Raw genomic sequence first — 69,192 nt, 5'->3', positions numbered from 1 at the left:
TGGGTGGTGACAGACTCGCTCTGGGTGCCCTGTAGCACCACTGCTCTACCCTTCAAGTGATATTTCTTCATCCTCTTGCCCAATCAGAGCTTCCCAAGCTGTATTTTGCTCCTGTTTCCACTTTTCACGCTGCTTCCCACTACCAAGGAAATCTCTTGGCAGCCCCACAATGTGGGGAGGAATATAACCTTGTGTGTCACGACAGAGTGGAACATGAGGAAATGAAGTGGCAGGGCCTGAACAACAGGCCTGAGTTGGGGTTGACTTAGAGATGAATACGGCACTGCCTTTGCAGTACACAACACTCGCCTGTAGAATTGGTCATGCCAGCTTGCACGGAGGCTTATTAAACTGTAGCTTTTTTAAGCTCTCATGCGGCTGTTTTTGACCTTGAAGGGAACCCTCCCATCTGAGGCCTGGGCTCTGACCAGATCCCCATCCCACATGATAGGGAAAGTATGCCACATCAGATGTCACCGCTCACAAACAAAATGCAAGTTATCATCATTTGCTGCTTTGGCTCTATAAAAGATGGACACTCTTGCCGCGATTTTGGAGACCTCACAGGTGGACGCACCATGTAAGACCTCCCAGTTGCAGGGAAGGTTCTCCAAATCCTCACTGCAACAGGGACTCCCCAGTGACTGCAGATCTGGATGACAGTAACATATTTAGGCAATTGGTGATGTATCTTTTAACCACTATTCCCTTTCTCATATAGTGATGGTTAGGTGCATTATCTTGCCTAATATCTCTGTTGCTAAACCAGAGTTGGTAATAAGCCTATTTTGTTAAATATATCATTCTGTACTGCCTTAATATTAATAGTGAAATAAGACCATTCTTTCCAGTGGTGGCTGGTTGTTTCCATCACCCCATCTGCCCCAGTCAATTGGCAGAACATCATGCTCTTTGCAGATGCCCATTGCAGCTCTCAGGATGCAAGGTTGGCCTCTGATTTTCAGCCTTGCAGGCCACAGTATTTCTGAAGGCAGCTGTACTTCTGGTCTGGTGCTGCTTCCTGCAGTTGGTCACCCTCAAATCAAGAACAGTTGGAGGGGGCCAGAAGAGTTTTGAGCCAGCTCTGAAGAGGTACCAAGGACACAAGTTGCACCTGGAGTTCTCTCAGGCAGCAGTTGCCTGCTCTGGGGTAGTGAGCAGGCAAGTGTTAGTGTACTCTTCATGTGGTAAAGGGGTGTCCTGGTTTTCATGTGATGTTTGTTAGCTGGGTCACAAATTCCTCCTTCTGGATGCTGTGATGTAAAGAAAGAAGGAAAACTGTCCAGTGCTCCATGTTTTCTGTCCTTTCTTCTGTCCAAACCTGATTTCTGGCCTCTGCATAGCAGTCAGCAGATGGCCTGGAGGTGTGGATCTTGTCACCTCGGGTCCTGCCTTAGAGCCTATTCACTTAAAATGCAGTGGGCATTGGTGGCAATTAAAACTGTCTTTCCTTTTGCCAGGGTCAAGGAGGACAAAGAGCAGGAGCAGTCCTTGTGGTTTTGTTCTGATTGCAGGCCAAGTTTGTTCAGTGTCTCGTGGCTCAACTGTGCTTTAGTAACATCCATGAGCTGCTGTAGGTTCAGACAAGCCCTGGAAGCAGCAGTCCTCTTCCCCTGTGACCCTCTTCACCCTGCCGGGGCTCATTTTCAGCCAGAAATCCCTCTCAGCACACACCTCCCCATCCTGTGAAAGGCAGGAGTGCAGGACTGTAGAGGAAGGGCCACATGCCGTGTGTGACAGCATGGCTTTCCATCTCGTGGGTGATTGTGACACCACCTGCTAATCCCCCCTCCTGACCACCCTCCAAGGGGAAAAAGAGCTCAGTTCCAGTGCTGAGCTGTGCTGGTGCTCTTCGTTTTCATCATGCTCCTTTGCATGCCCCAAGCCCCCGGACCTTACGGCCCTGAGTAGCAAGTGTGCAATTATTGCCTGGTGACTTTTAAAAGAAGGGAAAGATGCCTCTTCTCTTGCTGCTCTCCCAGAAAAAGCAGCCCAGCCTGAACCAGGCAATGCCTGTAACAAGACCAAGCAAGGCAGAGCAAGGTCCTTCCTTGCGCTCAGCTTCTTCTATTCCCAGTTGTCACTTTGACCATGCAGGTGGCAGGTGAAGTTGTCTGAGGTGTGAAACACAAGAATAACACCAGAGGAGAAATTGCCGCTTGTGCACTTTGAGATGTGATCGTGACACATGCAATGGTGCAGTGTGACAAACAGAAAAGGGGTAAAGGGAAGCAATCTAACATCAGGAGGCATGAAAGCAGTGCAAGATGCAGTGTCATAAATGCAGCATTCCAATGTGAGCCCCTTTTTGCATCTATCAGGCAGTGCTCAGAGAGTCTCTGATGTGTGAAGGTCGCTTGCCAGGGGCCAGAGGTACAAGCAGTGTAACTGGAGGGACTCGATTTCTCCAGTTCATGGAGCTCTGTCAGACGTGGGCACTGAACAGTGCAAGAGAGTCCCCTCAGAGCCCATGGTTTTGTGGGTGTCCAGTTTGCTGAAGTGAGCCCTACTCAGATCCTCCTCCAGCAAGGGAAACTCTTCCTTTCTGCATTTCTCCATGGTCTCCGAGGCCTGGGATCCCTGAGGGTCACTCTTAGCACTAAAGACTGCGGCAAAGGTGGCCTTTTCTGTGTCCTCTCTCACCAGGGTTCTTGGCCCATTTAGCAGCAGGCCCGTGTTTTCCCTAGTCAGCCTTTTGTTCCTGCTGTAGTGCTGTATTGTATTTTAAATAATTATTTATTATTATTTTATTCAGGAAGGTAAGAGTGAAAATTCACAAAGAAATAAATGAAGAGCACATGTTTCATGCCAGGTACATGGGAATGACAAGTGACTGCACACAGGACAGGTTTTGGCACTGACATTGCACCCATTGAGGAAGTTTCCTCAGTGCCTCCTTGAGCTCCTTGTTCCTCATGCTGCAGACAAGGGGGTTCAGTGCTGGAGGCACCACTGAGTACAGAATGGCCAGTACAGAGAGATCCAGAGCTGGGAAGGATATGGAGGGAAGAGAGGGGGGAATAAAGTGGCTAAGGGTGACATTTCACTGCCCCTGTGCCCGGGGGTAGTAGTCAGACCCAACCAAATGGGTAACACGACCTCTAATCCCTCTGGGGCACTGCAGATGACTGCACAGTCCAGGGCACCTGGACTGCAGAGCATTTCCAAGGGTGCTCATTGTGTCCAGTTGTGCCTATACATCCTGCCCCTGGGATTTGATAGATGGCGACCCAGAGGGCTCTCCGTTCTCCCTTCTTCCTGACAGTTGAGTCCTCACTGCCTCTCCTGAGACTGCAGAGTCCTCTTTTGCCTGCAAATACCCAGTGCTTTACCTCTAAGAAACTCCATCTTTGAGGACCTCTCCCTTTATGAGGCTCTACTCACAGGCCATCCCAGGCATATGCTGTCCCAGGAGGATCTCTGTGCTCTCCTGACACCGCCAGCTTCCCCTCCATGAGAACAGCCATCTGACACTGTGCCTTAATATGTAGGAGAGCTGTGTATGTGTAAATCCATGACCATTCAGCATCTCCACTATCCTTGGACTCTCATAGGTGAATTCTCAAACCAGCCCTTGGTCTCTGAAAGATCATTACATGATTCTGAGCTCTGTGTTGCTGAAGCCATGGAGAATCCTGTGCAGCAGGCCCTTGAGGGGTGTAAGTCCTTGAGCCGATTCTTGACACCAGCTTTGGAGGAAAAGCCCAGCTTTCACGCACTGTACTGGTAGAAATTACTTTATTAGAGATACTGTTAAGGATCCAGTCCTTGTCCAGCATTTGACAGAATTTAGGGTATCAGGTGAGACAGAGAACACACTGTAAAAAGGGGAATGAATACAAGTAGTTGTGTAGGAACACGATAACAATTATTATGACTAGTAAAAGTCATAATAAAAATAACATGAAGAAACAATGCTCAATCCAGTTACAGGATACAGAAAGAGTCATCTGTGGAGAGATGTGGAAAAATTACCACTGCTCAAAAAGGTCCATGAAATCACTTTCCTAATGGCATCCTTGAGCTCCTTGTTCCTCAAGCTGTAGATGAGGGGGTTCACTGCTGGAATCACCACCGAGTACAGAACAGCCAGCACCAGATCCAGAGATGAGGAGGAGATGGAGGGAGGCTTCAGGTAGGCAAACAGTCCAGTGCTGACAAACAGGGAGACCACGGCCAGGTGCGGGAGGCACATGGAAAAGACTTTGTGCCGGCCCTGCTCAGAGGGGATCCTCAGCACAGCTCTGAAGATTTGCACGTAGGACACCACAATGAAAATGAAACACCCAAAGCCTAAAGAGATACTAACAACAAGAAACCCAACTTCCCTGAGGTAGGAGTGTGAGCAGGAGAGCTTGAGGATCTGGGGGATCTCACAGAAGAACTGCTCCACCACATTGCCTTGGCAAAGTGGCAGGGAAAATGTGTTCCCAGTTTGCAGGAGAGCATTGAGAAAACCAGTGGCCCAGGCAGCTGCTGCCATTCTGACACAAGCTCTGCTGTCCATGAGGGTCCCGTATTGCAGGGGTCTGCAGATGGCAATGTAGCGGTCATAGGCCATGACTGTCAGGAGAGAAAATTCTCCTCCAAACAAGAAGACGAACAAAAATATCTGGGCAGCACATTCCAAATTGGAAATGGCCCTGGTGTTCCACAGGGAATTGGCCATGGATTTGGGAACAGTCGTGGAAATGAAGCCCAGGTCAAGGAGGGAGAGGTTGAGGAGGAAGAAGTACATGGGGGTGTGGAGGCGGTGGTCGCAGGCTACGGCTGTGATGATGAGGCCGTTGGCCAGCAGGGCAGCCAGGTAGATGGCCAGGAACAGCGAGAAGTGCAAGAGCTGCAGCTCCCGCCTGTCTGCGAATGGCAGGAGGAGGAACTTGGTAAGGGAGCTGCTGTTGGACATCTGTTCTATTGGGCTCAGGAAAACTGTGTAGGGAAGAAAAGGCAGTATTAGCTTAGAAGAATTTTCTCTGAAATAAACTTTCCATTTTTCATCGAAATGCTTCTCGACGCCGTCCCAAGTCTCAGTAATTTCTTCTTCACACTGTCACCTTCAGTCAGCTCCTCAGTCTCTGCTCCACCTGAGTGTTCTGGGTGGAGCCGGAGCCTGAGTTACTCTACGCCAATGTGTATAAAGGACTGGTTTTTGATATCTCTCCTTTTCAGAGCTGATGTCACAGGGCATCCACATTTAAGATAAAGGGTCTTTTCATATTACCACACATACTTCCAAGGAGTTTGGGGTGCAGCAGGGGGTTTTAGCATTCTGTTTTAGAACTTCTTATCTCCAAAATCTCTTTTGGAGATTTTTAAATTCTGCCACCATATCTCGCCAAGTTCTTTGCATGTCTTTATTGGAATACAGATAAAGACAGATGTCTCTATTCCTGCAGATGTGAACATTAAGCAGACTGGAGATGGAAATGGGCTCTCTGCTGCTTAGGGAACAGTAAGGAGTGCTGTTGTGTACATCTGTGTTGTTCCTCCAGACAAACCTGGACTCTGTTGAGATCATAGAAGGCTGATTTCAAAGCACTCATTTAACTTTGCTCTCCCTCCAAGTTTAAGGTGGATATGTGATGGAGAGAACAGGACACTGCTCCTGACATGGCAAAGACTCTGTGCACTGAATCCTCTTCTGGAGGGCACCTCACAAGCCCAGCAGGACAACAGAGACAGTCACGTGTCCTGACAGTCACAGGGTCTCCTAAAGGGAGAGTCAACCCCTTTGCAGCCCCTCCAATGATGCTGCCCAGCACCCTGGGCACATTGCCCCTCTTCAGACACCTCCATGGCAGGACCTCAGGGTGAGTATCTGAATTTGTAGCTGAAGCCCCAGCTGACTGCCAGGACAAGAGCAGAAAGGAGAGGCAGGGAAACGAGGAGAAACACTGTGACTGCTGCCAAGGGAGGACAGAGAGACAGAGCAGCACCATCCCCAGGTTGCACCTCCCAGACAGTGTGGACTCCCAGGGCAGTGGTTCTCAGACCCTGTGCCTTGCAATGGGAAATGGGCACATGGCAGGAGAGAGGCAGCTCTGCTGTTCTGGAAATCTGAGTGCAGAGGAAGTCAGAAATGCCCTGGAGCCCTTCCCCTTGAGAGCAGAGTGAGACTAAGCACAATGAGAATGAGAGCTGCAAAGGGGATATTGCTGCTGCCCACAGGTGAAAAGGCAGTTGGAGGAGTATTCTGGGGTCCTCACAGACCTATTGATCCCTCAGAGCAGCACTGCAGAACTCTCCTTCAGGCATCTAAAGCTAAAATGTCCCATTCATTTGCTGCCTTGTCAAAGATACAAAACAAAATCCTAGCCTCTGGATATTGCCTTCCCTTTCACAGAAGCTTCCCAAGAGCATCCTCTTGAAAAGCCCCTTCCAGATATGTGGTGTGGGTGAGGCTGAGCTGTGAGCAGCCCTGACCCCACACAGCAGCCTCTCAGCAGGTGAATGAACCTGCCCGGGGGGATCTCTCCTCCCACCCAGAGCTTCTCCCTGCAGCGCCCTGGCAGGCTGAGTGCTGATCCTCACAGAATCACTGCCCCGGGCACACAGCACCCTGGGGCGCATGGACACTGCTCTGAAGAACAGTGCTCTGAAGAACCTGTGTGCCCACATTGCCTTCACTGTCTTGCACCAGCTCCAGAAGAAGCAGCCATGATGCCCTGAGCTTGTGATGCTGGGACAGGGAATTTCTGTTCTGAAGCATCTCCTCGTATGCAAAGTAGAAGCAGGGAGAACAATCCTCAAAAAAGAAAGTCATCAGCTGGGAGGGGTGCTGCAGACCCCACCAGAAATCTCCATAGCATTACCCTGCAGCCGGCGACTTACCGTGTCATAGATTGCTCCCACCATGAGCTCTGCTCTGTCCTCCCACTCCACGCTGCCTTTCACCTCTCTGTCCTCTCTCCTCTCCTGCCTGCAGCAGCAGGCAGTGCCCGCAGCCCTGCTGCTCTTGGCACAGGAGCTGCTCCTGCACTTGGCTGTCTCTGGGCAGTGCTGACAGGTTGCCACGAGCTGCAGCCCAGCTGAATTCAGGAATTACTCTGTCCCTTGGGATTCCTCCCTCTGGGATATGTTCCATCAAGTAGAGTAACCTGTTTTCCTTCTCTAAAGAGTACAGGGATACAGATTCCAACATTGCAATTTATTTCATCAGATAATGATTATCTACCAAAGTTAGAAATGTCTCGCAGGAAGTCTGATTCACATCTCTTAACTAGGCAGGACACCCAGACAGGAATAAGAAGGGAGCTTGTTGATACATGGTGCATATATGATTCAGATGATTTATTCAGATGGCTTTTTGGGGCACCACATGTCTGTTCAGAAGCGCCAGGTTTGGAGAAGGATTCAGCTGACTCATGAACTCCACAAATACATGGCAGGTGGGATTCCCCCTTACCAGGCTAAGCATGCACATGGTCTGCTTGCAAGCTCCTGGCCTAAAGGTCCTAATGGAATCACTGGAGATAGAGCTTCAGTGGGAGGCCAGGTCAGGAGTTTCCTTGGTCATCTCTAATGACCCTGGATGCCTTCTATCCTACTAGAGCAGCACTCACAATGAAGCTGAGGGACAGGCAGATCCCTACAGCTCAAAAAGCTGATCTATTCCAGTGGGGATCATTTATAAAATCACAGAATGGTTGAGGTTGGAAGGAGCCTTCGCAGATGATCTGGTTCAATCCCCTTGTTCAAGCAGTGTCACCTACAGCACGATGCACAGGATCCTGTCCAGGCAGGTTTGGAATATCTGTAGAGAAGGAGACTCCATAACTTTTCTGGGCAATCTATGCAAGTGCTCTGTCACCTTCACAGTCAAGATGCTTTTCCTCAAATTCAGGCAGAACTTCCTGTGCTTCAATTTGTGTCTGTTGCCTCTTGTGCCATCACCAGTCACCACTGAAAAGAGTCTGGACCATCCTCTTCTGCTCTTGGCATCCTCCCTTCAGGTATTTGCACACCCTGATAACATCCCCTCTCAGCCTTCTCTTCTCCAGGCTAAAACAGGCTCCATTCTCTCACCTTCTTCTTGTAGGAGAGATGCTCCAGCTCCCTGATCAACTTTGTAGACCTATGCTGCGCTCTCTCCAGTAGCTTCATGTCCCTCTTGTACTGGGGAGCCCAATACTGGACACAGGACTCAAGGGGTGGCCTTTCCAGGACCTAGTAGAGAGGCAGGATGACCTCCCTTGTCCTCCTGGCAGCAATCTTCCTACTGCACACCAGGAGGTCATGGACCCCCAGGTCCTTCTTTGCAGAGCTGCTTTGAACTCTTGTGATCTTCAGGGCATGTTCTGCCTAGCAGCAACCTTTGGCCTCAGGGGCTGCTCTGCCAGCAGTCTGCAGGTGGGTAGGCAGGGCTTCAAGGGGGCTTGAGTGAGAGAAGGCACCTTCCTCTGGTTGCAAGGGACTTTTGGAGATCATCTAGTCAGATGATGGTCAAGTCAGTGTTGCAAGCACCTGGGAGGCCAGCAGCAGGCACATGGCACTGCTCCTGCTTGGGAGGGGGGTCACATTGTCTGTGCTCCTGACTGGGCAGCACCAGGCATTAGCAGGTCCATCCATGTCTGTGAGGGTGACCGTGAGCTCTGCTCTTTGCTGAGTCCCGGGCAGGCCAGCAAGAGGCGCCTGGCTGGGCAGTTCCTTGGGAGGTCCCTGCTGGCAGAGCAGCTGCGAGGCCAGCGCTGGCCCATGGCTGGGGACGGGCTCTGAGGCCGCTCCTGTCCCAGCAGCAGCGGCGGGGACGAGAGGGTTTGCTGAGGATGCCCCATGGAGGGGCTGACACCTGCGGAGCTCTGCAGCCCTGGAGAAAGGCAGCTCCTTAATCAAGAGGAGGGAGATGGAGCACTTAGCACCAGGAATTTGTGCTGCTGTGGCATGATCTTCTCTGGCGAACGTGGACAAGGAGCAGAGACTTGCGGCCAGCTGCCATTGGACCAGGGAGTCCAGCAAGACCTTTTAGGCTGCTAAATGATCCCAGTGCCTGAGCGAGCATGGTGTAACGAGAACAGCACCATTAATAATCTGTGATTGCCAGGCTCTTTGTCTGTAGTAATTCCCCTCCCTGTCCAACAGGAGGGATCTTGTGAGATTTTCCTACAGGGTCTGAACTGGGTCTCTGTCCTTCATGGGTCCACCTGCTTTTATGGTCTAGGTAGGACTGAAAGACATTAGAGGTCTGTGACTCTCTATCCAAGCAAGTTCTCCTTGGAGAACAGGTACAAATGCTTTAGCAGGAGACAGAAGGAATGTTCCCCCAACAAAAGGGAGCTCGGAGCCTGCTGCCTGATGGACACTGAGGTGTCAGGCCTGAAGCTTCCTCAGCTCTTGCCAGGATCTGCATCCAGATATCCCAAGTGGTCTGTACAATACATACAGATATGTATCTTGGAGTACATGGAGTAGAAGAGGTAATCTCTCAGGTGGAACTGAGAAGAACTGGTGTGGCATGCGGTCATGGAGTCCTGGACAGCTGGTGCCATTGCAGGTGCCCTGGTCCTCTCTGCTCAGCCTCCCTCTGCAGCTCTGATGTGCTCTGGTCTCCTGAGGTTTCTGTGAGAGCTGCCAGGCCCAGGCAGCTCCCTCAGAGACCCCGGAGCCTCTCCAAGTGCTAATTTTAATTCCAATATTCTCCTGTCACCTGTTACAAGACTGAGAGTATGAAAAAATGGTTTGGAAAGTGCATATGGGCAGCTAAAAAGAGCTCTGCATGTTCTTGGCTAGAAGTGGAGCTTGGAGCCCTCCCTCAAGTGCCTTGAGAAAGGGAGAGAAGTTGGAGATAGGAGGTTTTGAAACTGGAGTGGTCTGCTCTTAGGAAGGGCAAGGTTCTTTTTAGGGGAACTTATTTAGGGTGATGGTCATGCAGTTCAAAGAGATATGGGCACATGATGCCAGAATCAAGGCTGACAGGCAGACGAGCTGGCCTCACTCTGCACAAGGTGACTATGAATCCATTTTTCTCAAGATTCCCAGTAGAAATGCTGAAAAATTCTGCCTCTGAGGAACACTTCCCAGGTGGTATTTCTCCTAATCTGCTGCTATTGCAAGAGCCCTGGGGTCACTCTGAGAACCAGTCAAGAGCACAGACGTGTGCCAGCAGTATCAGTGACAGAGATCCCCATTTCGCTGGGTCTACTACCCACCCCGACCACCAAGACCAGTGCAGAGTTAGGAGGCACCCTATGGCCTTAAATCCCACAGCCCTACTTGTCTCCCTGGAGATTTTCTGACACCAATTGACACGGGGAGAAAAAGCTACCAAAGGGGTTTATTTGAAGGAGGCGATGGCTGCTGGCGATGTTGGCGAGTCTGGTTTCTCTGGGCACATGGGTGCTATAGGACACAACAGGGCAGCATCTCTGTAGCCCCCAGGACACAGCGTCCGTTGCTCTGTCTCTCGGCTCTGCTCCAGGCCCCATCTTAGGGTCCCTGTCTGGCACATGCGTCCACTTGCTGCTCCTCTCACTGCCCCGCGGTGCAGCGGCAGCAGAATGCTCTGCGCAGAGCCCGAAGCGCCGTCCTGAGCCGTGAGCGCCATCGCCGGGGAGCTGCGACGTGTGGGAGGGCGGTGGTGCCTGCAGGGGAAGCAGGGCCTGGTAAGAGGCTGGGCGGGTGGCAGGGAGCACCTGCCTGTGGCAGCCACCAAGGGCTTCCCAAGGAGCTGTGGCCTCAGCACGGCAGCTCCCAAGCGCTTCCTGCTGCCGGCCTCAGTGCTGCTGGCTGTGCGGGGCAGGCCCGCTGTCCCCAGCAGGGCTCTCCACTCAGGTATGTACCTGGCTCCACCTCTGGCATGGGACTGCAAGAGGAGGGCGACTCCTCATCCTGGTGGTGCTCCAAGGCCACCTGCATGGGCAGAGCAAGAAGAGGAACCCAGGAGCCATTAGCTGGCCCTGCTCAGGGTAGCGGTGCCCCAGGCTGCATGGGGGAAAGGCTTTGGGATTGGGGCAGGCTGTCCCCAGCTGTGCGTGCCAAGGGAAGGGACCTGCAGCTGGCACGGCCATGGGACAAGGCTCGTTGTGGGTCCGTAGCAGCAGGGCTGGGCAGGGGGAACGGAGGCAGCCGGGGGCGTGTGTGGCACAAGGGGGTTTGTGCCCTGGTGTGGAGGGGGCTGCTGCTGGGGCTGCCCCTTCCCTCCTCGCTCAGCATCCAGACCCCAGGGCTGAATGTGACGTGGGCTGGAGCAGACTTCATACCTGTGCCTTTGGCACTGGGAAACGGAGAGGAGCCGGCATCTCCCCATGGAGACATGGCAGAGGGCAAATGCCTGGGGGTGACAGTGGGATCCACGGGCAGGGGGGCTCTGATGAGATGGGGCAACTCTGGGCACCCCCCACACAGCTGCCACAGCAGCTCCCGGGGATGGTGGGGACAGGGGAGGTGCTGCTTGCTCACCTGGGGAGCAGGGCCTGCAGCTGGGGGAGAAGCTGCTGCTGTTGTTTCCTGCAGCAGGGTTTCCTTGGGAGACGGGCTGCTGCTCATCTCATCCCAAGGGGTTTCAGCCAAGGGAGAGGCCTCCTGTGCAGTTTCTGGAGGAACTGATGGAGCTGAAGGAGCATTTTCCCCTGCATGCTGGATGCAGTCGCTGGATGCAGGGGAGGCCTCTGGTTCTGCTCCTGCACTTGCTGCTGGTGGGACAGACACGCTGTCCTCTGCGTGCAGAAAGCTGCTGGCCAAAGCAGGTGCTCCTGGCCCAGCACCTCTGGGCACTGCTGGTTCCAGAGAGGGGCTCTCCACGTGGCCAGGTGCCTCGCTCACAGCCTCTGTGGTGCTGACATGGGGCGAGCAGGGCACCTTCTCGTGCTCCGTGTCCTTGTCCACAGCCGGGCTGCAGAGGCTGGCTCTGACCCAGGGCAAGGAGTTAGTTTCCTCCACCTCCTCCCCTTGCACAAGCTCTTCCCCAGCCTCCTCCTCCTCCTCATCAGTGTCCTCTGCTGTCTCCTCCTGCAGGGCTCCCAGGCCTCTCCTGCCTCTCGGCGCCTCCCGCGTGGGGGCATGAGCATAGAGCCGCTCCAGCACCTCCCACTTGCAGCTTGCGCCTTTGAGGAGCTCCACTCGCGTGATCTCTGGTCTCCAGAGGTCATAGAAGGAGTTTCTGGCGAGGAGCTAGAAGGAGAGAGGGAGGTTTGTGAAGGGAGGAAAGGCCTCGTGGGGCTCCGCCAGTGCTTTGACAAGCCGGCTGTCCCGCACGGCGCGGCACCGCTGCTGGCCACAGCACTGGGAGGGCTCCCCCGTGGCCCAGCACTCCTTGCACTCACCTCCTTGGGTCTGGCATTGAGTGATCCTGCCAGCGTCAGGGACAAACGGTTGTCACGGCCCTCCTCTTGCTCGCCCTGGCTCTCTCTCAGGTTCTGCTCCCTCCTTGGAAAAGCTCCTTCTCGGAGCTGGGCCAAGCCCTGTCCAGTGCGGTGCAGGCAGCTCCTCTCGAGCTCCTCCAGCGGCTCTGTTTTGATGCTGAGCACAGCCAGGTAGCGTGCGGTGTTGTCTTCATGCACGTGCACTGGCCTTCCTTGGAGCTGGCACGTGATCTCCAAGGGCTGCTGCCGTGTCCGTGATGTCCGTACTCTCACTGGCCCAGTTGGGCAGCTTAGTCCACTAGGCCAGCTCGGCCAGCTAGGAATGCTGCACTGGAATTCACCCCGACGGCTGTAGGGATCAGGCCCTGTCTGAGGTGCAGAGGATGATGTGCTGGGGCGCCACTCTATGCTCTGGAGCTGCCATGATCTGGCCCGTGCACCTTGATCGATGGCGCGTGCCAGTGCGTGTGGTGGCACAGGTACAGCAAGCTCCATCCGAGCACCGTCAGCATCAGGCTGTGCTGGCTCCCGTGGAGAGGGCGATGGCATTTCCTGAGTCCTTCCAAGGCTGGTGGAGGGCTGCGGCTCTTGCACCGTGGAGGGGACATCGCTGGCCTTCTCCACAACCTGCAATGAAGGCCACCACAAAGGCAGTCCTTACTGCCGTCCTTGGTCCCTCCCTCCATCCTTCCCAACAGGAAACCTCCTGCAGCCTCTGACCCCCTTGACGATGGCTCTGCCATGCAGGTGGCTGCTGCCCTGCTCCCAAAGGCTGCCTGGGGAGAGGGCTCGTGCCTATGGGCAAGCCTTGGGCGAAGGCAGCTCCTCGGAGAGCCCGAGGCGGGTGCGTGCAGGCTGCCGTGCAGAGCAGCGCTCGGCCTGCCGGGCACAGAGACCTCCTGGTGTCTCCCAGCACGTCCCGCCTGCTTCTCGGCCCCATGGGGAGTCAGGCAGAGGCTCGGCCTCCACTGCCGCTCAGCTCTGTACCTGTGCGATGCCGTGTTCAGAGGTGCATGAGCCCTGAGGGCCGGGCAGCGGTGACAGCCGGTCCCTTTGGTGGGACGAAGCCGGGCTCCCGCTGCGCTGCACTGCTGCGGGCAGCTCCTGCTGGCCCACCTGTGGGGAGAAGGAGGCCCGTGATGGGGACACTTGTGTTGGTACAAGCAGCTCCTAAGCACAGGAAACCCCAGCCTCGTGTCGAAGGGAACCTCCTGGCTGAGCACAATGCGGCTGTGCGTGGCCTGGACCTGCTCTCTGCCCTCAGCACAGAGCTCATGGGGTTCATGTGGGCCCTGGAGCATCCAGATCATAGAATCATAGAATCATTATCTTCAAAACCATCGAGTAAACTGTAAAACTTTCAACTCCATGCCTGCTAAATATACCCCTAAGTGCCTTATCTACACGTTTCTTGAACACTGCCAGGAACGGTGATTCTACCACTTCCCCGGGCAGCCTCTTCCAGTGTTTCACAATGCTTTCTACGTGGAAATTTCTCCTAATATCTAACCTGAGCCTTTCCAAGTGCAACCTGAAGCCATTTCCTCTTGTCTTATTGATAGTTATTTAGGATAATAGATCAACCCTGTCTCACTACAACCACCTCTCAGGTTGTTGTGCAGAGCAATAATATCTCCCCCGAGGCTCCTCTTTTCCACGCTAAATAACCCCAGCTCCCTCAGGCACTCCTCATAGGGCCGTGCTCCAAACCCTTCGCCAGCTTTGGTGCCCTTCTCTGGGCACACTCCAGTGCCTCCATGCCTTTTATTTTTAGTTTTTCTAGTGATGGGCCCAAAATTGAACACAGTGTTTGAGGTGCAACATCACCAGCATCAAGTACAGGAGGAGAGTGCAGGTCAGGCTGCTTTTCCCGTGCCCAGAAATACACGTCCCCTTGCTGGAGGAGCTCCTGCCCGGCTATCTTGACCCAGGGCTCCTTCCCCACCAGCCTCGTGCTCTCCATGCGGGTCCTGTCCCTGCCTCCCAGCTCTCCCTCCAGCCCCACCACTCACCTCACTCGTGCACTCTTGCACACTGGAATTCCTTTCCATGGATGAGGAGCAGGAATTACCCTGCTGCTCCTTCTCCATCTTCAGGAACCTCTCTGAGGACCTCTCACACGGGCACCAAGGGGAGTTGCTCCCTGCTGGTTGCGCCGCTCTCCTCAGAGTGAAGACCCCAGCAGGGACACGGTCACCTTGGGGACTGCCCCATCACAGTGGCCTGTGGGTGTGATGCCACCCCCATCACAAAGCCCTGGGAGTCGCCATGGGGACACCAGACACCTCCTCTCCCCACTCCTGAGCAGGTCCCTGGGGTGCAGGACGAGTTGTCCCCTCCACAGCTCTGCGCTCTCCGGGCCTTGCAGAGGCTGCCCCTCGTCAGGCGCTCCATAGCAGACACCCACCACGAGGCCACCCCCGTCCTCGCCCCTGTGCTCTCGATTGCCTCTTGGTTCACCCCAAGGCAGAGCTCCCTGCATCCCACTGCTCCCTCCCTGAGCTTCTCTTTCCCACATCACTCCGTGGCTATTCCTTGCCATCCCAGGCCATCACTTCCTCACTCTTTTTGGAGTCCTCCTCCTCCCCGAGTTGCTCCCACTTTGAGGCTCTCCTCACCAGCGTGGCCCCCTGCTCGACCATCAGGTCAGCACATGGGAACAGCTGCGTTTTACACCCCCTCAGCCCCATTTGACACCAACCCCCAACCGGCCTCCATGAAAAGACAAAACACTTGGGACACTCGTGCTTAGGTTCCTGACATGGGCTTGTTTCTGCCCACACTCATTTACCACCCCTGAAATTCTTGCCCTGTGGGTGCAGCCTTGAGTGGCAAGAGTGGAGAAGGGAGTTAAACCCGTTTATTAATTGCAATCAATACGTAAAGAAATCATTCTTGTCCCCATCTAGGTGCCCTGCCTAGCTAAGAGACATTAGCTATCGTCTTAATATGTAAGAAATCGTTATAGGTTTTATTGATACATACAGGGTTTTTAACAAGGTTCTACAAGTGGAAATGAGTGGGAAGAATATGGCAAGTGTAAGAGAATAGTTAAAGGAAGGGAAAAAAGGGGAAGCATGGGAAAATTACTAGAAGCATAGGGAAAGGTGCAAAAGTGTAGCAAATGAGCGCAAGAGTTGGAAAATAATAGAAGGCAAATATAAGCATTGGAAAAAAAATGAAATGGTGGGAAGAAGTGCAAAAGCATTGGAGAAGTGCCCAGATCATGGAAAATAGGGAAAAACATGGGTAAGGAACAATAGTGTAGGAATGTGGTCAAAAGTGCAGGAATGGTTACAAAAGTGGAAAAAGAGTGAAGTGATGGGAAAAAAAAGGAAAGTGCAAAAAGAACACTGAGAGCTCGGTAATATCGAGAAAGCATGGGAAAAGAAGCAGAGGTTGGGGAAAAGACAAAAGGGTAGGAAAATCTTCACAAGTGTGGGAAAATGGTCACAAACATGGGAGGGAATGTTTGTGAAAGAGAAGGAAAAAAAGTGAAAGCATGGGAAAATTATCAAAGTAGGGGAAAATTATCAAAGTAGAGGAAAGTGTGGGAAAAATGTGGGAAGAAGTGGCAAAGTGTGAGAATACTAGTGAAAATGAGTCTGTGGGGAAAACATCCAAAGCAGGAGAAAAACAGACCGTGTGTGAAGCCTTGTGGAAAGGTCCAGGGTCCCCCACATCTCCAGCGTGCCCTTGCCCTCAGAAGGCGTCTGCCCCCAGGGAGGAGGGATGCTCCTGCCTTCTTGTCACCGCCAGGTGCCTGCAATGTGCCCCTGCTCTGCTGCCTGTTGCTGAGGGTCCCCAAGGCAGCCCCACTGTCTGCAGACCCCTCTCCTACCATGGAGCAGGCCTGCCCGCGCGGTGCCTGGAGACCCCAGCAAGGCTGCGCTTAGAGGTGGAGGTGTGACTGTCCTCGGTGAAAGTCTGATTGGGGCCAAGGTCAGGAAAGGGCAAGAGACAACAAGGACAAGCAGCAGCAAAGGGAATTTCAAGAAAGTTTAAGGACAAACTAATAATATTCTTTTGTAGCTGAGCAGCACTGGGACAGGAGCCAGGAGATTTTCCCGGTGAATTCACCTACCAACGTAATATAAGAGTAAAGTTAGCCCTTCCCAGAGCAACCTGGTTGCCTTCTGCCTCAAGAGGAAGGCCTGTGTGCAAAAGGACAAAGAAGGGGATTTTGTGAACTCTCACTTTAGCAAGGGCATTGAAAAGGTTTCTCATAGTCTCCTTCTAGTCACATTGTGACCTGATCTGCAGAGGATCAGTGGACCATAAGGCAGGTGGATGGAGCATCAGGCTCACTGAGAACAGTGATCAGCAGTGCAGTGCTGCCAAGCGGCAGCTGGTTGTTAGTGGCATCCCTCAGTGATCAGCATGTGGGACAGGACTGCTTCATCATAACATCAAGTTAGTGAAGAAGTCCCTGGATGTGGGCAGCCTGTGATTTGGCAGCCTGAGGTCACCCTCAGCCCATTTCCTCTTCATATCCTCTAGGGGTGTGAAGAGTTTCTGCAGAGGGAGTGATAGAAGGTGTTAAGGGTGCAGCAACTAGAGCAGAGACCTTGGGGTGATGTGCCTCTCCCATTTCTGAACCACGCTTGACTGTAAATAAGGAGGACTTGGCCTAAGGCAGCGGTGGTATCCAGTTGTTTGGGCACTGTCAGGAAACCACTCCAAAGGGTCCTGGTTTTCCTACAGGTACCCTGCTGTATCTGCTAGAGACATGGGGTTGTGCTGGACACCCCAGGCAGCCCACCTGTCCCTGTGGGCCTGTTTTGGTGTCACTGAGTCAGGTGCCTGCACTGATTGACATCAAGTGCTTGCAGTGTCTGCATGTGCCTCAGCTATCTAGTGAGAGGAGCTCTGGAGAGTGAAACAGAGATAACAACAAAGCACGAACAGAAACAGACACAGGAAAAGAAAAAGAGAAAGTAACAGAAACAAAAAAAAAAGAGAAAGAAATGAAACAGAAACAGGGAAAAAAGGCAGAAAGAATAAACAAAGAAGAGAAAGAAGATAAAGAACAAAAAGGAATAACAAAGGCGAAGGAAAATACAAGGATAAGAAATAGAAAAAAAGAAAAGGAAGAAGTAGAAGAAGAAAATGGGAAAGGGACTGTGGTATCCCCAGGGCCACGTGTGAAGGGAAGACCTAAATGGCCTCCTTGCTGGCCCTCTCTCGTCCCTAGGGTCTGGAATCTTGGGGCTACACACACAAACCTGCAGTGGGGATGATTTTTGTGCCTGAGGTCGCTTGGAAACAAGACGCAACACTAAGGCAATGATACAGGAATATATATTTAAACAATAACAATAAAAATAACAATATAATAAACAATAACAACCATAAAACAATATCAATAAAACTAACAACAACATTAACAATATAAACAAGAACTAATACTGGTATAAAAGACTCCTCAGAAAAATCCAAATAAAAGGCTAGGGCCGGAGTCCTCGGGTCCAGCGCTTCTTGGCAGCAGGCAGGGTGAAGGGGAGCTTGGCCTGCAAGGGAAAAGGAGGTGTGAGCAGGGCCGAGGAGCGGCTCGGGGGCTCCCGTGGAGCAGAGGCTCTTTGGCGGCTGCGCGGGCTCTTTGGCAGCAGTGCTGCCGTCATTGGTGCCCTGGCAGAGGCTTGGCGTGGCCAGCGCAGCCCAGAGGCCGGCAGAGGGGCTGAGGCAGCAGGTGCCCAGGCCTTGGGCGCTCCTGCGCCCTGTGCAGCTCTGCCCCGGCGCCGCGGCCCGCCAGAGCGCCCGCACACCTGGGCCAGGCTCCCGCGCGGCTGCTCCCCAAAGGCAGCGTGGAGCAGCGCCAAGGGGCCGGGCACAGCCCCAGCTCTGCCCGTGCAGCCGGCAGCAGGGGCCATACCTGGGGGCTGCAGCCGGAGCTCTCCCACTCCATGGGCTCCTCCAGGCTGCAGCCAACCAGGCCGCTGCTCCCCACAATCTGGAAGAGAGCAGAAGAGCTTGGTGGGGACAGTGCGTGGGGAAGAGGAAGGATAACATCATCCAGTGGCTGCGGGGGTTGTACCTGGCTGCTGCCGTAGCTCAGCCATTCCATGGGCTCTGGCGCATTCTCTGCAAGCCCCCCATCTGCATGTGGAGCCTGTAAGAGAGAAAAAGGCATTGGCAGGGCAGGTCTGAAATCTGAAGGACTCTGCACCCAGGGTCCCTCCTGGTGCAGCAGGAAGTGGGAAAGCGGGAAGAGTCCCAGCCCAGCCACAGATGCACAGATCGGTGCAGATGGCAGCATGGACAATACCTGCAGGCCACAGAAGGAGACCTCCCACTCCATGGGCTCCTCATCGTTGGTGCAACTGACCAGGTTGTCAGTTCCCGGACTCTGGAAGAGAGCAGGAGAGCTTGTGGGGACGGTCATGGTGGCAGCGCTGGCTCTGTGCACGGGTCCTCGTGTCCCCTGCGTGCGCGGGGCAGGCGGTGCACAGAGCCAGGGCGCCAGGCTCAGGCAGCAGCCCCCGAGGCCTTGGCCGCTCCTGGCCCTGGCGCAGCTCTGCCCCAGCACCCAGGCCTGCCAGAGCTCCCTGCCACCTCTGCCACCAGCCCTGCGGCTGCTCTCGCAGAGCCAAGCGCCAGCCGTCCCCGCGCAGCCTCTGCCTGCGCGCACAGTACCTGCACAGAGCTCTCCCACTCCATCTCTTCAAATTCACATTTGTCCATTTTGTTTCACTCTCTTGACTCTGCAACGGAATGGAATTGTTTACATTTGCAGCCATGAGCACCAAGTGTCACGCGGTGGCTTTGGGGCCTCCCCTGGGAGGCATCGCGCAGGCTGCCCTGCAGCCCCGCAGCTCCCCTGCATCTTGTGGGCACCACGGGTGGCCCCTGGTGCTGCGCGGCCCTGCTGCTCACCTGGCCTTGCTGCTGCGTGGCCAGCGCTGGGGCCACTGTGAGGCGCAGCCCTGGGAAGCATCCGTGTTCCCGTGGTGATAACTGCCCCTCTGGGATGTTCCACTGCTCCGTGGGGGGAGGAGGGCAGCGGCAGGGGCCAGGGGGGCCGCCGTGAGGAAGGGTCTGCGTGTGCTGGACTCCCCCTGGCACTGCTGAGCCTGGCGGCAGAGAGCAGTGCGTGGCCTTGGGCTTGCTGGGTGCCAAGGAGGGCTCCTCACGCAGCCCCATGGTGCTGCTGGCGGCTGCCTGCCCAGAGGCCGGGCTCCCCTTGGGGCTCTGCTTCCACCCCTGCAAGCAGCCTTGAACACCTTGATCTTTCTTCCCTGCTCCCCTCCTGCCCTTACAGCCCAATGGACTCAAGAAAGTTTTGCTTTTTTGTGGTCGAGACGTGTTCCTTGATGGTGCAATGAGCGCGAAGGGCAGTTGTGCCCTGGGGCCAGGTGTGCATGTCCTCAGCAGAGCCCTTGTGAGTTGGTGGTGGCCTGGGAGCCCCTGGTGCTGCTGGGCTCCTTCTCTTGTCCTGCCGCGCACCTTGCAGGCGCCATGTGCTGTGGCTGAGAGCAGCCTTGGTGCGGCTCCTGCACTGCTGCCCCTGCCACGGCTTCCTAGGGCTGCAGAGGGCAGAGCAGGCACAAATGTGCCCTGAGCAGCAGCAGGGACCTGCAGCTGCTGCAGCTCTGCCCAGCACTGGGCTACAATGCTCACTTGCTAATGGAGGTGCATTCCCAGTCCTTGGGTAAGGACAGGAAAGCCAAGGACAGATGCAGCAGGCGATCGCCCCAGTGCCATCAAATGTTGCCCTTGCGCAGAGGAAAACCCTCCAAAAGCAAGCAGCGCAACTCCTGCCACCAAAGTGCTGGAGCCCAGAGGAGCATCTTGCTGCTGGCCAAGCTTGCTTGCTGGCATGCCGCAGTGTCCCTCCGAGGTAGAGCGCAGCTGCTGGGAAGGGGCTGGCGCCAGAGGTGCGCGGAGGGCTCTGGGTGGCTCCCAAGCAGCCGCAGGGCTGGTGACACGGGGAATTGGCGGCAGGCATTTGGCTGCTGCCCTGGGAATGCTGGAGGGGAAGTGTGAAGCAGAGCAGTGTTCCCTGCAGGGAGGCGCGAGCAGAGGGCTGGGCAGCGAGCTCAGCCCCGTGGCTGTGAGGGCCAGTGCTGGGAGCCCCCTTGCCTGCGCACGTGAGGCCTGCAGAGCCCAGGCGTGCGCAGTGCCCCCGGCGGCAGGAAAGGCGCTGGGGAGCCCTTGCCCCACACAGGCTGCTTGCAGAGAAGCTGCGGCTCGTCTGTCTCGCACCTGGGCCACCAGGGCTGTCTTGGATAGTCTCCTCTCTCGAAGGTGCTTTGCAGCTGCTTGAAGGGACAGGCTGCCTGGAATCCTGCTGACCCCTGGAGGGGAAGGGGTCTCGCCTGCTCCATGGCCTCCATTTAGAGTGATTTTTTAACACTGCAGTACAAGGTCTGGTTGCAGGTGGTTGTGGTGAATGGAGGGGCTCCTGCATGCCTTGGGTGTGCTCTGCGCATCCTGCTCAGAGCTTTGTCGCATGGATACGAACAGGTGAGCACAATCTTCCCCTGCTGCTTCTTCACCTTTTCTCCATGCTCTGAAAGTCTGGACGTTCCTGGCAGGGTGATAGGTGGGAGCTCTGTTCTTGACTTACTCAGCTTGGATTCTCCCATAGGACTTTTCCTTCCTTGTGGCCTTTCATGGTCCTGCCTCGCATTGCTCCCCTCCCTGGGGCTGGGTTCTTTTGCCACCGCCTTGCACAATTCTCTGCTGAAGCTGCTGCAGTCAGAGGCCGGCCAGGCTGCTCTCCTGGCTGCTGCACTAGCCCCCTCTGCACAGTGCTTTCTACTGACCTGTTTTGAAACGCTCTTGCCTTGGAAGAGCGGACGTTGCTGTTCCAAATGCTTCTGCAGGATTTCCAGAGCATCACTGACAAAGGTCTCAGGATGCATGTTTAGATGTGAGTTGAGCTTGCTAAAGGAGCTGAGTTGCCAGCCCTCAGGTAAAGGCAAGGTGGACGGAGCAGGAGATCTCCCCAGTGCTGGAGGAGCTGCTGATGTCTGAGCAGGCAGGAAGACAGGGATGGAAAAGCAGGACTTTAAAGGAAGCTGCTCATTCCCATGGTTGCCCATAACACTCCCAGGAAAGATGAGCAAGTGTGCTTCAGATGAGTGGGCAGTGTGTGAATGGAGAACTGCTTGGATGGCAGAGCTCAGAGGGTTGTACTAATGGGTGCTGAGTCTAGTTGGAGGCCTGTGGCTAGTGGTGTCCCCTACGGGGTCAGTGCTGGGTTTGGTGCTATTCACCTATTTGCTCAGTGCCTTGCAGGAGGCCCCCTCAGCAAGTTTGCACATGAGACAAAGCTGGGCGCAGTGGCCAAAACTCCAGAGGGCTGCGCTACCATTGAGAGGGACCTGCAGAGGCAGGAGAGTTGGGCAGAGAGGGACCTCCTGAGACTGAAGAAAGGCAAGTGCAGGGTCCTGCAGTGGGGGAGGAATAACCTTGAGGCTCCAGTTCAGCTTAGGGGTGGAGCTGCTGAAAAGCAGCTCTGTGGAGAGGGGTTTGGGAGGTTTGCTTGACAACAGGTCAAGCAGGAGGCAGCAATGTGCCCTTGTGTCAAGGATGGCCAAAGGGATGCTGGCCTACATGAAGAGGAGTGTTGGCAGCAGGTGGAGGGGGCTGATCGTGCCCCTCTCCTCAGCTCTGCTCAGGCCACACCTGGACTCTTGTGTGCAGAAATATCCTGTTCTCCCTAGGACAAGAGGGACGTGGAACTTGCAGAGAGGGACCAGCATAGTGCCACGAAGGTGATGAAGGAACTGGAGCATTTGTCTTATGAGGAAAGAGTAAGTGAGCTGGGCCCGTTTATCCTGGGGAAGACAAGAGTGAGAGGGGAACTTACCAACAGGTACAAACACTTTAGGGGAGGATGTAAAAAGGACAGGGCCAAACTCTTCCCGGTGGTGCCCAGCAATAGCCCAAGGGCTAAAGGGTGCAAATTGCAAAACAGTTTCAATGGGTACAAATTGCAACACAGTTTCAATGTGCATATGAGGAAGAGCTTTTTGACTGTTAGGGTGACAGAGCACTGTAAGCGGGTGTCCAGCGAGGTTGTGCAGGCTCCTTCTTTGGAGGTCTTCCAAACCCTCCTGGGTGTGATCCTGTGCAACATGCTGTAGGGGTCCCTGCTTGTGCAGAGGGGGTTGGACTGATGATGTCGAGAGGTCCCTTCCAACGTCAAGCACTGTGTGACTCTGTGACCTGGGAGCGCTCCGGGGCGCCCAGGGCGGCAGCGATGTTGGAAGGGCAGCGGTGGGGTTTTGTCAGGCCATAAGGCCTCTTCTCCCATGGCACTGAGTTGTCGCCATCAGCAGCTGCAGCAGCTGTGAGACGGCCCTGGGAGGACAGTGGCAGCACCAGTCGTCTCCCTAGTGCTCCGTGTGGCCGGGTGCAGGCCTCAAACAGAGGGCTCTTTGGCAGGCTCCTCCCGGGAAGAAGTTTGGGGTGGCTGGAGGCAGGAGCTGCTTGGCAAACTGCTAGACCACCAGAGGAAAGCGCCTGTGCTCCCTTCAGGCAGGGTTTGCATCGTGGTACATAAGGTGTCGCCGTGGGTGGACACGTCGCTGGAGGCTGCAAGCAAGGCCCAGCTGCACAGCGGTGCCAAGGTGCCCCCAAGCAGGCGGGCGCTGTCTCTGGAAGCTGCTGCCCGGCACAGAGCAGCGCTGGGAGACGCTCTGCCCTCGTGCAGCCCTGCAGTGCAGGGCCCTGCTCTTGGCAGCTCCTGCCTCCTCTGCGCGGCAAGGAGCTTGCAGCTTGCTTTGCTGCGCTCTGAGCCCTGCGCACAGGGTCGGCCCCTTGGCAAGGGCAGCTCCTCCTGTCCAGTGCTCACATGCAGTGCTCAGCATGGGCCTTCCAGGAACTCTTTGTGCTGGAAATGGCAGGCGGCTCAGGACAGGGAAAGGCTGGGAAAGGCTATAGGCAGCGCAAGGACACGAGTGTCACACAATTTGACCAGAGTAAATGGCCCCTGCACAGAAAATGCCAGAGTCACCGTGGAGCTGCAGGACCTTCCTTGGTGACCTGGTCCCTGTTCCCGAGGCTGCCGAGGGACAGAGCATCCGCCCTCGTGGTCCCCAGCATGGGGCCCTTCCTGGCAGCAGCCCATTTCTGCACCAGCTGCTCCGGGGACACTGCCCCCCGTGACGTGGTCCCTGAGCATGTCCAGCCCTGCAGGGCCCTGTGTCCCCCAGGGGCTCGTGGAGCTCAGCCCTGCATCTCCAGGCCCTGTGTCCCTGGGGTGCGACAGCTTCCCTTTGCCTGTGGCTTGGGCACTGCGGGGACACGTTGTGTGCGGCACCCGGAGAGTTGAGAGCTGCCCCGTAGTGGGGCTGGGGCTTCTTCCCCTTTGTGCATCCCCAGGGCCACATGTGAATGGAAGTCCCAGAGGGACCTTTTTACTGTCGCCCCCTGCCCCTGGTGCCTGAAATCCTGGGGCTCCACAGACACACCTGCAGTGGGGATATTTTTGCACCTGCGCTCGATTGGAAAAAACACACAACACATGAACAATGATACAGGAATATATATTTAAACAAGAACGAAAAAGAGTATAACAACAATAGAGAAAGAGAATAACAACAATAACAACAATATTAATAACAGTAACAACAACAATATCAATAACAATATAAAAATGTCAAAAACAACTAAAACTACTGTGAAACTACATATATAAAAATCCACAAAATAGGCTAGGGCCGGAGTCCTTGTGCTCAGCACTTCCTGGCAGCAGCCAGAGTGAAGGGGAGCTTGGCCTGCAAGGGAAAAGGAGGCGTGAGCAGGGCCGAGGAGCGGCTCGGGGGCTCCCGTGGAGCAGAGGCTCTTTGGCGGCTGCGTGGGCTCTTTGGCAGCAGCGCTGCCGTCATTGGTGCCCTGGCAGAGGCTTGGCGTGGCCAGCGCAGCCCAGAGGCCGGCAGAGGGGCTGAGGCAGCAGGTGCCCAGGCCTTGGGCGCTCCTGCACCCTGTGCAGCTCTGCCCCGGCGCCGCGGCCCGCCAGAGCGCCCGCACACCTGGGCCAGGCTCCCGCGCGGCTGCTCCCCAAAGGCAGCGCGGAGCAGCGCCAAGGGGCCGGGCACAGCCCCAGCTCTGCCCGTGCAGCCAGCAGCAGGGGCCATACCTGGGGGCTGCAGCCGGAGCTCTCCCACTCCATGGGCTCCTCCTGGCTACAGCCGACCAGGCCTCTGCTCCCCACAATCTGGAAGAGAGCAGGAGACCTTGGTGAGGACAGTGTGTGGGGAAGAGGAAAGACAAGAGCGTCCAGGGGCTGCACAGACCGTACCTGGCTGCTGCCGTAACTGAGCCACTCCATGGGCTCAGGATGGTCCCCTGAAGGCCCCCCATTCATGCATGGAGCCTGCAATACAGAGAGAGGGCAGGTCACAGAGCGGGAGGTCCCTGGCCCCAGCGCCCCTCTTCCTGCAGCAGGAAGTGGGAAAGTGGGAAGGGGCTGGGACCAGCCCCAGCTCTGCCTGTGTAGACAGCTGCAAGGGCAATACCTGAAGGCCACAGAAGGAGCTTTCCCACTCCATAGGCTCCTCATTGTTGCAGCCATCCAGGCTGTGGGTGCTTGGAGTCTGGAAGAGAGCAGGAGAGCTTGTGGGGACGGTCATGGTGGCAGCGCTGGCTCTGTGAGTGGGACCTCGTGTCCCCTGCATGCGCGGGGCAGGCAGTGCACAGAGCCAGGGCGCCAGGCTCAGGCAGCAGCCCCCGAGGCCTTGGCCGCTCCTGGCCCTGGCGCAGCTCTGCCCCAGCACCCAGGCCTGCCAGAGCTCCCTGCCACCTCTGCCACCAGCCCTGCGGCTGCTCTCGCAGAGCCAAGCGGCAGCCGTCCCCGCGCAGCCTCTGCCTGCGCACACAGTACCTGCACAGAGCTCTCCCACTCCATGTCCTCAACTTCACATTTCTCCATTTTCTTTCACTGTCCTGAGTCTGTAACGGAATGGAATTGTTTACATTTGCAGCCATGAGCACCAAGTGTCGCACGGTGGCTTTGTGGCCTCCCCTGGGAGGCATCGCACAGGCTGCCCTGCAGCACCGCAGCTCCCCTGCATCTTGTGGGCACCACGGGTGGCCCCTGGTGCTGCGCGGCCCTGCTGCTCACCTGGCCTTGCTGCTGCGTGGCCAGCGCTGGGGCCACTGTGAGGCGCAGCCCTGGGAAGCATCCGTGTTCCCGTGGTGATAACTGCCCCTCTGGGATGTTCCACTGCTCCGTGGGGGAGGAGGGCAGCGGCAGGGGTCAGGGGGGCCGCCGTGAGGAAGGGTCTGCGTGTGCTGGACTCCCCCTGGCACTGCTGAGCCTGGCGAAAGAGAGCAGTGCGTGGCCTTGGGCTTGCTGGGTGCCAAGGAGGGCTCCTCACGCAGCCCCAAGGTGCTGCTGGCGGCTGCCTGCCCAGAGGCCGGGCTCCACTTGGGGCTCTGCTCCCACCCCTGCAAGCAGCCTTGAACACCTTGATCTTTCTTCCCTGCTCCCCTCCTGCCCTTGCAGCCCGATGGACTCGAGAAAGTTGTGTTTTCCATGGTGGAGACGTGTTCCTTGGCAGTGCAATGAGTGAGAAGGGCAGTTGTGCCCTGGGGCCAGGTGTGCATGTCCTCAGCAGAGCCCTTGTGAGTTGGTGGTGGCCTGGGAGCCCCTGGTGCTGCTGGGCTCCTTCTCTTGTCCTGCCGCGCACCTTGCAGGCGCCATGTGCTGTGGCTGGGAGCAGCCTTGGTGCGGCTCCTGCACTGCTGCCCCTGCCACGGCTTCCTAGGGCTGCAGAGGGCAGAGCAGGCACAAATGTGCCCTCAGCAGCAGCAGGGACCTGCAGGTGATGCAGCTCTGCCCAGCACTGGGCTGCAATCCTCACTTGCTAACGGAGGTGAATTCCCGACTTTCAGAGTAGGACACGAAACCCAAGGGTTGGTGGTGCGGGGAATTGTCGGCAGGCATTTGTCTGCTGCCCTGGGAATGCTGGAGGGGCAGTGTGAAGCAGAGCAGTGTTCCCTGCAGGGAGGCACGAGCAGAGGGCTGGGCAGCGAGCTCAGCCCCGTGGCTGTGAGGGCAAGTGCTGGGAGCCCCCTTGCCTGCGCGCGTGACGCCTGCAGAGCCCAGGCGTGCGCAGTGCCCCCGGCGGCAGGAAAGGCGCTGGGGAGCCCTTGCCCCACACAGGCTGCTTGCAGGGAAGCTGCGGCTCATCTACCTCGCGACTGGGGCGAAAGAGCACCCTTGAGAGCAATATGTTTATTCTCTATGCAGCTACTGTCCTCTCTCAGCACTCGCGTTGCTGTGGCTTTTCTGTCACCAGCTTTACATGTGGGGGTGTCTGCCATGTCCCTCTCTGGGAAGGAGACTTTGGAGGTATCATACAGAGGAGGTGGAGGAGGTGAAGTGATTGGAATAACCCCTTTCCCCTGCTCTTGGCTCCATCACCTGTTGCCTGCTCCGCTCCAATGACACCTCTACCTCTTTTGTTGGTCTTCTTGGCTATTTCTCCAGGCCTGCATGTGCAGAATACTCGTTTGGAGAGGAGGAACAAAAAGTCTTTGTTCCTGGAGCTCCCTGCATTGTCATGGATGCAGAAAAGGCACACCAGGAGAGAAGGGCTTCCCTCAGAAATCCCAGAGGATGCTTGGAGATGACTTTCCCCCCATTCCCAAATCCCGCACCCTGCATCAGCTCAGCACAAACCCACACACTCGTATCCAGGCCACAAGAGCTGTCCCGCCAGCGCAGCCTTCCCCGCTCCTGCAGCTCCTGCCTTGCTGGGAGAAAACAAGGGCAGCCCCAGCCCTCTGCAGCACCAAGCGTCCCTGTGAACCCTGAGCTTTAGCTCCTTGTTGTGGCCCACGTGTCTTGTCGCGCTCTCTCCTGAGCGTGGCCAGGTGCTGCCTGTGCTGGCTGCAGTGGCGCAGGTTGCAGACGCCCCGTGGCGAGATGAGGGCAGCAAGGAGGCGGCGCTCGTGGCGCTCCCGCGCAGGCTGCCTTGCCAGGAGGAGCGCTGGCCCCGCGGGAGCTGCTCCCCTGCGCGCGCGGCCCTGCCCAGCGCCGGGGGCCTTGGCTCCCAGCACAGAGCCGTGCTCCTCGCTGCGCCGCCTGGCCACGCACCCGCTGCTGCGGCAGCGCCGCACAGCCTCGCAAGAGCAGCTCGCAATGCCCGCAGCGAGCGCTGGGCTCCTCCTGCCCCTGCAGGGACAGCAGCACAGCAGCCCTGCGCCCTGCACGCGCACGGGGCGGCTGCAGCCAGCGCTCTCCCAGCCTCCCCCTCCCACGGAAACTCCTCTGCTCACCCACACGGACAACCCACTTGGCCATCCTTGCTCATGTAGCCTCCTCTCCTCAGTCTGTGCAGGTTGTCTTTGTGGTTGGAGTATTCCCACAAATGGGAGTCCTGCAGACACTTGTACTCATTCCCCAGTACCTGACAGGATCGATTCGCAATTTCAAAGTCATCAGATGGCCAGTGAACTCCTGGCATTTACAGCTCTGCAAAGACAGAGCTCACGAGAAGTTTTCACTCCCCGCAGAGAGTCTCCCGGGGCTGCATGAGCATCACTGGCCCTGCTGGAAGGAGCCCGTCCCCCGGCCGCCTTGCTGCCTGCTGCACGCAGGGCCCCGCTGCACACTTCTCCAGGGCCGCACGCCAGGCTGCCCTTGGCTCTGCAAGCTCCTGCCCGGGCACAGAGCTGCGCTGGGACCTGCTCTCCCACCTCCTGGACACCACCTGGCTGGCTGACCCTGCTGGAGTGGGAGGATGATGAAAGTCTCTGAAAGTCCTTTCCAGTCTGAGCCATCCTGGAATGTGTAAAGCTAGAAAATATCCCTCATGCAGGCAACGTGGAGCTTCAGTCTTTCAGAGTGAAACCAATACCTGAGCTCCTGTGTTGGTATTTGTCCAGTGTAAGGTGGTTATTGCAATCTCTCTTATGACCTTGGAGTTTGCAATTGTCTTGTTCTTTTATTTATTTATTTTTCTTGGCCACATCTGGCTATGTTGTCTGCTCTACCCCTTAGAAAAGCCCTTATAGTCCTTGAAAATGCAAACATTATTTTCTAGGGGTTCTCTGTAACATGACAAGTTCTACAGTGGTTTTTTTTTTCTTTTTTCTTTTTTTTTTCTTTTTTTTTTTCCCTCCTTGCACTGACCAAGAAAGCCTGAAGTGTTTTGACTCTTTCCTTTAGGAGGCCAAGGCAGGATGCCCCATACTGTCTCCTGAGGAGCTCTCAAATCTACCCGAACTGTCTCCTTATGTCTGCTGTGCAGCCCTTGAGTACCTACTGCCCAGGAAGCAGCTTGATATTCCTGACAGAACAGGACATGCCTACGTGTCCCGGATGGAACCTGGCTCAGCGGGTGGGTTCACATGCCACGCTTGCCACCACCAGCTCTGCTGGTCACTGACTGCTTGGGAGATGTTCTGCAGGTGTCCTCACTACTCCTCTAACCACATCAGGGGGAAGGGAAACAACCAAGCAATTAACCTGAGCAAACTCTGTCTCCTGGAAGTCAGGATGGTGAAAAGCATCGGCTCAGCGATAAGGCAGCAGTGCAGTGATGGGAGGGAGTGGTGAGAGAGGACGCTCTGGCACTTAGCAAAGGCCGGGAATATTGTTCTGTTCTACAATCAAGCACATGTTCGTGTGCAGTGTCCAGGGGATCTCACTCCACAGATGCCCTGCAGACATGCGCCGTGCTCAGTAACAGAGGAGAGGGGGAGCGCTGCGAGTGCCCTGTCCTTCCTTGATGAGTTCTGGAAAGGAGCGTCTGCAGCCCATGCCTGAAAACAGGTTGTGGTTGACCCTCTGTGTCCTCTGCTTTGCTGACTAGGCATAAGAACTTCTGCAATGCTGGGGAAGCAGATGATGCCTGCAGTGATGATCAGGAAAGTCACAAGAGCACAAGGATATGCCATGGTGTCTGGTCTCTGGGCCCCAAGGTGCCGAGGGACAAAGAAAGAAGGAAAGAAAGAAGGAAAGAAAAATGGAAAAAACGAAAACAGAAAGGAAGAAAGAAAGAAGGAAAGAAGGAAAGAAAGTGAGAGACAGAGAAAGAAAGAAAGGGGGAGAGAAAGAGAGAGAAAGGAAGGAGAAAGAATGAGAGTGAGAGAGAAAAAGAAAGGAAAAGAGAAAGAGAGAGAGAAAAAAGGAAAGAAAAAAGAAAAAGAAAGAAAAGGAAAAAAGAAAAAAGAGAAAGGAAAAGAAAAAAGAAAGAAAAAGGAAAAAAGGGAAGAAAAAGAAAAAGGTGAAGAAGAGGAAGAAGAGAAGGAGAAAAATAATTAAACGAGAAAAGGAAAAGGAAAAGAGAAAAAGTAGAATAAGTAAAAAAAGAAGAAAAAGAAAATAGATGGCAAAGGGACTGTGGCATGGCCAGGGCCACATGTGAGGGATAGTCCTAGAGGGACCATTTCCTGGCCCTCGCTTGCCCCTAGGGTCTGAAATCTGAGTGCCACAAACGTACATCTTGGGTGGGGATGATTTTAGTGCTGGAGATTGCTTGGAAACAACACACAACACTTAATCAATGATACAGGAATATATATTTAAACAACAACAAAAATAACAGTATAATAAAAAATAACAAGAAAAATTACAACAATATAATCAACAATAACAACAATAAAAGCAACAACAATGTTAACAACAATAAATGCTAATAAAAAAGTGTATAAAGAAAAATCCAAATAAGAAGTAATTGCTGGCGTCCCTGGGCCCAGCGCTTCCTGGCAGCAGCCAGGGTGAAGGGGAGCTTGGCCTGCAAGGGTAAAGTTACAGTGAGGTTAATTTATTTCTCAGAGGTTTACAGGCCAGGAGCAAGGATATGGCTATGAAGGTGACTGTGATGACATCTCATTTTGAGTCCCTGATAGACCAGCAGCTTGTATCTGGTGAAGAATTAACTTGGAGAGGCCACCCCTGTCCCAGCAGGCCTGCATATAGGCCTGCAGTGTTAGGAATCCCCGATTTCCAGGGTTTGTGTGCTGTAGGAATGACACCTGTCCGGCAGCAGGGAGCTTGCTTGAGTTGCCTGTGTGGTCTGTACCGGGTTTCTCTTCTTCATATGTACACCTGTTTTAATACCACCTTTGGGTCTGTAGCATGTCAGGAGTTTCCAAGTATGTTCTGACTGCAGACTGGGAGCAATGGCTGTTGGACGAGACAGAGGTAATCTCACTCCCAAGGAAAGACGTGAGAAAATGTCCACAGAGGCCTCTTTTTGATAACAAAACAGATTCAAGATCAAGATTTCATCAAATGTGCCAGCTTCTGGCCTATGAGCTATCCTATGAGGAATGACATGAAAAGCACATGTCCCACGCATGCCCCTGTTGCTGGCCAATCAGGCACTCAGGCAGCAATGACCTCCCAGTCAATATCCAAAGGAAGGGAAGGTGAAGGAGTTAAATGCAGAGTGCAGTGGAGAGGATAAGGACAGCATCCCCTGGAAGGGTAGCATAACAAAATAATGTGGAAAAAAATACACAATAATATTTGAAGCAGCTCATAAAATGTCCAAACATATCTCAATAAAAAAAGCACTCATTTTGTTACCCAAAAAAAAAAAAAAAAGTAAAATACCTAACCATAAGGTTAGAGCCTTAAAGCCTAGAGGCATGGAAGTGTATGAAGTTGTGCCACAGCAACAGCTGGGGAGAGATGCAGCATCACTGATGAGAAACTGCACTGCACTTCTAGGACCTGCACCAGTACCCATGAGTGCAAACACACCAGGAACAGCCCCTGCAGCCCCATCCCTGGGAGCAGGTCCTGGAGCTGCCACAGTGGCTGCTCGGGGAACCAAGGCCAGAGAGAAACCACTGTCTTCCTGGTTCGGTCGCTGCTGCAGGGAGAGCGCGGCGCAGGCTGCCGAGGCCACGTGGGCTGTGGTTTGTGCACCTGCAGGCGAGGCTTTGATCTGCCGATCAGCCCCGGCAAGGGAATAACGGGCTCCTGGGTGAACACCCTGAGAGCTGGGGGGCTCTGAGCGCCTGGGCTGCCCTGTCTGCTGTCAGAGGAGTGAAATGTCCCAGCTCCGTGCTCCTGGCCAAGGCACCAGCACCAAGCTGTCCGAGAAGGGGTGGACGAGACCGCACTCACGGGATGTGTCTCTGGCTGTGGCTAAGAGACCTTTCACTGCTGCTGCTCCCAGCACAGAGGGGCTGTAGCAGGATCAGGGGCTGTTCCTCTTTCTTTCCCTTCCTGACACAGCCCATCCCAGGGACAATCCCAGCTCCACAGTTCTCATGGCGTGGGGAAAGCTGGACACTTGCACCTTGGGCACTCGGGCAAACACAGCATGGGAGATCCCCAAAGTTCCCAGTCACCCAAGTGGAATACAAAGTGTGACAGACCCATTTCCCTCCGTGGTCTGCCCTGTTCCACTGGGATGGACCCCATGATAATGCTCCAGAGCAGTGACCAGGACATCCGCAGTGGAGCCGTGCTGCATATATGGTCATGAACAGCGCTCGAGAAGTTCATTGGAGGGCTGGGCTGTGACTGAAGGGAGATAACCCCCGATAATGTCTAAAATGGTGCCTGCTGCTTTGATTGGCTCGTCCGGGAGCTGGGCCAGCACCTGCAGATATATATTGGCCTCCCATGTTTGTTGTCCTGCACAAGTCCCCAGGATCTGTGGCAGGGAGAGGGTGCATCAGGGCAGTGCCATCAGGGCAGGAGGCTGCGGATGGAGGCAAAAGGACTCCACATCTCTTGGGTGCTGTGGCTGCTCGTCTGGGTGCAGCTGTGCTGGGGTAAGTGCTGGGTAAATGTGGGGTAAGAGTGAGCTCCTCCCTGTAATTGAGGAGGGAATGAGGGTTGGGACAGAAGATGGGGATCATCTCAATGCTCCCTGGGGACCCATAAAGCCCTGCAGGTGGTGGGTGCGTTTGAGTGGTACCCATGGTGGATCGGGGTAAAGGAAATGGGTCCCTGGGCATCCCAAGAGTGCAGAGGGGAGATGTCTCACACCCCAGGGGCTGGGACTCAGCCCTAGGACCCTACACAGTCACTGTGCTGGGGTCAGTGCCCTCCTAACCGGCCCCGTGTCTGTGTTTGAAGGTGCTGCAGAGGTGAGACTGGAGGATGGAGACAGCCGCTGTGCTGGGAGAGTGGAGGTGAAACACCAGGGCCAATGGGGGACCGTGTGTGGTATTTTCTGGGACATGGAAAATGCTGCTGTAGTTTGTAAGCAGCTTGGCTGTGGATTTGCTGTCCGTGTCCCTCCGTACGGATATTTTGAGCCAGGATCTGGCCAGATTTGGTTGGACTCTGTAAGCTGTCAAGGCACCGAGACTGCCTTGTCTGAGTGCACACATGATGGTTGGGGTAACCACAAGTGCATTCATGCTTGGGACACCGGAGTTGTTTGTTCAGGTAAGGAGTCATCCAGTTCCTCACCTCTGGAGTGGGGACCGGGATCAGGGGACTAACCAGGCTGTGCCCTGAAGGAGCAGTACGTGGGTACCAGCTCAGGCCCTGGCATTGCCACTTTCACTGCACTACTGCAGCTGCTGCTGTTCCTGGGGAAAGTCCCAGGTGAGCCCACCACGGGGTGCACAGACCCCATCAGGATCCTGGGGGCTCAGCCCACCCTCAGGTGGTGCCTGAGGCTGAGAAATGAATCCCTCACCCTGTCCTACAGGTTCTAGGTCTCCATCAATCTCCTCAGGTTCTGCCAGGATATTTTGGCAGTGCTGGGTGTCCCTGTGCCCCAGACCTCAGGATGACTTGCTCCGCACCCCATGGCTGGGGAAATGGTACAAGATGTCTGAGGCTCCTGCAGTCATTTTCCTCACAGACAGGAGTGCCTTGGCTGACCCAAAGGGGATTTTCAGAGGGGACAAGAGCAGGGCCTGGGGCGGAGAAGCAGGGGGATGAGCAGGGCACCCCTGCTGTCCAGGCCACCCTGTAAGGACCAGCCCCCCATGAGCTCTGGGTTGGTGTCTGTGGGGCCACTCTCTGCTCCCTCCCATGTCACCACAGGCTCAGGCTGGTCCCGCTGAGTCCGTGTCACTGACCCCTCCGACAGTGCAGGACACCCTGGGAACAGGGAGCATTTTGGGCTGTTCCAAGGCAATTCCCCAGGCTGTCTCTGAGCTCTCCATGGCTGAACAGGCTGCAGCAATCGTTAGGGCTGCGGTGCTGGGGATCTGTGCCGGGCAGTGGGGCAGCCTGTGGGGCAGCAGCATTTCCCTGAGCAGTGCCTGTGGCTATGGGTATGTGATTGAGACAAGCTCCAGAGCACTGTGTGGGTGTGAGAGGAAGCGCAGAGGATCTTGAAGGGTTTGTGTCATCAGAACCTACTGAGAGCTGCTGTTTGACATTAATGGGATCCTTTGGATGTGGCTGCCATGGTATGTAACTGCCAGAAGCTTGTGGCAACCCCATGTCATTGTGGGGTATTTAATTTTTTTTTTTTTTTCCCCAGGATTTGTTCGGCTCGTTGGAGGAAACAGTCCCTGTTCAGGACGTGTGGAGATCGGAGATGCAGACCAGTGGAAAACAGTCTGTGACTCACACTTTGATGTGAAAGCTGCTGGCGTGATCTGCAGGGAGTTGCAGTGTGGGGCTGCCCTGTCTGTCCATGGGGGAGCTCACTTTGGAGAGGGGGTCGGTCCCATTTGGGATGGAGAGCTGCAGTGTGTGGGGAATGAGCCCTTGCTCTCCTCCTGCCCCAGGAGGTCCCTCAGCAACCAGACCTGCAGCCATGCCAACGACGCTGGTGTCACCTGCACACGTGAGCATTCAGGGAGGCAGTGTGAAATGCCACCCATAAGCTATGTGCTAAGAAACAGGGAGCAGGGAAGTGAGGTGCTGTTGTTGTCTGTAATCTTAAAATGATGTGGAAGGAGCAGAAAGGGCTGCTATCCCCTTGGCATCTCCTCCAGCACCTGAGGGTGCAAGAGCACAAAACCATCCTCACTTTCCTTCCTCTTTCCCCAGAGTACACAGGATTCAGGCTGGTGAATGGCAGCACAGCGTGTTCAGGGCGAGTGGAGATCGAGGTGGAGGGGACCTGGGGAACCCTCTGTGACTCTGGCTGGGACATCTCTGACGCTCATGTTCTCTGTCATCAACTCAACTGTGGATTTGCTGAGTCCATTCCTGCAGGAGGGCACTTTGGGAGAGGAACAGGCCCTGTCTGGAGAGACACTTTCCACTGTAATGGGACCGAATCCCATTTGGGACAGTGCCCTGTGACTGTTCTTGGGGTGTCCCCATGCTCACCTGACAATATTGCTGGTGTTTTTTGCTCAGGTGAGTTCTGGGAAAATGGATTAACTAATTTTGCCCCTTTTGTGTGACTTGGAAACACAAAGCAGGGGAGCCCCTGGCAGTGACAAACTAAATTTCCTGCTGGAGAAACTATGGGTTTCCATGGTGGGATTCAGAGAGTTTTGCCTGCTCCTGCAGAGCGCGTTTTCTTGGGGGAGATGAGAGCTGAGCAGGGAGCCGGCATCTCTGCTGCTCCAGGGCATCTGGTTCAGGCCTTGGGGCCACCACCAGGCCTGGGCTCCTCTGTTCTCTCCTGGGGCACAGGCCAAGGAGGGAACTGTGGGACACGGTTCCTCTCCCTGCAGCTGTGAAAGATCCTCTGCTCCCTCCTGCAGCCCATACCCCCATCCCAGACCAGACCCTGATCCAACAGCCTGCGGGGACTGGACCATGAGTGCGCCCAGCAGGAGCAATTCCTGAGGCTGAGCAGCACCTTGGGGCTGGGATTTGCCCTTTCTCCTTGTCAATATGAACCTCAAACTTGTCCTTGTTTTGTAAAGAAGGCCCTCATCCCTCTGGTTCTTGCTAAGGACACAAGCTCCACTTCCCAGATCCACAGGGATGTAAAAGGGCAGAGCTGTCCCAGCAGGAGCCAGTCCCAGCTTGAGGATGGAGCAAGGCTACTGCTCACCCTGTCACCCAGGTGGTACAGGCCACCACTTCCTGCTGCTGAAGCTGCTCCAGATTCATCCGTAAGGACATATCTGGTGGCTCAGGGATTTGGCTTGACCTCCAATGCTTTCCCATTTCCATCACTGAGATGATATTAGAGCTCAGCAAGTTTTAGGGCCTGGAAAACAAAATCCCTTGGAGCACTCCCATCCTTGAGCTCCTCACTGTGAGCTGGATATGGATAGGTGAGCTCCAGGATGTCCAAGGGCATGAGAATGGGAAACAAGGCAGCATGCAGGACATTTCCCCTCTCTCCGAGCAGGACTCTCTGGATCCCTGCGTCTGGTTGGTGGAGGGAGCCGCTGTGACGGGCGAGTGGAGGTGCCCCTGAATGGGACATGGGTTCGAGTCCTGGATGACCAGTGGGACTTGAATGATGCCAGCGTGGTGTGCCGGCAGCTCCAGTGCGGAGAGGCAGAGCAAGCCTACAACCCGCCGAAGTCTGAGCGAGGGACGGGCCCCGTGGGGCTGAGAAGGGTCCAGTGTGCAGGGAAGGAGACTCACCTGACCCTCTGCAACACCTCCCTGCCTGCGGCAGCGCCTGCAGGAATTGCCGAGGACGTGGGGGTGGTTTGCTCGGGTGAGTTGCTCTGACGGTCCCCAATGTGCTGTGCTCCCCAGGGCTGCGAGCCCCTGACAGCCGGGTTTCTCCTGGGTGCAGGAAGCCGGCGGGTCCGGCTGGTGCACAGGGCAGGGCGCTGCGCTGGGAGAGTGGAGATCTTCTACAACGGCACGTGGGGGACCGTCTGTGACGACTCCTGGGACCTGCTGGATGCCACCGTTGTTTGCCGCCAGCTGGGCTGCGGGGTGGCTGTGAATTTCACCGGTTCTGCTCATTACGGGGAAGGCTCTGGACAGATCTGGCTGGATGACGTGAACTGCTCCGGGGATGAAGCTGCTCTCTGGGACTGCCCGGCCAGGCCCTGGGGGCAGCACAACTGCAGGCACAAAGAGGATGCAGGAGTCGTCTGCTCAGGTCTGTGCGGGCAGCCGTGGTGGGAGCCTGGTGCTTCATGAGGAGGGGACGAGGGAGAAGCTGGACATGATGGAACTGCCCCTACTGCCCTGAGCCCCCTTCCTGCCCGATCCTGGGGACACCCATCCGCAGTCCCCACTGGACCTGCTCAGGGCTATAGGGAGAGCACAGGTGTCCCCACAGATCAGGGGGGAGGGTAGTGCTGCACACTGGATGCTTCTCTCTACTCCCTTAGTAAAACAGTGCCTTGCTGGCAGTGCCCTCTGACTATCTGAGCCCTTGCATGTCTAGAAGACTCCCTGCTTCTTGGTGAAGGCACGAGGACCACGTGGAGGGCAAGAAGGTGCTCAAGAGTAGTCAGGATAGATTTACCAAGGGGAAATCATGCTTGACTAACCTGATAGCCTTCTATGATGGAATGACCGGCTGGATAGATGAGGGGAGAGCAGTGGATGCCATCTATCTTGACTTCACCAAGGGTTTTGACACCATCCCTCACAACACTCTCCTAGACAAGCTCCAGAAGTGTGGGATAGATGAGTGGACAGTGAGGTGGATTAGGAACTGGCTGGATGGCAGAGCTCAGAGGGTGGTGATCAGCAGTGCAGAGTCTGGTTGGAGGCCTGTAGCTAGCGGGGTCCCCCAGGGGTCAGTCCTTGGTCCAGTCCTGTTCAATTTATTCATCAATGACCTGCATGAAGGCACAGAGTGCTCCCTCAGCAAGTTTGCTGATGATACGAAACTGGGAGGAGTAGCCGCTACCCCAGAGGGCTGCGCTGCCATCCAGAGGGACCTGGACAGACTGGACAACTGGTCAGTGAAAAACCTCATGAAATTCAACAAGGCCAAGTGCAAGGTTCTGCACCTGGGGAGGAATAACCGCAGACACCAGTACAGGCTGGGGACCGACCTTCTGGAGAGCAGCTCTGCAGAGAAAGACCTGAGTGTCATGGTGGACGACAAGTTGACCATGAGGCAGCAGTTGCCCTCGTGGCCAAGAAGGCCAATGGGATCCTGGGCTGCATTAAGAAGAGCCTCTCCAGCAGGTCGAGGGAGGTGATCCTGCCCCTCTACTCAGCCCTGGTGAGGCCACATCTGGAGTATTGTGTCCAGTTCTGGGCTCCACAGTACAAGAGGGATGTGGAGCTGCTGGAAAGGGTCCAGTGCAGGGCCACAAGGATGATCAGGGGCCTGGAACATCTGCCCTATGAGGAGAGGCTGAGGGAGCTGGGCCTGTTCAGCCTGGAGAAGAGAAGGTTGAGAGGGGACTGAGCAGTGTCCATAAGTACCTCAAGGGAGGCAGTGAGGAGGATGGTACTGACCTCTTTTCAGTGGTAGCCACTGATAGAACTAGAGGAAATGGCCAAAAACTAAAGCATCAAAAGTTCCACAGAAACTTAAGGAAAAATTTATTGGCAGTGAGGGTGACAGAGCACTGGAACAGGCTGCCCAGAGAGGTTGTGGAGTCTCCTTCTCTGGAGATCTTCAAACCCGCTTGGACGCAGTCCTGTGTCACATGCTCTAGGTGACCCTGTGTGTACAAGGGGATTGGACTAGATGACCTCTAAAAGTCCCTTCCAACCTTAAGCATTCTGTGATTCTTAGAATAAACCTCCCTATTCATGGATGCCATGGAATGCCCTAAGGAATTCTTGTTATGTTTATCTCTGCTCACTTCAGGACCAGCTTGTTCCCCCCAGCTTTGTGTTTTTCCTTCCAGAGTTTGTGGCCTTGAGGCTGGAGAACAGTGATGGCTGCTCTGGGCGCCTGCAGGTTTTCTACAACGGGTCATGGGGGAGTGTTTGCTCCAACTCGATGACTTCAAGCACCGTGTCTCTGGTGTGCAAACAGTTGGGCTGTGGAGATGGAGGAATCCTTGAAACAGACCTGCCATATAGGAAGGTATCTGGCCATACATGGCTGGATCATGTTGAGTGTGGGAAGAGGAACAGCTCCTTTTGGCAGTGCCCCTCTGATCCCTGGAACCCACAGTCCTGTGATGACCAACGAGAAGAGACCCACATCACCTGCAATGGTAATGCTGGAGCCACGTGGGCGCAAAGCTCACAGCAGGTCTTGCTCCCTGTTCAGCAAGGCACAATGTTGAGAAGGGGTCTGGAGTGGCTTTTACTTTGCATATGAGATCATTCTGCTGTCAGTGACACAAATACAACATATCCATGAGCAGTAGCTGCCCTGAGCTACCCACATGGCCAAGGAGGGGAAGAGGCACATGCAGCCTCCACCTCACCTTGGTGATCTCCTCTACCACACCTTGGACACCTCTTGGAGGTGCCTGTTGATCTCTTTTGTGAATAGATGGGGCCCAGACAATTACCTTTTAGGTTGGGAAGTCCATGCAGAGCATTCCACTCATGGTCGTGGTTTGCTGAGGGAATGGGGAGAGAGAACGCGGTGCTGGTGGCTCAAGGTTATGTAGGAACCAGGCCGTGCCCAGGGCAGTGCTGGCACCAGAGCTCGGAAACAGCCTCCCCCTGGGGACATGCTCCTACTCCTCTGCTAACCAGGAAACCTCTTGGGGTGAGCAGCCAGGGTAACCCTGGAGTCCAGCACTGTTACACACTGCATTATCAGGGGGGTTCACCTTTGTCCACGAGCAGGGGGAGGTGCTGGGAGGTTCAAGCACAGCTCAGTCCTGATCCTGTCCACATGACCCCCATAAAGCAGCCCCTTCTTCCACTGTAGCATTTCCTTCTACAGGGAGACGACCAGAAACCCCTCCAGCCCTAGCGGCAGAGTGCCCCAACTCTACGAGCTGCACAGGTAACGCTGCTCCCTGTGCCCTTCTCACCTGGCCAGGCCCTCGCAACTACCCCAATCACAGGGAGGGTTCTGTGTTTTCCAGAGATGGAGAAGATCCGTGTCGTGGGAGGAGAGGATGGCTGCTCAGGCAGACTGGAGGTTTGGCACCACGGCGCCTGGGGGACAGTGTGTGACGACTCCTGGGACATGAAGGATGCTGAGGTGGCCTGCAGTCAGCTGGGCTGCGGCCCTGCCGTGTCTGCCCTGGGGGAGGCTGCGTTTGGGGAGGGGACGGGTCCCATCTGGCTGCAGCAAGTGAAGTGCAGAGGGACGGAGCGGTCTCTCTGGGACTGCAGGGTGCAGTGTGGCAACAGCGGTGCCTGCCAGCACAAGGAAGATGCTGCTGTGAATTGCTCCGGTGAGTGGCAGTGCTTGGTCCTCTTGTTTGGGGACATGTTATCCCAGCTGGGCCCTCACAGGGCCCCAGACTCCTCAGAACAGGGATGTCCCTGCAGAGGTTGGGTGCCTGGTGCCAGGTGGGGAGCAGATGTTATGGAGCAGGGTGTCCTCATGCCTTTGCCTGTGGAGTTCTGCAGTCCCCTGAATGCCTGTCCTGGGCTGTCCATGCTGTCCTCCCCATGGCCCAGAGCAGAGAGCCCAGGGCTTGTCATGGGTTCTGATGGCACTTGGAGGGGACATGCACAGGCACAGCCACATCTCTCTCCCTGCTCTGCAGCTGCACCCAGGATGACAACAGCAGCCCCGCGAGCAGGTAACCTGCCCTGCTCCCTGGGTTGGGTCTCCCTGGGGCCAGGCTGTGACCTGCAGCCCAAAGGAAGGGGCCCTGTGCTGGGGTGCAGGGCCTCAGAGAGGAGGCCCAGGGGTGGGAGCGGGTGGATTTGTGGAGGGCTGTGAGTCACCCAGCAGTGTGAGAGCTGCCCCACAAACCAGCACAGGGTCCCCCAGCCCTGCCATGTGCAATGGTTCGGGACTGGGGTGTCCCTGGGCCCCAGCATGCCCCAGGCGAGGGCCTGCCTCGTCCATGTCACTGCCCATGCAGATCCCACCCAGAGGCGTGTGAGGGAGAGCGGAGGAGTCTCCGTGCCTGTTGTCATCTGCATCATCCTGGGGGCACTGCTCTGCCTGCTCCTGGCCCTCCTGGCAGGGCAAGTGCAAAGAGCCAGGGCTCAGCGCAGAGGTGGGTCCTTCCCCATCTGTACCAGGGTGGACGATGCCTCTTGACAGCCCTGTGGGGGCTGTGGGGTGTGTGTGAGGGCACAGAGGGGCTGAGGTGGGGGTGCTACCTCCTGCCTTATTCCCTGTTCCTTCACTGTTTGTGGGACACCCGCAAGCAGGAGCTGTGGGAGTGCTGATGCAGGAGGAGATGGTGATGGGGCAGAGGGAAAAGGCAGCGAGGAGCTGGGGGAGATGGGAGCAGCAGGAGACGTCCAGGGACGCGGCTGGCTGCGCTCTGGACAGTGCTAGGGGGAGGCTGTGGGGCAGGAGCGGTGCCAAGAGGAGCTCAGGGCAGGGAGTCTCTCAGAGTGGCAGTCGGTCCCTGGGCTGCTCCCTCTGTCCTGCCCTGTTCTCCCATGTCAGGGCAGGATCATTTTATGGACCAGTCTGGCAGAGAGTGAGAAGCTCTCTGGGGAGAGGAGCTATGGGAGCTGCTCCTTGGTCAGAGCAGGGACTGACTTGGAGCTGAAAGGGACATTGGGGGCTGTCTCTGAAGAGAGAGCACAAGGTGACATTGCCCCAGACCATCTCTACAGGGGTGTTGCTGTCACTGGGGATCTGACCATAGTGCCTGGGCAGAGCAGTGGGTCTGGGCTGTGGGGTCAGTGCTCATCTGGCTAGGGTGGAAGGGCTGAGTGCCCACATCGGGGTGCTTCTCCTCTCTCCATGTGCCTATGCCGATCCTGCCCATATCCTCAGCCTCCAGGAGGTCTCTGGAGCCCTTCTCTGAGGCCGTGTACCAGGAGATCGACTACAGCCAAGTGTGGGAGAAGCAGGCGAGGTTTGGTCCTCCAGGTGTGTGTGGTCGGTTCTGGGACAGAGCACATGGCAGGGCCCTTTCCACTGGCCCTAACCCACGATGGGACCGTTGCAGCCCTCGGGCCAGTTGTCCCCTCAGTGCTGGGATCACGGGTTCCTTCAGGAGAGCAGCCCAGTGCTGGGCTCAGGTGAGGAGCTTCCTCCCGACCTGCTCTGCCCATCCCAACCCGCGGGCACAGCTTCTCCCTGCCTGTCCTGCTGCCCTCATCGGTTGTACCTCTTGGGTAAGGGAAGGGGGTGGCCAGGGCTGCTCTGAAAGGCCCTTGGAGATGGGATTTGTCCCATGGGAGCAGGACAAGCCCTGGGCCGTCCTCCCCATGCAGTCCCTGCTAGGTGGGTCCCCATCCCCAGCAGGGCTGACAATTGGCAGGGCCAGCAGGGCTCACCCCGATAACATTCGCTGCTCCCCTTGCCAGGTTCCTCTTCAGAGGGCTCCCTGACCAAGCTGCAGCTCGAGCCCAGGGACAGTGAGGAGCATCCTGGGTCAGCACCAGGTAACGGGCAGGGAGGCAGGGGAAGGGTTGGTCTCCCCGTAGCTGTGTCACTGAGTGTCACCATTGGGATGGGGAGGAATTGCCTTCAGGAATGACTCTGGAGTCATGCAGTGTAGGCAAGAATTGGACATGCCCCACTGAGCTGGGTGCCTGAATGGGGCCTTTTTGGGCTCGACTTGTCCCTGCCTCCATCAGGCTCTGAGTTTGTCCCAGGGAATCCCCAGCCCTGGTGCAGACTCCAGCTCTGCTATCCCTGTGGCAGGGGGAGAGGGCACCCCACTGCCTCACACACACTCCCATAACCCTGGATCCAGGATGCTGGATCTTCTGTGACCCTGCCAACACCAGTGTCTCTGCCCTTTGTTCCTTCATGTCCTTCCTTCCTCTGCTCTGTGAGAGGGCTCCTGTCATCACCAGCTCCCCTCTCGTTTCAGAGGTCCCTGTCCTGCCCACAGGTGACCCAGCGGATGGCTATGACGATGCCAGAGAAGTATCTGACCCTGGGGAGGATCTTGTTCCTGGCCAGCAAGACTGGGAAGTGCCCAGGGAAGCAGAGGATGGTGAATGGCTTGAGGAGGCACAGAGAGGTGAGGGGGAAATGCAGCTGCTGGCTCCTGGGGTGCTGTCCCCAGTGCCAGGAGAGTGGCAGCAGCCTGAGAGCCCGGCCTCCCGGCATGGGGAGGGTACCTGCCTCAGGAGTTTTCCTGGTGAGAAGATGGGGGTGGGATTAGGGGACTGAAGGTCTCAGGCAGTGAGAGACAGGGAGGAAGGGAATTCACAGCCCAGGAGGGCCATGTGTGTGGGGCAGACTGCAATGCACTGGCCTTGCTGCTTCCAGTGGGGAATGTGCACTGCTGGGGGTGTGATGGAGCCCCCAGGGCAATCAGAGCAGCCCCATCCTTTCCCTTCGCAGACACAGCGTATGATGATGCTGAAGGAGCATCCCTGGCACATCCTCATGAGGACACCAAGGCTGTGAGACTGGACCCTGGTGCCAGACTGTCCGTGAACCCAGGTCTGAGAGAGCCCATCACTGCCATGAGGTTGGGTGCAGCTGGGACAGAAGAGAGGTCTGTGCAGCTTGGAGAGTCATGAGTGACAGAGACTGCTCTCCCTTCTGCCACTAGTAGCAGAAAGAGCTGGACATTGTCTCTCTCATCTTTTCTCTACTTTTATCCCATGCATTGCTATTTGTTCTTATTAAAACCATGTGGGAGTTTGACCCAGAGATTGTGTTTCCCTCCCCAGGTGTTGGATGTCTCCCCAGAGCTGATCAGGGAAGGTGAAGCAGCACAAACCAGCAGTGGGTAAGGGGAACATCTTGGGAAGAGCAGGCTCTGAGACAGGCTGTGCTCCTGCAAGAGCCCATGATCTCTGGGGTGTGGGAATAGTGATGAGTCCAGCTGGAGGATATTTCTGCTGGCAGGGACATAGAATCATAGAATTATTAAGGTTGGAAGGGACCTTTAGAGATCATCTAGCCCAACCCGCCTGCACACGCAAAGTCACCTAGAGCACGTGGTACAGGATTGCATTCAAGTGGGTTTTGAAGATTTCCAGAGAAAGAGATTCCACAACCTCTCTTGGCAACCTATTCCAGGGCTCTGACACTCTGTCAGGAAATTTTTCCTTAAGTTTCTGTGGAACCTTTGGTGCTTCAGTTTGTGGCTGTTTCCTCTTGTCCTATCACTGGCCACCACTGGAAAGATGCTGGCCCCATGCTCCTCACTCCCCCTTAAGGTATTCATAGACACTGAGCAGGTGCCCTCTCAGCCTTCTCTTCTTCAGGCTGAACAGGCCCAGCTCTCTCAGCCTTACAGTCAGTCTTAGACATTCCCATCCTGCAAACCTCATGCAGAGTTTCCAGTCATATGTGCCAGTCTGCAGAGTAGATAGGGGTAGATGTGGGGGGCCTGGTGGACAAGAACATGACAAGAAGTCAGCAGGATGCTGAGGTGTCCTGACAGCCTCAACCAAAGAGAAGCAAAATAAAGAGAGGGCAGAACTGCAGACTAGCAGTCTGGGAGAGAGCAGTATGATCAATGACCCAAGTGCTGCAAACATTTTAAAACAGCCAGTGCTGTCAAATTTTTACCCTGCATAATAGATCGGAACTTTGGAGAAGGAAATGAGTTCACAAAAACAACCAGCTGATAATCTGGACAGCCTGGGGAGCCCACTAAAGGAGTAAGTGTATGTGACCTAAACGCACAGCAGAGGCCTGGGCAAGCTGAGTAGCAGTCACCCTCCTGAGGTGAAAGGGTCCCAGTGCCCAGGCTGCACACGTTCTCCTCTGATTGCTCGTGATAAGGGCTCATGACACACACCACTGGGTCAAATGAATTTCTGTGGCAGAGTTGGAGAACAAAAGTAGGAATGAATCAAAAAAGGGGAATGCAGTCCAGGAGTCCTACCAGTACACATCCCCAAACACAGATCTCAGACCCTCTCGGGCAAGCCTCTTTCTGCAATGATCAGCAGCATCTGGGACGAGATGCCTCTGGTGGGGTGGAGGGCAGCTGTATTGCTCTCTGGGTAGACAAAGAGATCTCAGGCTCTTGTTGCACCAGTGCAGAGCAGCTGTCTGCTCAGAGGCCTGCAGGGGAAGAGGGACAGAGCTCAGGGTTCATGGGGTGAAGGTGGTGACGTGTGTCTGGGGCCAGGGCACTGCTCTCTGCTAGACCTTCTCCTAGGAAAGCTGTGCAGGAGCAGGCATACCCTGGAGAAAAACTTTTCCCATGTTCCTGGGACCAGTGACAGGGTCCCTTCCATGTGAGAACGGGACACGCCAGCAGCAGGGCCATAGCTGCCATTCGTACTCTGAGGTCGTTTCTGCCTGAGTACCTGATAGCCCCAAATTCTGACTCTGAGGACCCTTATTGCTCTGGATAGGCCAGAGAGGGCTGTTAGCTCCCACACGCTGTTGTGATGTTACCTCAGTGTCTGGTGGTGACCAGACAGAAAAGGCCCATGGTTTGGATGTTGGTTGTGTTGGCCTTTCTGCCTCAGGACCTGATAGGCCAGCGGCAGGCAAATGGCCTGGATGTTTGTTAGTGAGGTCACTGCTGTGCCTGTTCCTGTTAGGCCAGAAGCAGGGATATGGCCTGGATATTGGTAGTGAGGTCACTGCTGGGCCAGTCCTTGATAGCCCAAAAGCAGGGATGTGGCTCTGAGGGTGACTGTGAGGTCACATCCTTCTCTGTAGACTTGACGTCATCAAGAGGCTCTGGGTTGCTGAGGTTTCTTGTGACGTCACCTCTGTCCCTGCTGCTGATAGGCCAGAGCCAGCTGAAGGTTCCAGGGCACATTGTGAGGTCACTGCTGCCCCGTGCAGGATTGTCCAGCAGCAGAACCAGCCCCAGCCAAGGGCCTATGAGGTCCCCTCAGTGTGAGCAGCTGATCAGAGGACAGGGCTGTGACATGGGCTGTGAGGACGCGTCTGTCTGTGTAGAAGACAGGCTGGAAACACTCTGGCCGTGCAGGGCTGTCCCCAGAGCAAGTCCTGGAGATGGAGATGGAGAAGGAGCAGCAGGTGAACGGCTGTTCCTCATCCATGGACGGGATCCCTGGAGTGCAGGAGTACACGAGGGAGGTGAGCGGTGGGGCTGGAGGGAGAGGTGGGCGGCAGGGATGGGACCTGCACAGAGAGCACGAGAATGGTAGGGAAGGAGACGTGGGCCAAGATAGCCAGGCCGGAGCTTCTCCAGTGAGGGAACACCTATTCCTGGCCATGGGCATTTCCTCTCACACAAAGCAGCCCAACGGGCACTCTCTCCTGTGCCTGACGCTGGTTCAGGAAGAACAAGGTGCCACTGAAGATGTCCATGGGCCTTGACAGCCTTTGATGCAGCCCCCCAGAGGTCCTTATTAGCCCATTGCCTGTTCATCTCATGTGGTGGGATGAAGAGGAGTTCAGGGGAGGAGAGCTAGAAGGGTTTGAGAGTGCAGAGCCTGGAGCAGAGACGTGGCGGGGCCGGGGTGCCTCCCATTTATGCAGCACCCTGGATGTAGACGGGATGGGCTTTCCCTACAGCCAGTGCTGGAATGTCTGTGTTTGGGTACAGGACAGAAACGCAGGATGCCCTGGGGCACTTGCCCAGCAATCACTCCAAGGGGACATGGTTTTCCTGTGGGTGCCCTGCTGTATCTGCTAGAGACGTGTGGTTGTGCTGGACACTCCAGGCATCAGACAAAGCCCTGCCAGCACTTTTCTGTGACATCAAATCAAGACTCTGCATTGAATTACAAGAGCTGTTGGTTAATCCTGCAGTCTTCCCATACCTCAGCTTCATGGGGAGTGTTGCTGCTGCCGTAGTTGGCATCTGGGGTCATTTCAGATGGCCAAGATGGCCAATTCCCCAACTCGTGCTCTAGGATGATGCAGGTCTCCTAGTAGCTCCATCAGAGCAAGCAGGCACTGACACACGCCTTGCACCTCCTCAGTCTCTTCTGCTGTCACCAGGTGTTTCTGTGGGAACTGCTGACTCTCACCCTGCATCTCCAGTGATTGTGGTGGAGCTTTGACAAGGACCTCGTGGGCAGATCTCTGTGATCTGCTCACTTCACTTTTGGCAGGGGGAACCCCACCATTGCTGTATTTGTGCAGTTTACAGAAGGAATACGAATACAACTTCAGATCCAGGCCTAGACAGGTACTGCCCAGATTGATATTTCTGAATCAGCACCTGGACCATGTGTCAACTAACTCCTATTTGTCCACTCCTCGGTCTCCTGTCTAGTTAAGGGATGTGAAATGAGGCTTCCAGAGTGGGGTATTTCCAACTTTCATAGATAGTCATCCTTTGATGCAATAAATTGCCATGTTGGAATAATCTCTCTCCACTCATTAGCAAAGGACAACAGGTGATTATTTTAGTTTATTGAAGTGAACATTTCCCAGGAGGAGGGGGCACAAGGGACAGAGAAATTGGTGAGTTCAGCTGGGCCTCTGCTCCTGAGCGGGGCCAGGCTCCTGGGACGGAGGCAGCTCGTGGCAGCCTGGCAGCACTGCCCAGAGACAGCCGAGTGCAGGAGCAGCTCCTGTGCCAAGAGCAGCAGGGCTGCGGGCACTGCCTGCTGCTGCGGACAGCAGAGGAGAGAAGGCAGCGAGAGGGGAACGGCAGTGTGGAGCGGGAGGACAGAGCAGAACTCAGTGCATGGCAAAATCTTCACAGCCATTTACATGGTGAGTGTCTGGCTGCAGGGCAATGCTGTTGAGCTTTCTGGAGGGGACTTCTGCTCTCAGTCCATGTCATTATGCACTGGGATTTTAATAGTCTCTCTCCTGGATTATTGAGGGCAGAGCAGGCTGAGGAGATGCTGCAGGGCAGGCGTTCCCTGTCACACTGTCACTGGGACAGAGCATCCTGCTTCCTTCTCGCAGGGACGTTGCAGGGGGTGAAGGCAGGGAGTGCAGCCAGGTCTGTTCTTCAGAGCAGTGTCCCTGCGCCTGCTGTGTGCCCGGGGCAGTGACTCTGCAGCCTGTGAGGGGCAGCGCTCCTCTTGCCTGGGGAGCTCCCCATGGGCCTCCAGGAAGAAGCTCTGCCTGAGAGGAGAGACACCTGGCAGGGATTAAGGCAGTGAGGGATTAAGAGGTCTGTGAGAAACCCCAGCAAGCCGCTTCATCCCCACCTTAGATTACAGATAGCATCACCATCATCATTGTGGCTTCGGAGGACTTTATGTGACCTAGTCATTAAGACCTGCGGCCACAGAGCCAGGAGGTTTCTGTAGGGCAGAGCTGAACACATGGAGGGTGATATGGGATCTGTGAGCCGTGGCAGGGACAAGACACAGGGACAGAGGAAGAGCTGCCGGCAGGGACAGCTCCAGGCAGCAGAGATGGGCAGGAAAGGGGCAGGAAGTGCAGGGCAGGAGCTGCCTCCTCTGCAGCCAGACCTCCATCCATATCCAGGGGCATCTCTCCTGCCACGGGCCCATTTCCTGCTGCCCCACCAAGGGCCTGAGAGTCACTGCTCTGTAATATCACCCTTTGCGAGGTTGCATGTCCAGCTGCGTACGGTGAAGGCTTTCCAGGATGTCTCTCTGTGCCTCTCCTTGCCTGCCTTGGTAGCAGCGTCATGGTCTAGCTCCTTGTTTCCCCTCCTGTCCAGGATGCTCCTGTTCCTGCTCTCAGCTTTCTGGGGTTGGGTGTTTTCCGCTGCATTTCAGGCGCTAATGTTGCAAGCTGTGGAACAGAGGGGTCTGCAGGGAAGGAGCTTTTCCATCCCCCTTCTGTCCTGTGCAGCTCCATGAAATGCAGTGCACAGGGCTGGGAAATGGGTCCTTAAGGAGAGCCCATGTCACTGCTAGTGGCCCTTTGGCTGTATCCCTGTGCTGTCCTGCCAGGCTGCCCCCTGCTCTCTAGAAAGGCTCTGCTTTACGAGAGGCCTGTGAGGAAGCTGCAGAGATGCTGAGGGCATGGAGGTGGTGGGGAGAATCTGTTGGTTTTGGCTAGAAGAACAGTGTAGAGACTTCACTTAAGTGAATAGAGAAAGGGTGAGAACCTGAAAAACTGTTTTGTGAAAGGGGACCTCTGCCCTCTGCAGGGTCTGGTCTCCAGTTAGGGCAGCACAGGAGTGTGATCATCCTCCAGCATCGAACAGCTGGGCAATACACTAAGAGACAAATGAGATATCCCCAATCTGCACATAGCAACAGTGGATGGTTTCCTCTCCAGAGCAGAAATACCAAGGAGGTCTAATTTGAGGAGGTCTAATTTGAGGAACACTCCCCAGGGGTGACAAGCACAGCTCCAATCAAATAAAAAATATTGAAAAATTCCATAAAACTCTGTTACTCAAACCACCATCTTTGTATTTGGGAGAGAAGATGCTGAAGGGCCCGTTGACATCTTGATTGGATTTCACCTGGCAGAAATGGTGAATGGTCAAGCTCATCACCACTCTTCCCTGATTCCCAGTGCTGTACAGCAGGGCAGACTCCCTGGAGTCCAGGGGCTGAGGTCCCTGCTCCTCACAGCACACTCAGCCAGTGCAAAGCAGAACTCAAGCAAAGTACTGAAAACAAGATCCTCACAATAAAGGCAGAGGCAGTGTGAGAGTGTGTGGGGGGAGGATGTATGAAAAATGAGCAACTAGAGAGTTTTTTTTTTTCCTTGAAAAGTTAATCCTAACTTCTCAATGTCTTCTCTTTTTTGGACAGTCCCCAATGACACGAGGGAGCAAAATGTCCAACAGCGGCTCCCTCAACGAGTTCCTCCTCCTGCCATTCTCAGACACACGGGAGCTGCAGCTCTTGCACTTCTCGCTCTTCCTGGCCATCTACCTGGCTGCCCTCCTGGCCAACGGCCTCATCATCACAGCCGTAGCCTGCAACCACCGGCTCCACACCCCCATGTACTTCTTCCTCCTCAACCTTTCCTTCCTTGACCTCGGTTTCATCTCCACCACTGTCCCAAAAGCCATGGACTATTCTCTGTGGGACACCAGGGCCATTTCCTACTCAGGATGTGCTGCACAGGTCTTTATGTTTGCCTTTCTCATGTCAGCAGAGTATTCTCTCCTTACTGTGATGGCCTATGACCGCTACGTTGCCATCTGCAGACCCCTGCGCTATGGAACCCTGCTGGGCAGCAGAGCTTGTGTCAGAATGGCAGCAGCTGCCTGGGCCAGTGGCTTTCTCCATGCCCTCCTGCACACTGGGAACACATTCTCAATCCCACTCTGCCAAGGCAATGTGGTGGAGCAGTTCTTCTGTGAGATCCCTCAGATCCTCAAGCTCTCCTGCTCACACTCCTACCTCAGGGAAGCTGGGCTTCTTGTGGTTAGTGTCTGTTTAGGGTTTGGGTGTTTCACTTTCATTGTGGTGTCCTACGTGCAGATCTTCAGAGCTGTGCTGAGGATCCCCTCTGAGCAGGGCCGGCACAAAGCCTTTTCCATGTGCCTCCCACACCTGGCTGTGGTCTCCCTCTTTGTCAGCACTGCATTTTTTGCCTACCTGAAACCCTCCTCCATCTCCTCCCCAACTCTAGATCTGGTGGTGGCCGCTCTGTACTCAGTGGTGCCTCCAGCCCTGAACCCCCTCATCTACAGCATGAGGAACAAGGAGCTCAAGAATGCCTTAAGGAAAGTGATTTCATTGACATTTTTCAGCAGTGGTAAAATTGCCACATCTCTCCACAAATGACTCTTTCTGTATCCCAACCAGATTGAGTACTGTTTCGTCATGTTATTTTTATTGTGTCTTTCATTAGTAGTAATAATGGTTATCATGTTGCTACACAAGTTCTTCGATTCATGGTATTTATTCTGAGACTGCTCTGTCTCACCTAGTCCATTAAATTGTGTTGAATGCTGTATCAGGACAGGCTCCCTTAGTGACTCCTATATAATAGAAAAGGTTCTGCCCAGTGCACTGCCTGAAGGCTAGACTTCCTTCAAAGCTGGTGTCAATAATATGCCCAAGAAACTGCACACCAGAAGGGCCTGCTGAGCAGCTTGCTCCATGGGTTCAGCATCAAAAACTCATCATCTTGTAATGATCTCTACAGAGATCAAGGGGCGGATTTGGGAAGCAATTATCAGTGTCCAGGAATAGTGTAGAGGTTGAATGATGCTGCATTTACATGGCCAGAGCTGTGACACATGTTAAAGCACAGTGTCAGATTCCTGTCTTTCTGGAGGGGAAGCTGGAGATGCCAGGAGAGCAGGGAGCGGAGCCTCACAAGGGGAGAGGTCCTCTAAGGTGGAAGCACCTAAGGTAACGCAGTAAACCCAGGTATTTGGGGGCAAGGCAGACCTCAGGATCTAGAGGTGTACCTGGACACAGCCAGTACCCTCAGAAATGCCCGTAGTTCCTCCCAGCACCTGACACATCCGTAGACTCCTGGGGGGAATCGCGGCCACAAACCCCCTTTGGTTGAGTCTGCTTCCCTCCCTGAGCAGAACAGCAGCCGTGGAGACATCTCCTGATCCCTGTGTGCTCAACTGCCCATTTGCTCTGTGAAGCAGCACCGCGAGTTCAGGATCTTGTGGGGAGAACAGGGGAGGGAATGGTGGGAACAGGCAACAGAATCAGAGGAGGGATTGTCTGAAATGACAAGGAAGTGGAACTGAATGTGAAGGGGTCTTGGAGAGAAAGATGCTGACATGGACTCCAAGACAATACTGGTGCACTACAGCAAGCTCCAAGACAATACTCAGGGTGTGGGTATGAGAGCCAGACAACCCTGCTGTGCTGGCCCACCCCATGGCCTGGGAAGCAGATGAAGAAGGATCAATGCTGTCCATCCTCTTAGCTCATAGGGGCATCAACCCTCCTGAAGGGTGACCCCAAATATAAGGCTGAGACCCCTTTCAGAGACCTGTACTGAAGGAAGCAGGACCCAGGAGACACATCACTTTGCTGCTTTCTCTGAGGACCTGCCCCCAGCACACGTCCTTGAGACAATCTCCCACTCTCTGCCTGCTGCCCATTGCTCCAGAGGTCACATTCCAAGAAGGTCCATGCCGAGATGGAGGACTGTGTGTGCAGCTGTGAGCCCTGGGAGGACGAGCCGTCTCCTGGCTCCTCTGCAGGGTGGCAGGGAGCATTCAGAGATGATGCTGGGGCTGTCTACTGGGCCAATAGACCATCCTCCTGCCACGGGGACCTTCAAGTAGGGTCTGTCAGAAGAAAGATCGAGCCCAGACCGCTTTTCTATTGTTTTGGAAGGAAGAGATAGGTGAAACCTGCCTCAGAAACTCCTCCCAGCCCCTGCCCTAGCCCCTCACAGCAGCCATTCCCAGCACTGCCCATTCCCCATGGTCCCAGGAGGGCTCCTGTTTGGATGTGCACAGCTCCGTGTGCCTGCTGGGCACAGCACCTGTGTGGGGGGAATGACTGCCCTGCCTGGACTCTCTGTGGGCCAGTGGGTCTCTCTGGGACTCTCTGTGAGCTGGAGTGCACAGGGGCTGGGGGCTGGTGGGAGGCTGCTGGGCAGACAGTGCTAGGGGAAGGGGCACTGAGGGCTCTCATGGGAACCCTGCTGAGCAGATGTTTCCCTGCCTCTGCTCACACCGGGTGCTGGACGGTTGCCTGCACAGGGGCCACGTGCAGGGCAGCAGAGCTGGGCCAGGGCAGGAATGGGGTGTAGATGGGAGCCAGGACACTCCAGAAGCTCCTGTCATTGTGGAAGGGGACTCAGTGCTGCTAGTGGGGCTGGGGGGTCTCTCAGGGGCCACAGCCAGCGGCACCACCTGCCAGGTCTCCCAGACGCAAAGCAGATGGTAGCTGCCAAGCTCTGCAGCTCCCAGTGTTCCCTCTCTTGTGTCACCCTCAGGAGCACCCCTAGGTTTGTCACCTCCTGCCTGAAGGTGGAAAGGAGCAGCTTGAGCTTATCGTCTCATTCCATCTGACCTAGGTTCTGTCCTGGTGTCAGCCCACACACTTTGCCATGGCTCATCTTCTGTCTGCACACACTCTCTTCTGAGGCCAAATCAAGTCCTGCAGAGCAGGACTGACCATGATGGGGTACAGACAGGAGCCATGACATTCGAGAAGCTTTCACGCTGGAGGGGCATTCATGTCCCTCCTATGCACACCAGAGACCCACAGGACATGGGACTACTTTTGTCTAAGTATAGGCGAGTGTGAAAGAGATATTTGCATGGACGTCCCTTATGAAACCCTTGTCCCTAATCAGTAGAGATAGAAGGTAGGAGTCAGCTGCTCGGATAATGACACGTTGTGATGCCTGAGGTGCCAGGGATGATCCAAGGCACATGCAAGGGTCTGCAAGTTCTCTTGGAACAAGACCGAGAGATGCACATCCTTCCCAAGCATCAGCTGGTGGCCATAGGGGCAAGGAGGGTATCCTTGGCCAGCTGAAATGGAACGACATATGTGCATTTAGAGCACCTGAGCCCATCTTGGTCAGATATTTCAATGGAGCCTACAGGCTCATGCAGCTGAGCAGAGAGAGGATCCTACCCTGAGGAGGGCGACCTGTCTCTGCAGGTATAACCACAGGCTATACTAGAGCGTAAATCACAGCAATGTGACATGTGCACAGCCCTGCTTGGCAGGCATCTCAGTGTCCTGATCCACTGTCGGGGGAGATTTCGATACGATCCCAAGAGTGAGATTAAGACACAAATGGGATCAAATGCCATACAACCTTGTAAACTTTATTCTCATAACCACAGTAGGACAGAGAGAAGAAGGAGGGAAAAAGAAAGATGAACAAGCAAGCGGGAGAGATGCAGCAAGATTAGTTCCCACCACCACCAGTCCAGCTAAACTTCGTTGGCTCCACCTCAACGTAGGTGATGATCTCTTGAAGGAGAGTTCAGGAAAAGAAGCCACACATGTATGTGTGTGTGGTGGTGGGGATATGCAGTCCTTTTATGTCCCAGTTCCTGAAGAGTTCCCCCACTTTCGTACATGCGGTGTGCTCTGGTGCTCCTCTTTACCCAACTCAAGTGTAAGCACCACTCAGTAGGCACTGCTGAGCATTATTTGAGTCTTGAGCTGATCTTCCCAGAGACAGGATGCCAAGGCCAAGAAGTCGTAAATTGTATGGAGACAAAACACCTCGAGCTGATATCACAGTCTTCCCAGAGACAGGATGCCGAGGTCAAGATGTCTTAAATGGTTTGGCAACAATGTCGAGAAAAACACAATCCAAAACAGTCTTTTAAAGTGTGTCTGCCAACTGAAGTCCTGTGCTGACCTTGCGCACTGCAAAAGCTAACTGGTGATGTAGAAAGTGTTGGGGTGGCTTGAGTGTGTGGGCTGAGTTTGTGGCTTCAGTGTGTGTCTCAGCTGCCAGACTGTCTAGTGCGGATGCCTCTTGTGGATGAGTGGTGTGCGAGGCAGGTGTTTTGGGTGTTTTGCAGGAGAATGTGCGGGAGTGCTAGGGCAGGCAGCTCCAGCCTGTGTTTCTATGCTGTGTGTTGTGTCTGCGCACTGTTTTGGACAGGTCTTGAGGTCATTCGTGTTCTTTCTTTTCTGGAACATAAAGTATCTTCTGTGCAGTAGCACTTCTTTTTGCAGAGGATTTTCCTCAGTTAGCATGCTGTTGTTTGTGTGTGTGCCTTTCAGTTTGGGGCTGGAGCTGCCATGCATGTGGGAGTTGGTTGTAGTAGAGTGAGTGTGGCAGAGATGGCCTGGAGTGGTGATTGGTCAGAGTATGTGTAATCGACTTGATATATTCATGTGTGGTATATTCGGTGTGGGGGACAGGCATCAGTCAGTTGGGACTGTGGCAATTTGTATTGATTTTTCAAATGTAGAGCAGAATTCCCAGGGGCCCCAAAAGAGAGAGAGAGGAAGCAAAGGTCACGCCCCAATAATAAGGGTGAGCTAGGGAGTTGTTGGAAGGAGAGTGTTGTGGTCAGTGAGTTTTCTCAATGACATTCTGCTTTGTGGATATTGGTCCCAAGGGTTGTGTCATGCCCCTGCTTTGCCTTGTGCTGCCCCTGCTTTACCTTGAAATTTATTGACCTCATCATTTGTTTCCCATCTTGTCAAGGCCTAGGCTCTTTATTGCTGGTATCTTTTGCATCAATCTTTTGAGCTTGGGTGGCCCCTTTTTGCCACGGTCAGAGGTGTTTGGGCTTGCCCAGAACATCCAAGCGGCACTGCTGTGGTGGTTTAGGGCTTTCTGGCAGACAGTATTGTGTGTGTGCATGCAGTAAGAGTCGTTTGCAGTGTAGAAAAATGTATTAATGTAACTTTTTAGAGGTTAGAGGGTTTGGAGTTAGAGTTGGAGGTTTAGAAGTGGGGTTAGAGTTAGAGGTTTAGAGGGTTTGAGTGTTTAGGGTTAGATGTTTAGCGTTTAGGGGTAGAGGGTTAGCGGGTTTGGGGTTAGGTTTAGAGGGTTTAGGGTAAGAGTGTTTAGATTTTAGGGGGTAGAGGTTCAGAGGTTTTAGGGGTAGAGGGTTAGGGTTTAGGGTTTTAGGGTTAAGGTTAGAGGGTTTAGGATTTAGGGTTTTAGAGATAGAGGGCTTTAGGGGTTCGGGTAAGGGTTAGGATTAGGGGGTTAGGGACCTGGGGTGGGTTAGAGGTTTAGAGGGTTTAGCGTTAGGGTTTAGCATTAGGGTTTAGTGTTAGGGTTAGCAGGTTTAGCATTAGGGTTAGAGGGGTTATGGTTTGACATTAGAGGGCTAAGGGTTTAGGGTTATTGTTTAGAGGGTTTAGGGTTTAGGGCTATGGGTTAGTGGGATTAGTGGTGTTAGGGTTGGTATTAGATGGTTAGAGGAGTTAGGGTTAGAGGGGTTAGGGTTACAGTTAGATGGTTAGGATTTAGCATTAGATTGCTTAGGATTAGAGTGTTGGAGAGTTCAAGGAGTTAAATGTTTAGGGTTAGTTGGGGTCAGGGTAAAGGAACCCTCTAATTAACCCTATATGTTAGGGTTAATGTTAGAGGATTAAGGGGGTTAGGGCTAGAGGCTTAAGGAGGTTAGGACTAATGGGGTTGGGGTTAAGGGGGCTAGATGGTTTAGGGGTAAGGGTGTAGAGCTGGGGGGCCTAGGAGTTAGGTTTAGGGCGTTAGAGGCGTTAGGGTTAGTGTTAGAGGGTTGAGGGGTTAGACTAGAGGGTTTGGGGTTACAGTTAGATGGTTAGGATTTAGCGTTATATTGTTTAGGGTTAGAGCATCAGAAGGGTTAGACGGTTTAGGGGGTTAGACAGTTTAGAGGTAAGGTTTTAGGTTAGAGGCTTTAGGGGAGTTATAGAGGTTAGAGAGGTTAGAGGGGTAAGGGTTTAGGGTTAGGGGTGTTACAGGGCTAGAGGGTTTAGGGTTAGAAATAGAGGTTGGGGGGTTTAGGGTTAAGGATTAGAGGGCAAAGGGTTAGAAGGTTTGGGGTTGGGTTAGAGGGTTTGGGGTTAAGGGTGGGGTTAGGGTTAGGGGGTTAGGTGGTTTAAGGGGTTAAGAGGGCTATGGTTGGGGATTTAGGGTTAGAGGGTTTCGGGTTAGGGTTTCGGGTCAGATGTTCAGGGGTAGAGGCTTAAGGGGGTGAGGGGCTTTAGGGTGAAGGGGGTTTAGGCATAAAGGTTAGAGGGTTTAGGGCTCAGGAATAAAGGTTAGTTTTAGGAGGTTGGGGGTTAGAGGGTTTACGGTTACGTTTAGAGTGTCTAGGTTTTAGAGGTAGAGGGTTTAGGGTTAGAATTAGAGGGGTAGATGTGTTAGGGGTAGAGGGGCTAGGGGTTTAGGGCTAGAGGGTGTAAGGCTAGAGGGTATAGGGTTACATGTTTAGGGGTAGAGGGTTAGAGGGTGAAGGAGGGTAGAAGTCTAGAGGGTTTATGGTTTAGGTTAGATGTTTAGGGTTTAGGGGTAGGGGTTTAGAAGTTTTAGGGGATTAGGGTGGGAGGTTTTAGTGTTAGAGGGTTTGAGATTATGGTTAGGAGTTCGGGTTAGTGACTTTAGGATTTATAGTTAGTGTTGGTTAGGGTTTTGGATTAGATGTTTACTGTTAGGGGTTTAGGTTTAGAGAGTTAAGGGGGTTAGAGGGTTAAGGGAGTTAGAGGGATTAGGCTTTTGGGTTTGAGGGTTAGGGTTTAGGTGGAGAGGGTTAAGGAGGTTAGAATGTTAAAGGGGTTTAGGGTTGAGATGCTTAGAGAGTTTAGGGGTTAGTGGTAAGGGTTAGGATTAGGGGATTAGGGAGTTAAAGTCAGAGGGCTAAGGAGGTTAGAGGGCTGAGGGGGTTAGATGACTGATGGTTAGTGGGTTGGATTTTTAAGGGTAGATAGAGGGTTTAGTCTTAGGGTTAGAGTGTTAGGGTTTAGCATTAGGGTTAGCAGGTTTACGATTAGGGTTAGAGAAGTTAGGCTTTAAAGTTGGATGGCTAGATGAGTGTTTAGGGTTTAGAGAGGCTAGAGGGTTTAGGGTTTAGAGTTATGGATTTGAAGGATTAAGGTTAGAGGGGTTTAGAGGGGTTAGGGTTAGCAATAGAGGGTTAAGGGGTTGCGAGTTAGGGGGTTTAGGGGTTATGGACTAGGATTTAGGGGTTAGGCTTAGAGGGTTTAGGGTCAGAGGGTTTAGGGGTTCCGAGTACAGGTTAGGTTTAGAGGGGCAGGGGGTTAGGGTTAGAGTGTTAGGGATTTAGGGTTAAAGGTTAGGGGCTTAGGGGTTTAGGGTTAGAGAGTGAGAGGGTTTAGGGTTAGATGTTCAGGCATAGAGACTCAGAGGGTGAAGGAGGGTAGAGGGTGAAGGAGGGTAGAGGGTGAAGGATCAGGATGAGGGGGTTAGAGGGCTGAGGAGGTTAGAGAGCTGAGAGGGTTAGAGGTGTGAGGGTTAGCAGGTTAAGGGGTTTAAGCATAGAGGGTTAGCAGGTTTAGTGTTAGGTTTGGGGGGTTAGAGTTTAGTGTTAGGGTCAGGGGTGTTAGGATTAGGGTTTAGGGTTATGGGTCAGAGGGATTAATGTTTAGGATAATGGGTTAGAGGGATTAGGGTTAGAGGGTTTAGGATTTAGGGTTAGATGTTTAGAGTTTAGGGTTATGCTTAGAGGGTAGGGTTAGATGGTTAGAGTGTGGGGTTAAAGTTAGTGTATTTAGAGTTTAGGGTTAGAGGTTGTAGGGTTAAAAGGTTTTGGTAAAAGGGTTAGGAGTTTTAGAGGGTAAAGGGGTTAGAGAGTTAGTGGGATTGGGATTAGGGGGTTTAAGGTTGCGAGTTTCGGGTTAGGGTTTTAGGTTAGATGTTTAGGGGTTTAGAGTTAAGTGGTTGAAGGGGATTTAGGGTGAAGGATGTTTAGGGTTAAGTGTTAGAGCTCTTAGGATTTAGGAGTAAGGGTTAGATTTAGGAGGTTAGGGTGATAGAGGGTTAGGGGGTTTAGGGCTAAGTTTAGAGGCTTTAGTTTTTAGGCTTTAGGGGCAGAGGATTTTGGTTTAGGATTAGACGGGTAGAGGCATTGGGGAAGAGAGGCTGGGGTAGAGGGGCTTGGTGTTTAGGGCTAGAGGGTTTAGGGATCAAGGGTGAAATGTTTAGGGTTTAGGGGTAGAGGTTTAGAAGTTTTAGGGGTTAAGGGTTAGAGTTTTTTGTGTTAGAGGGTTTGAGGTTATGGTTAGGGGTTAGGGTTAGTGAGTTTAGGATTTATGGTTACTGCTAGAATGTTAGGGTTTCAGGTTAAAGGTTTAGGGTTTAGGTTTAGAGGTTTTAGCAGTTAGAAGGTTAAGGAGGTTTAGGATTAAGGGAGTTAGAGGGTCTAGGGTTAGAGGAATTGGGGTTTAGGGTTAGAGGGTTAGGGTTTAGGGTTAGAGTGTTTAAGGTTTGATGTTTAGGGTTTAGGTGTGGAGGATTAAGGGGGTTTAGAGTTAAGGAGTTTATGGCTAGAGTTTATGGGTTAGTGGTAAAGGTTATGATTAGGGGATTAGGGCATTAGAGTTAGAGGGCTAAGGGGGATAGAGGGCTGAGGGGGTTAGAGGGCTGACGGTTAGCAGGTTGGTTGTTTAAGGGTGTAGATGATTTAGCATTAGGTTTAGAGTGTTACGGTTTAGCATTAGGGTTAGAGGGTTTATGGTTCGGGTTAGAGGGGTTAGGGTTTAAAGTTAGAGGGCTAGCGAGCTAAGGGTTTAAAGTTGGAGGATTAGGGGGATGAGGGTTTAGGGGTTAGAGGGGTTAGGGTTTAGGATTATGAGTTTGAAGGATTAAGGTTAGAGGGGTTAGGTTTAGTATTAGAGGTTTAGGAGGTCAGGGGGTTAGAGGATTAGGGGGATAGGGGATTGAGGGTTAGGGTGTTGATTAGAGGGTTAGAGAGTTTAGGGTTTACTGTTAGAGGGTTAGGGTTTATGGGTGGGGTTAGGGTTAAAGGGTTTAGAGTTAGAGGGGTAGGGTTTAGGGTTAGATATCTAGGGTTTAGGGGGTTAGAGGATATGGGGGGTTAGAGGGTTTAGGGGTTAGCAGTTCCAGGTAAAGGTTATGTTTTGGGTGTTAGGGAGTCAGTTTAGGGGGTTAGGGGTTTAGGGTTAGATGGTTAGGTGTTTAGGGGTAGAGGATTGGAGGGTGAAGGGGGGTAGAGGGTGAAGGGGGGTAGAAGGTGAAGGGGTTAGGGGTGAGGGTTAGGACTGGGGGTTAAGAGGCCTGGGATGGTTTGAGGGATGAGGAGGTGAGAGGGCTGAGGGTGTTTAAGGGTAGTGGGTTAGGGGGTTTAATGTTAGGGTTGGAATGTTAGGGTTTAGTGTTAGTGTTAGGGGGTTTAGCATTAGGGTTAGAGAGGTTAGAGGGGTTAAGGTTTAGGCTTTTGGGTTAGAGGGCTAAATATTTAGGGTTATGGGTTAGAGGGATTAGGGTTAGTGGGTTAGAGGAGTTAGGGTTTGGGGTTAGATGTTTAGGGTTTACGGCTATGGTTAGAGGGTAGGGTTAGATGGTTAGGGTGTAGGGTTAAGTTTAGTTTGTTTATCATTTATGATTAGAAGCTGTAGGGTTATAAGGTTGTGGTAAAAGGGTTGGGGTTAGTGGGTTAGGGTATTTAGGGTTAGGGCTTAGGGTTAGAGTGTTAGAAGGTTTAGGGGGTGGGGGTTGGGTTAGGCAGTTTAGAGTTAGAGGGTTAGAGTGTTAGGGATTAGGGTTAGAGGGTGTAGACGTTAAAGGGTGTAGGCGTTGGGCATAGATGGTTAGAGGGTTAGAGGGTTTAGGCTTAGAGAGTTTAGGGTTAGAGGGCTAGGCTGCTTAGGGTTTAAGGTTTGGGTTAGAGGGTTGGAGAATTTGGACTTGGAAGGTTTAGAGCTTAGGGTTGGGGTAGAATGATTAGGCTTAGGTTTAGGGTTAGAGAGTTAGGGCTCAGGGTTAGGGTTAGAGGGTTTAGGGTTTCCTGTTGAAAGGTTAAGAGGGTTTGAGAGTTAAGGGGGCTGAAGGTTGAGGTTTAGAGGGTATAGGAGTTAGGGTTTAGGTTTAAGGGTTAGGTTTAGGGCATTAGGCGGTTAGAGTTAGGAGGTTACGGGGTCAGTGGTTTAAGGCTTATAGTGATAGCAGGTTTTGTTAGCTTAGAGTTTTAGGGTTAGTGGGTTATAGGGTTAGGAGTAGAGAGGGTAGAGGGTTAAGAGGGTTTAGGGTTAAGGGGGTTAGAGGGTTGAGGGTTAGCAGTTTAGGGTGTTTAAAGATAGAGAGTTAGAGGGATTAGGGGCAGGGTTAGAGTCTTGGGGTTTAGCGTTAGGATTAGAGAGTTTAGGATTAGGGTTACAGGGGTTAGGGTTATGGGTTAGAGGCTTTAAGGATTAGGGTTATGGGTTAGAAGGGTTAGTGTTTAGGGTCAGAGGGTTTAGAGTTAGGGTTACAGAGTTAGAGGGTTAGAGGGTTAGAGGGTTTAGTATTAGAAGTTTTAGGGTGAGAGGGTTAGAGATCTTAGGGTTAGGGTTAGAGGGAAGGAGGGTTAGCTGTTGAGAGTGGGAGGGTTTAGGGAAGAGTGTTTGGGGGTAGAGTTAGAAGTTTGAAAGGTTCGAGAGTTTAGGGTTAGAGGATTTAGGACTAGGGTGTTTAGGGTTAGCAGATTAGAGTTTGCGGGTTTAGGGTTTAGGGTCAGGGTTAGAGGGTTTAGGCTTAGAGAGTTAGGGGTTAGAGTTAGAGGGTTTAGGGTTTACTGTTAGAAGGTTAAAGAGTTTAGGGTTAGAGAGTTCAGGGTTAGAGGGTTTAGGGTAAGGGTTAAAGGGAATACAGGTTATAGAGTAAGAGAGTTAGAGAGTTAGGGATTAGTTTTAGAGGGTTTAGAGTTTACTGTTAGAGAGTTAGAGGGTTTAGAGTTAGAAGGTTTAGGTTTAGGGTAGACGTCTTAGGGCTAGATGTTTTAGCGTTAGAGGGTTGGGGGTTAGTGTTAGAGAGTTTAGGATTAGGGTTAGAGGGTTTAGGGTTAGAAGGTTATGGGTCAGAGTTGGGGGGCTGGGGGACTAGCTTGTTAGGGTTGGAGGGTTATGGGTTAGAGGGTTTGAGACTTTAGCGTTTGAAGATTTAGGGCTAGAGGATTAAGGGTTAGAGGGTTTAGGGTGATGGTTAGAGGGTTAAGGGTTTGGGTTAGGGTTAGAGACTTTCAGGTTGACTGTTAGAGGGTTACGGGTTAGAGGTGGGGTTAGGATTAGAGTGTTTAGTGTTAGAGGGTGACAGGGTAAGAGGGTTTGGGGTTAGTGTTTGGGGGTTTAGGGTTTGGAGAGTTTAGTCTTAGGGTTTTGGGGTTAGGGTGTTATGGTTAGTTGGGGTTTTAGGTTTGTGCTTAGGTTAGAAACAGGTTAGGGGTTAGGGTTTTAGGGTTGTGGATTAGGATTAGGGTTAGGCCAGAGGAGAGTTGTGTGATAGCACAGATATGAAGGGAGGTCACCGCTTTGCAGCATGTGCAAGGACACGTCTCTCCTCCCTGCCTAGCTCTTCTATCTCCACGGCAGTGACCTGCTGAGCTCCCAGTGACATGATCTGAGGTCACAGTGAGATGTGCGTCATCACAAGGAGGTCTCCCTGGTGCCAGAGTGGTGCCCTCCCTTCCCTGTGTGGCCCAGGCTCTGCTGGGCACTGCTCATGTGCTCCCCAGTGTTGCCCTTTGGAGCCACATCCCAGAGCCAGGAGGAGCAGGGAGATGTCTCTTCATGTCCTGGAAAGCAGTCACCTCATTTCCGCCCAGATATTTCCCAAAACCTGCTGATAATCCTTCAGGAATATCTCCAGATGGTGCCAAAAGCTGAAAAATGTCTCAAAGGGAGCCCTGAAGAGGACACTTCTGCACTCCTGCACTGTCACATCTCTTCTCCAGGCAGTCCAGTGAGGGAATTTAGGGCTTCAGGGTGGTCCAAGACAGGATCAAAGTCATGGGGGATGAAACTTCACAAAGTGTGGCCACAGGTCGATAGGTTTTGGGGAGCCTCAAATCTCATTTCTGCGGTGAGTGACTCTTCCAGTAAAAGCAGGATGTAGGACTGGACAGGACAGGACACAGCCTTCTTCCCAGAGGTACCAAGGGAGGATCTCTGTTTTTAAGGCTCCCCAGCAGGGTTTCTTACACTGTGATGCTTAAGATAGACATAAGACAGCAGAAAAGAGTAAATGGCAATGGCAAAAGCTGTGAGAAATTTTGGAAAGTAGGTGTTGGGAATTGGCTACGAGAGCGTGGACATGAGTATGGTTCTACTGACTTTGGTTCAGGCCTGCAACTGAGCAAGCAGGGGCTTCTGGGAGATTAGGCCTCAGGAGAGAAGTGCTGACTACGTGCTGGTAAGGCAAGGACACTCTGTCCTTGGCGAGTTTCGTAAACAACCCTGAGGGGATAAGGCAGGAAGAATGAAGAAGCTGCTTGCTTATCGATCGTAATCTGGGCTGGCCAGACAGAAGTTATCTTTCGAATAAACAACCAAATACCGTGGAATAAACAATCAAATACCGTTAGCAACCAATCATGAGCTCAAGTTTTGCAATATGTATGAGGCTAATTATCTACTGTATAAATATACTTGCTTGTGGGACAATAAACGAGTTCTGCTGATGACCAACGGGTGTCTGCAGTCTCCCTCTCTCCGACAAATGGTGACCCCGACGTGATCCAACGAAGGGCAATCCTCTCTCGGACAGAAAAGAAATCGGGAGAAGGACGCACCACGAAGGAGAGAAGTATTAGAGAGTCGGGTTCCGCAGCGCAGCCGGGACGGTGCCGAAGCCGCCATTGGAGCGGAGAGGAACGACACCCCCCTTGGCCACATCGGTGAGTAAGGGGCCGTACGCGCCACCGAAGCCTGGAGAAAAAGTAACTGCTAGCGATAAAAAATGGATAGGCAAGTGGCGTATGAATTATTTACCCGTACCTTACAACAATGTAACGTACAGGGAATTGACTTAAAGAAAGAATTACCGGGATTGTTAGCATGGAGGTACGCGAAGAGTTGCTTTATTGTCCCACATACAGTGCATGAATTATCGGAGTGGCGAAAACTGGGTGATAAGCTATGGGATGCAATGTTAGATGATGATAAGACCATGGTGAAGCAGGGATTGTGGAAGTCCTACGGAAATTTGGTGAATAGGCTTGTGCAATCCCTGGAGCAAGCTACTGATGAACAGGCCCTCTGCAAGCTTTTGATCTGGTGCAGAGAGAATGGGTTCAAAGCCGAGCCCCACCTAGTATTCAAATCCGATGTGAAAGCAAAAAGCAAAGTGGCCGCCGGAGTCACGGCAGCCTTTGCAAGCACTTCAGGACCGGGACCGCCACGCCACCGACAACCGCTGGTGTTTGGAGATCCATCGCCAAAACCCCCCGACCTGCACCTGCAGCACCTGCACCATCTGCGCCCCCACTTCCGGACCCCCTGTCGAGCCTGAGGAACAGCCCGGCTGGGTCCAGGACTTGTTGAATCGCCTTGAAAAATTAGAGAAGGGGGCCGGGGAAGAGAAGGCGAATGAGATCAAGGAAACTTACGTTGCTGAGAGCTTGACAACAGCCAGGGGGGAGGTGCAGGGGAATTTGATCTGTCTTTTAAAGTGGGGGTTGAAGAATTGTAATGCTTTAAGTGAGGACAGAAACCGTTATTAGGGCTATTATTTCTGTTTGCTATGTTCGTCTGTATTATGTGTTGTGTCCTTTGTATAATGATGCTGACACGAGGTATGGTTGAAAAGAGGAAATTTGTATGATCTGTAGAGTCATAATGGGATCTTGAGAAAGAAGATGTTTGCCTGCCCGGGAACTGCAAACATCCTCTAAACTAGTTTGAAGGTCAAACACCTGAGAGGGAGGAAGATGAGGAAGGCAGGACCCTCAGACTGACAGCTGGGACCGCTTTCTGATATGTGCACTTGTGCACCCAGGAGGGAAGGTTATGTGACTGAAGGCGGAGTTTGTCCGCCCCCCGGACTGCCTGCTGGCACGTACTGGCCCTACGTGGCAGGATGCACCGGGCTTAAACAGACAGTGCAGAGAGAGGGGGGGTGAGACTCCTAATACTGAGATCCACGTTGTCTCCGCGGGGACGCCCGCTGAGTTAGGAGCCTGTCAGCAACCCTCTAATCTGCCAACTCGAGAAGATGTTCAGTCTCAGTATCCTGCCGACAAGTATTACCTCAAGAGTAGTTATTCATACATTGCTTATTAAAGATGCTTTCACCTGAATAGAGGCTCGCAGTAGCTACATTGTTTTGGGTGATTATTGCCAAATCCCAAGCCCATTCGCACCTAATTGGCGACAAGGATGGGCTTTGGCAATTGAGACAGTGGAACTCACTAGTGAAGTGCACAGCGACGTGGTCGTGCCACTAGATAGAAACTATGTTTTTGCTGTTTGTGTGTGTAGTCTTTAGATCTTTATTGTATAATATATATCAGCAGAGAGGGCTGACTAAGTACAACAAGAAAGTGCAGAATTTGAAAGCGGGAAAGCCCGGAGTAACTCAGACTACGGTGTACTCCACCCCACCCCCACCAGTGGAGGACTGGGAGTTGTACTCTGACTTGTATCCCTGGAAAGAGACTAGGGAAATACTTCAGCACAGGAAGTAAGAATGAAGAACCAAACGCTGAAATGCCATCTCGAATGGTTGTATACATCACTGCAACCACACACAACTATTCAGCAGAAAGTAGAAAACTTGGCGGAACTGATTATGAAAGGGAAAACACGAGTGGTGCAGATCACGGGAATGGAACCAGGTGTAATTAGAATTCCAATAAAAAGAGATCTGCTTGAATGGTACCTGCAGCATTCTGGAGAATTACAAGCGAGTCTATCAACAGCTGCTGATATCAAAGTAGACTCTATAAAGTCACCGAAACTACAATGGGTGAGCCGAAATGAGTGGATTATGCCACATAAAAGAAGTGAAGTACCATTAGCGGACGCAGTCACCGCCTTCACGGATGCAGGGAAGAAATCACGACGAGCAGCTATCACCTGGATGGAAGGAATGGAATGGCATCACCACCTGCTAGAAGCAGCAGCAGGGGACTCACTACAAACGCTGGAACTGGCTGCAGTGGTTTGGGCAGTACTTAGATGGCAAAATGAGCGGCTCAATCTGGTCACGGACTCTTTATATGTTGCTGGAATTGTTACGCGCATAGAGGGGGCGAGGGTCCGGGATGTTAAAAATCCGCGGTTGAATGAGCTCTTACGCAGGTTGCAAACCGCTTTGCAACAACGGTTGTGCCCGTATGCTGTGATACACATCAGGAGTCACATGTGGACTCTGGGTCTGGGCGAGGGTAATCACAGGGCTGATCAATTGGGTGGCCGCGGCTGTACCTCTCAATGACTTCATTAAGGCTAGGGAAGCCCATCACATGTTCCACCAGAATGCTAAAGGCCTTAAAAGTCAGTTTAATATAACAATGAAAGAGGCCAGGGGAATCGTGCGCGCCTGCCCCGAATGTAGCCATCATGGACCGGGGTTGGGCATTGGGGTAAATCCGCATGGTCAAGGCCCTTGTGGGCTCTGACAAATGGATGTTACCCATGTTCCAGAGTTTGGCCACTTGAAGTACCTTCATGTCACTATTGACACATTCAGCCACTTCATATGGGCAACTCCCCAGGCGGGAAAAAAGGTAGTCCATGTAATCTGTCACCTGACGACCTGCTTTGCTGTAATGGGAGTTACTGGATGGCTCCGCAATGTTTTGCAGAGCTTGCTAATGTTTTTAGTAGTAGCTATAATTGTATTGTTATGTTTAAGCTGTATCTTATCCTATGTAAAACGCATGATAAATAAGAGCATGGGGGATGTCCTGCTCGCGCAAAAAGAAAAAGGGGGAATTGTTGGGAATTGGCTACGAGAGCGTGGACATGAGTATGGTTCTACTGACTTTGGTTCAGGCCTGCAACTGAGCAAGCAGGGGCTTCTGGGAGATTAGGCCTCAGGAGAGAAGTGCTGACTACGTGCTGGTAAGGCAAGGACACTCTGTCCTTGGCGAGTTTCGTAAACAACCCTGAGGGGATAAGGCAGGAAGAATGAAGAAGCTGCTTGCTTATCGATCGTAATCTGGGCTGGCCAGACAGAAGTTATCTTTCGAATAAACAACCAAATACCGTGGAATAAACAATCAAATACCGTTAGCAACCAATCATGAGCTCAAGTTTTGCAATATGTATGAGGCTAATTATCTACTGTATAAATATACTTGCTTGTGGGACAATAAACGAGTTCTGCTGATGACCAACGGGTGTCTGCAGTCTCCCTCTCTCCGACAAGTAGGACTTTTTTTTTTTCAATGATTGCATTGAAGATACTCTAGAGACTTCCTTAAAACATTGTTTTAACAGGAGTGTAGTCAATTTATTCAAAGTTGGCTACACCAAAACAGAGCATTTCCTTGAAGGTGGTCCCCTACTTTCCTCACCAGTTGAGAGACGACGACACCTCAGAGTGCGACGTGCTCAGTGCAAAGAGTGAGGGGTGGCAAGGACGGCTGTGGGCAGGGGTGGTTTTCTGAGCACTGGGCTCTGGGTGGGACACTGAAATATCCTGTTAATGGTGTAGACCTGTTTACAACACAAATGTTTAGAAAATGTCATAAAAATAGAAAGAAATTAAGAAAAAGAATTAAATAAATGCTTTGTTATACCTTCCACCTTTCTTCATTTGTTCTATTTTAGCACACTAGCCTTCTGCATGATCGTTTTTTCTTGAAAAGGAAAGTGATTTCCTAAACAGTATAGAATGCAGTCCCAGAGTCCTGGACAACTGGTGCCATTGCAGGTGCCATGGTCTCCCAGCCTCCCTCTGCAGCTCCAAGGGCCTCTGGTCTCCCGCAGGTCCCTGTGAGAGCTGTCAGGCCCACGCAGGTCCTTCACAGACACTGGAACGTCTCCAAGTGCTGCTGGGTGCTGGTGGTTGGACACCTGAGCTCTGCCTGCAAAGGTGAAGGAATGTTTTCAATGTTAGGGAAAATATGAGCACACTTTCAACATCTCAAATATTTGGCTTATGTTTGGCTTATCAAAGTTTTCCAGTGATGAAAGAGTGGAAATCTTCAGGAACTGTCTGAACCTGGTGTGAAGAATTATTGATCTGCCCTTCAGTTTCCACTGCTCTGTCCCTTAAATTATAGATGGCATCTCTGTGATCTCTCGCATATTTTACATGTCCTGAATACATAAATCATTTCTAAAGTCATATTTGCATCTAATCACTTAGACATATGCATTTCCCCACTCGCCCCTCTCCTCCCAAATTTTTCCCTTGCTCATTTTTCTATCAGAAACCTCTCAGCTCTCCAGTCATCTCTCTCAGATTCAGGGAATTTAAACCTTGCCTTGCCTTTCAGGACTCTCGTTATGTCTTTTACTTTTCATGATTCTTTTATTTTGTTTCTAAATTTTACTATTAATGTGTCAGAACTTTACTATTATTGTTTCTAAGTTTTACTATTAATGTGTCAAATCTCAATGAAGGTTATTCTTGGTGGACTTCATTGGAGGCAACTCAGACTTGACATACGTTGAGGACTGCAAGACAAATCCTTCTGTGCCTGCTTGCAGCTAGTTCACAGGGGAATCGGTGCACACGAGCTGTAACATTCATCTACTGCCTGGAATAGAAACAGGTCCAATTTGAACCAGTGATCCAAGCAGCACCCAGTGGCTGTTGAGAGAAATGACAGGGTTGAGGAGCTGGGCAGGAAGGTTCTTCATACAGGTATCCCCTCAAAAATCCTGCTTTTTTAATATATGTCCACACATCATTGGGAGACACTGTAAGCACTGGAGAATGTAGGTATGACTCCTTCTGAAAACTGAGGGATAAAGAAGGCTTAAAAAGCAACCATCTGTCTTTTTCAGGTGCCTAATGAAATCTAACTTCAACACAGTCTTAAAAAGTCTCCAATTAGCCAAACAAGAACTGAAGCTCGAAGAACATTATGGCAAGAGGCATTGGCTCCTGAGGGTTTTGCATCTTAATGTCCCCGTGGGGGTATTTGGTACTTTGCACGTAGACCTCCAATGCTGGGAGGAACTTGAAGAAACTTCTCAAGAAGTTAAAGTCAGAAGAAAATCTCCAAGTTTCTAGCAAGGCTAATGGGTCTCGCTGAGGGCTATTATGAGCAAGGTCTCCCTAGGGGCAGATTCGAGCAGAAGGCTGGAGATCCTGATTGCAGGTAGGCAAAGGCAATGTGCAGGTGCCTCTGACGCCAGGTCATCTCTTTATGTGTGTTATCAAGCAGATGAGCCAGTCACAGGTGCCCAGTCCCTGAGCAGGTGGATCCTTTCCATCATGCTTTGCCCAAGGCTCTTGGTGGGGGCAGCGTTCCAGGGCAGGACACCAACAGAGCACATTGTGTTTCCCTGAGGGAAAGCAGGCAAGGAGGACCTCTTGTCATAAGGAAGAAGCTTCTTCTCTGAGGCCTCAGTGGCAGAACCACTAGCCATGGCTAAGAGAACAAAGACCTGGTTCTTTTGGAGGTTTTCAGCAGTGCCAGTGCCCTCTGCCATCTCCCCATGAGATTGTTCTACACTTTCCCGTGCTTGCACTTGTTTCCCTGCAGCTTGTAGATAATCAAGCTGCTTTCCTACCTTGTCCTCACTGCAGGATCTCTTCATCTTCCCCAATGTCTCTCTGCACTCACTGGCTGTTCCTTGAAACAGAAAGGCCTGTGCTGATCTCAGGTCTCCTCTGGGTGACCTGTGTGACCTGATGTCATCCTATTTCTGTCTGAAATACACCCATGGTCGCAGAAAAGCTGAAGGTTTTCCCTAAGGTCAACAAGGGAAGACCTGGGGTGAAGAAAGTAGAATGGAAGAATCATTCCAGCCATGAGGGTCCTCAGGGTAGTCTGGCTCCATCTTCTTCTTGCTATCCTGGTGTGCATGCGGAGGCTGTTATTAGGTCAGCCCACACCCTTCCCTTCTCCAGACTGAAGAAATCCAGCTCCCTTGTCCTCCCATCGTGACAAAGACAGCATAAGCTGTGTGTTCCCTGGATGTTAATGCCTCTTCCAGTCCTGGAATCATTTTCATCTACAAAAGACCTTAAGAATGCCAGAGTGAAGTTGCTCAGGAATGATTCAAGTCCTTGCTGTCTGCTTCCAGGCACATTCACAGAATGACAGAATCACAGAATGGTTGAGGTTGGAAGAGATCTCTAGATGATCTCTGGATCATCTAGTCCAACACCCCTGCTCAAGCAGGGACACCTAAATTATGTTGCACTGGGTTGCATCCAGGTGGGTTTGGAAGATCTCCAGAGAAAAGACTCTCTAGGCAGCCTGTTTCAGTGCTCTGTCACTCTCACAGTAAAGAAGTTTTTCCTCATATGGAGATGAAACTTCCTGAGTTTCAGTTTGTACTCATTACTCCTTGTCTTACTGCTGGCCACCACTTAAAACAGTTTAGCCCCATCCTCTTTACATTCTCCCCTCAGGTATTTGCAAATGCTGAGAAGATCCCCCCTCAATCTTCTCTTCTCCAGGCTGAACAGGTCTGACTCACTTAGTCTTTCCTTGTAAATTAGATGCACGTTACTCATGTGCCCAGAAAGGGAGGACTTTCCTGATGGACTACAGACTGAGCCATAAGCCAGCAATGTGCTTTTGTGATCTACAGAAGAGAAGGCTGAGATGGGATCTTAGCAGTGTGCCCAAATACCTGAAGGGCGTATGCTGAGAGAACGGGGCCAGACATTCTCAGTGTGGGGCAGTGATATGATAAGAGGCAACAGTCACAAACTGAAGCACAGGAAGTTCTGCCTGAATTTGAGGGAAAACCTCTTGAGTGTGAGAGTGACAGAGCATCGGCAGAGATTGTCCAGAGAGGATGTGGAGTGTCCTTCCCAAAGATATTCCAAACTGACCTGGGTGTGATCCTGTGCAACATGGTCTACAT

The 69,192-nt window shown here is 53.3% G+C and overlaps 2 protein-coding genes across 2 annotated transcripts; one reads left to right on the top strand and one right to left on the bottom strand.

The window, feature by feature from the left end:
* Nucleotides 1-3,946: 3,946 nt before the first annotated feature.
* Nucleotides 3,947-4,906, bottom strand: LOC148593450 (olfactory receptor 14J1-like). The gene has a single exon (XM_088530919.1). It carries the CDS (start codon nt 4,904-4,906, stop codon nt 3,947-3,949), a length of 960 nt encoding a protein of 319 aa, XP_088387045.1.
* Nucleotides 4,907-31,913: 27,007 nt separating this feature from the next.
* Nucleotides 31,914-42,570, top strand: LOC148593449 (antigen WC1.1-like). The gene is made up of 15 exons (XM_088530918.1): nt 31,914-31,991; nt 32,299-32,613; nt 33,668-33,976; nt 34,183-34,497; nt 35,450-35,767; nt 35,849-36,163; nt 37,884-38,198; nt 38,885-38,947; nt 39,030-39,344; nt 39,663-39,698; nt 39,987-40,124; nt 40,862-40,957; nt 41,398-41,475; nt 41,910-42,062; nt 42,314-42,570. Exons 1-15 carry the CDS (start codon nt 31,925-31,927, stop codon nt 42,568-42,570), a joined length of 3,090 nt encoding a protein of 1,029 aa, XP_088387044.1. The 5' UTR covers nt 31,914-31,924.
* Nucleotides 42,571-69,192: the final 26,622 nt, after the last annotated feature.

Source organism: Tinamus guttatus, unplaced genomic scaffold (assembly GCF_059628265.1).
Source record: "Tinamus guttatus ecotype Peru unplaced genomic scaffold, ASM5962826v1 Tinamus_guttatus_pri_ptg000390l, whole genome shotgun sequence".
Lineage (NCBI taxonomy): Eukaryota > Metazoa > Chordata > Aves > Tinamiformes > Tinamidae > Tinamus > Tinamus guttatus.
Note: the sequence above shows the minus strand (reverse complement) of the source record. Positions and strands in the feature narration are given on the sequence as shown.

Coding starts and splice junctions, on each gene's coding strand:
- LOC148593450 (XM_088530919.1), bottom strand. CDS start 4,906: ATGTCCAACAGCAGCTCCCTTACCAAGTTCCTCCTCCTGCCATTCGCA.
- LOC148593449 (XM_088530918.1), top strand. CDS start 31,925: ATGGAGGCAAAAGGACTCCACATCTCTTGGGTGCTGTGGCTGCTCGTC. Junction 35,768..35,848: donor CGTGGGGGTGGTTTGCTCGG/GTGAGTTGCTCT, acceptor TCCTGGGTGCAG/GAAGCCGGCGGGTCCGGCTG. Junction 40,125..40,861: donor AGCCAGGGCTCAGCGCAGAG/GTGGGTCCTTCC, acceptor CCATATCCTCAG/CCTCCAGGAGGTCTCTGGAG.